General features: G+C 41.1%; 1 protein-coding gene across 1 annotated transcript; it reads left to right on the top strand.

Moving 5' to 3' along the window:
* The first annotated feature begins 8,966 nt into the window (after positions 1 to 8,966).
* Positions 8,967 to 27,301, top strand: ASB7 (ankyrin repeat and SOCS box containing 7). The gene is made up of 3 exons (XM_009995307.1): positions 8,967 to 9,177; positions 16,080 to 16,685; positions 26,860 to 27,301. Exons 1-3 carry the CDS (start codon positions 8,967 to 8,969, stop codon positions 26,997 to 26,999), a joined length of 957 nt encoding a protein of 318 aa, XP_009993609.1. The 3' UTR covers positions 27,000 to 27,301.
* The last annotated feature ends 41,820 nt before the right edge of the window (positions 27,302 to 69,121 follow it).

Raw genomic sequence — 69,121 nt, 5'->3', positions numbered from 1 at the left:
CCCCCCTTCCCCGCCGGGCCTCGGAGCTCCGCGCTGGGGCGGCTGGTGTTCCGTGTGTGTGTGCGCCCGGCGGTTCCTGAAGCGTGAACTCCTGTAATGCAGTGATTCTGATTTCCCAGCAGCTCTGCTTTCTGGGTTACTTCCTGTCCCCTTCTTTGGGACTTTACTTCAATTCCCCCGCAGGAGCTGCCTTGACAGGGTGGCAGTCCTGCTGCTGCTGTCCCTCCAACTCCAGTGTCCCACGGGAGTGCCCTTCTATTCCAGCTGAGATCCCAATTTCAGTAAATGACCCATTCCTTCCCAATTTTGAAGGCTTTTCCTATTAAGACCTGCTATTGCTTCAGTATTAACCGTTGTTCTTCTCCATTTCTCTCATTTATGTCATTCTGTGGCTCAGCTCTACTTTTATTTTTTAGGTTCAAGCTGCATTAAAGGAGGATTAAAAATTGTGACTCCAAAGAACAAAATAAGGCAGAAGAGAGAAAACAGCACCCAAAAAAATCCTCTGAAAGGTGATAATTTGCGTAGACTCTCAGAATAATCTTAGACATGTGGTTTGGCTGGGATTGGGGCCTCTGGTTCTAAGTATTTTTGATGGAATTCAATAGGTAACATTAGATTTCTTTGTTCTCTTCAACCTTACATGCTATTGAGCTGTAGGAGTTTGGAAGCTCTGAAGCCCATTTGAAGCAGGATTGCTCTTTCTTCTTGTGGTGCTTTGTCACTTGCTAAATTTGATCTGCAAACATTTTGATTATGAACTGCTGCTTAATGGGGTTTTTTGTCTCCTCATCTCTGGAGCTTTCCTGAAAATCGGTTCACTCTGGAGAGTTAAAAGAGTGTTTTCTTAAAGTCTTTTCACAAACGTGTGGGTGCAACACTGGGTTTGTTTCTGCTTGGGTTCTAAAATCTTTATTGGAGTAGGTCATGGAAATTGTGTTATGTTGATTTAGTCACACGAGGATTTTGCATGGGTCAGGTTTTTTTTGTATTGTCATGGAGCTGCAGAAATTAAAATTCATTTAATTGGGCAGTGTTTGTTTACAAGTACTTACATTTTGGGCTGAGATCACAGAAGGAGATAATGCTGTTAGGTGCATAAGGGAAAAAATGAAAAAATTAAAGGAGTCATCAAAAACTGGGTCCTGTTGGTAGGGGGAAGGTTCAGTTTCAGAAGGAGGGTACCTAGTAGGGAGAATTGCTTGTTTTACGTGGTGAGAAGGAGAGATGGGTTCTAGAAGGAGAGAGAGTGAGGGGTGGGTGGTGTCATTCAGCCTTTTCCTGCATCCTACTGTTGGTGTGCTCCAAATAATGGAGTCCCTGTGTGTTCTTTTAATGCAGAGTCTGACTTGGATCCATTCTGATCTGTTTCAAGTGTGCATGAGCTTGTGTTAGCTTGGCAAATATATCCTCTCTCTAGGTCCCTCTGGTCTTTGTCATGTTTTCAGAGGTTTCATTGGCTGCACCAGACAGTTTTTCATTGTCAGCAATGCATTATTTTTCAGGATTAGTTGCATGGGAAAGGATCATACCTGTTGCCAACAGTCTTTGGTCAGTGGTGGATCATCTTTCTAATATAGTAGCTGCTATATGTCAAAGATGAAATGGAAAATTCCCCCCATAAAACAAGTGCAACAAATTCTGAGATATATTTTGAATGTACAAGGAAGAAATATTCCAGGTTATTTTGCTAGCACACTGCAAAAGCAGGAGTAATAGAGGAACATGTGTGAGTGCTCAGTGTGATTGCAGGGGGCATTTTTATGCTAATAGGTGAGGCAGGTGTGAATTAGCACAAACTTATCAGTGCAATTATGGCACACCTGTTTCATCCAAAGTTGGTTTGTTATTAACACCCTCTTTACAACCCATCCTGTGCCTCTAACGTCAGGGTTTGCATTAATACAGCTGCTGCAACAGGGCTGCTCTTGGTGCTGAAAAAGTCTTGAGATCTTTGGGATTTATTCAGGGAAGGAAATGTAAGTTTTCATATGATTTGTGAATCTCCTTCCTAACGTGAAATGCCAGTGCAGCCAAGTTTTATTCATATGCAGAGACTGGATTTGAATTCACAGGAATCAGGGAATTATCTTCTGGCAGAAATTTGCTCATGGTGAAAACAAGGAATATTGATAAACGATGTGCTCTTGATCTCTGGAAGAAATGAAGCTTATTGCAAGTACAGCTAGCCCCTTAGTTAAAGTTGCACATCCATTTTATATTAATCTTCAGGCTATATGCTCATTTCATTTTGCCTTATTGTGAATTCTAAACTCTTAAAGGAAATGTGCTGACAGAGAGGCTGTTTTCTGTTGTTCCAGCATTTGCTTACAGAGTGATACTGTCAGAGGGGAAAACTTGCTTTAGCCACTGAAGCATTCTGGTGAATTTTGTATCCTTGGATTCTTTTGGGGTCTATTAAAAGGAAATGTAACACAAATACAAGTCTCCTAGAGATTGTTGACTGAACTAAACTCTGGAAGCAGCACCCATTTTGTTCATCAGCTGTGTTACCAGTATTAGGGCTGAAGTGACCACTTTCATGTGGTTTGAACTAGCCATTATTTTCTGCTTCTGTCATTCTTTGGAATATTGGTGTTTGGATTCCTTAATGATAGCAAGTCATGTTAAAATGCATTAACGCTTGCTACAAATTATTACTTTTAGGGCTAAGCTTTCATGTGACTCTTACTGTTTAAAATTTATGTTTGGTACAAGAGGATCTCCAAGCGTGCTGCAGAGCACAGACTCCGGGCAGTTTGTCACCACACATCTGGAGGGAGGAGAGTTGTGGTTGTGCAAACCTGATGCAACTTTTTCTACTGAAAAAGGTCCATCAGGCCTCGCTTGAGGTCCTTGATTTGGAAGAATTTGTAGTATTTTCTTCAGTGGGTTTATCTTGTGGAGTTTTGGGGATGGTTAACAGCTGATGTGTTACCAGTGCTTTCTGAAGGTGAGGTCTCTTCCTTTGGTCTCCAGCCTGCAGACCTGAAGTTACTTGAGCTGGATGATTTCACTGATTCTCCATCAGGGCCAAAAGTAAGAGCTCACAGCTTCTCTGTCAAATGGGTAATAGTGGGTAAAATGATACATCTGTACTTCAGTTTCAGCCACCTGCAGGATGTAACAACACAGCAGCTGCTTATTAGTATGTAACGCCACCAGTCAGCACCACGCAGTCCTATAAACACCTGGGGTTCAGTGAGGACTTTTAGATCAACTCTTCTAGTTATTTTAAGTTTAGTGTGTCCCAGCTACAAGATGGGATTACAGAAGCTCTGATGAGAAATGTGTAACTTTTAATAACTGCTTATGAAGAGTGAAGGCTTCTTTCCTTTGAAGTAGCAGTTCCTCTCTGATGTGCTGGATTCATGCACTGTTAACTCATTGCTTCCAGGCCCAGCGCTTCGTGTGTGTTGCTTGGTGATTTCCATCTCAGCCACTTGGATCCCTCGCTTGATGTCTGTCTGGGATGTAGCAGAGAACATCTAGCAGAAAATGTATTCAGGATTATAAGGCTGTGTGAAATTTTAATATTTCACATGTTATTTGCAAACTTCATGGTTGTGCTACGAGAAGACAAATAACAATGGGACTGTTTGCCCTACTCTCTTGTCTGAAAGGCTCCTGAAAATAGAAAATTGAGTGACATATGAAGATGACAGTCACATTTCATTTCTTTGTCAAACACATATTGACCATTTTTAAAATGCCATTTGAGTGAGAACACATTTAGCTCGTTTGAGTTTTGAAATGGGTGGGAGAAGTGGGCTGTGAGAACAGTGAATGCTAATGTGATGATCCGTATTTCACAGGGCTTTCTTTTTAGTTGTCCTTGTTTCTTCGACTTAAGTGTCTTGAAATACTTCAGCCACAGACAGCTAGGATCTACTCTAATGAGGTCTATGCTAGATATGAAATACCTTGTGTAATGGTGCACTTTCCTTGTTGCATAGAGTTAGGCTAACAGCAGTAAATTATGGTCCTTATTCAGCTCTTGCATGTGTAATCTTGGGGCTCAGGGATCAGGTCTATCTGTTAGCTCATCTGAATGAGCAGAGTACTGTTTTATAATGTATTGCTTCTCATACCAACTTTGAACTTTCTTTAAAGTAAGTATCTACATATGTCAGAATTAATTTTCCCCATGATGTTTGCAATGACTTTAATGAAATGACACATTAATGTAGAAAAGCCTAAGATCACTTTGACAATATGAGACTTTATCAATTGATAATGAAGATGTTTTGTCTTTTTATTTAGTGTGCTACTTCTACTACAATTATTAGTATTTTCAGCAAACTTGGTTAAGTCATTGAGTAAGTGAGCTTTACTTTCACTAAATATGATTTCTTTTTATTAAAGTTGCAGATCTTACTCTTGCCATATGCAGCTAATTTTCCTTTGGGGGGAGAAAAAGCTTGTTACTTTTTTAGTGGAGCAATCTGTTACCTTGTCGGTAGTCTGTGAAGTCAGTGCAATTCTAATTTGCATCAGCTAATAAAAAATGTGTGGGTTTTAAAGTGAAAATCATGCAAAATTTTTTTTTTTTAAAAAAGGTGAACAAACGACTTGATCATCTATGCAAAGAAAACAAGGCTAGAAATGTGATCAAATTAGGTCATGGCACTGCAGTTTTGTGCAGGGCTCTGAGCATATCTGCAAACCCTGTATGTTTTATCTTGGGAAGCAAAGCTCTTGGAAAATGTGCAGAAGAGGGATGAAGAGAGGGGGTTTTTTTCATCCTCCTCTTCTCAGCTATCCTTGGGAAAGAAAGATTTTATGTTGTGTTAAATGACAGAAATTTTAACTTAAGCTAAAAGCTGCACAGCTCATGTAATTGTTCTGGTGCAACTCATTTGCACAAGAAACAAGTCACAGTTGGTTTTGTGTGATCTGCTGTATGGTGAAGTAATTAATGCTTTTGTTATTTATTATATTATTGCAGTGCTCACACATGATAAGGGGTCCTGGCACGAGAAGCTTGCAGCCAGAGTGAAGGAAAGGTCAGGCAGGTGTACAAAGAATGAATGAAGTGATGTTGATGAGCATGAGCTCTCAACAGTACTGGGAGAAATGGTCAAACATTGGGACTGGTCCTGTTAACTGCAGGTGACAAGGAAGGAGGTTGAGGAGAGCTAGTATGAAGGAGGAAACTGGATGGGGATTGTAATTGACATTCAGTAAACCTGGATAATGAAGGGATAGTTATGAAGGGTGAAGATTTTTGAGGTGGTGGTATTGCTTGTAGTGTGAGGGTATCTTTAGCTCTTTGCGAAAGGCTACATATGGTAGCCTGTTCTGTCATGGGAGGGAGACAACTACCTGGTGGTGCTACAAGTCCAGTTGAAGGGCAAAGAAGTCAGTGCTCTGTGTTGTCAGGTTTTATTCTTTAGATAGGGAAGCATAGATGGGATGGAGATAAAAAAAACAAAACAAAAAAAACCCCCAACAACCCTCCCTCCCCAAACAAAGCTATAGAAATAGGTTGGGAAGAACTAAATGAATCCTGAAGGTTTTTCCTGGCATCTGACTGCCACAGGGAGATGTTGAGCAGTAAGGCAGAAATATCTCCTGTAACCTTTGCATCTATTCTTGTTCCATGGCAGGAGCAGGTACACGTAATCCTTAGGGAAAAGTTTGGACCGTTTCTTCAAGGTTTACTCCAAAGAGGAAGCACATCTCTCATTTCTCTTGTCTTTCATAAAATATTCTTTGTAGCCTTTTCCTCATCTGGCAGAAGCAAACTCCCCACCCAAACTCTGAAGGACTGTCTGATAATGAAAGAAAACACACTTCAGGGCCTTTTCTGGCATAACTGCATTAAAATGTAGCATTCTAGCACAGGTACAAAGTAAAAGTAAGTCAAACTCTCACTTTTGCTCTTTGCCACTAATACAATTAATTTTTTTTAGGGCGTGGCAGGTTCTGACTCACACGGGCACATGAGATTATGAATAGTGAAGACAATGAAGAGTGGGACATCCATCAAAGAGTGACAGCCTCTTAGAAGGTAATTCATAAACACATTGGAATTATCCCATTGTACTTGCCAAATCAATTCATTAGTTGTTGCTGTCCTCTGTTTTCATGGCATTACACCCAAAAATCTATCAGCACATTTTTCCCCCCTCTACTTCATGTCTTTTTTTTTTTTTTTTTTTTTGCTTGCATGGAAAAAGCCAATATATAGCAATACTGGGTCCTAAATGAGATTGAGTACAGCTGCAAAACATTAAATATTAAGTGCCAAATGGCTAGTGACTTCCAGTAGTCTTGCCTTCCTTCTCCAAAGACTGGTGGTTTACATGAGGATTTGCAAACAGGATTTTTAAATTACCTATAGAGCAGAAGTGAAAAATGTTTTCAAAGCTGGTGGGTACCTAGAACTGTCCTGAAACTTTTAATGTTACAGTGAAATATTTTGGTAATTTGAATTTCATTGCTTGCCATAGGGGTGAGAGAGAAGAGTACATTTTTACAGAAACTGCACAAGTGATAAAAGGAGCTGCTTATGCCTGACTTTGTTTTCTGCTTTGTATGTTTTAGTACTTAGGTACTTTAGTACTAGCTAATTTGAATAAGTTCTGCTGGTCACATGCAACATATGGGGCCAGTGCCAATGTTTGATAATGCTGCATTACAAATATACCCACCAGCTCAGAAGTGTAATAGAAAGAGCTTTGCTTTTTCTTAACCAGCTATGTTCATAGATGTTTACAGGGGGGATACTGTTGTCCCCTTAAGTAAGAAATCCCATTGCTTTTCATCTCTTTTGTCATCCTTTCTGTAGCATTTGGAACAACTAGTCAGATCTTAATTTTCAGGATCATATGAGATCTTACAAGTATTAGTCCTTTAGGAGGGACTGCACAAGTCAGTAGAAAGTTTGCATCAGCATAGGGGAGTCCACAAGAAGGGACTGCAAACACATCAGTAGGAAGTTTGCATCAATTTTAGGTCAGGTATTCTTAGGTTGAGAAAATTTTTCATATATTGTTTTTGTACACATTCAGAAAGTAAGACCAAAGAGCTATGCTCTGGTTTATTTTTTGATTTTGAAGGATCTCACCTGGCTCATACTTATCAGTCAAGTTCTACTATCAGTTTTGACCTGTGAATGCAAAGAAAGATATTGTAGTTGGAATTTCATTAACAGTGCTGTTAGTGCTGTGATCCAGCATGAAGTCAAGCTCACTGTCTTAAAGGTGAGGATGTTCTGAAGTGCCAACAGGAGTTCAAAAAAGAGCTTAGCAAAAGCTTATTAGAGTCAATAGAAGTACTGCCATTGTCATCAGGTTAACCAAGTTTGATTTTGGAACACGCTGCAAAGGCTGAACTATTGAGTTGGCAGTTGCTGGTTTGTAAATCCCCTTCTCTTCCAGTGTCAGATAATGGAGTTCATATGATAGAACAAAACAAAGCCAGTACCTAAGCCATGTGTAATTTGCTGAGCTAAAAAGTCTTGTTTCGTAACATGGTGCTGAAGTAGTGGTTGTTGCCACACAACCTAAGTTGAAGCATTTATAAATATCCAAGACAGGCATTTGCTGTATGTAATTTCCATATTTGCAATGTAAGTAGGGTTGTTGTAGCTACCTGGTTTATCTCCCTCCAAGAAGCAGATAAATAAATTACTTGCAATGGGCATAACCAGGTTATAGAAGAGTGAGTAGGTCATTTGCTTTTATCTGGAAAGATGGCAATGATTGATGTTTTCACTCTTCTTCTGTATGTGTATATCTGGATCACAGGTAAACAAGTGCCCAGTGGGATGTGGGGAGTTGATTGCAGTGTCTTTTGAATGACCTATGAATCATGAGGATCTGGAAATCCTTATGGTATTTACTCAAGAGAAAGTTTAGGTGATGATGGGGGTTGACATCCTAATAAAACAAGGTTGCTATAAATTTTAAGTTTTGCTTAAAATGTATTTTCATCTTTAGAACTTTTCCCTGTACTTTAATCTTTATTAACTCGATAGGAATATAAATGCACTCCTGTTTCTCTCTTTTTATCTTCTGGTTTTGTGTTAATACCCATTGCAACAGTTCTTGACTATTTTCTGATAGTCCTATTGCTCTAATAACCAGCTTGTAGTCTCTTTATACTGAGATTCCTTTCTGTCTTACAAATAACTGTTCATGGGATATGGATCACAATATATGTAAAAATGTAAACACCTAAGACTTCATGTCCAGCGGAAGAAGAATCCCTAGTTACCTGTATTTTTTTTCTTGTTCCCAGCTGGATAGCAAGTAGAAATGCAAATTACTACTTTTCAAACAGAGCACAAAGTATACTGCTTCCTTTCCCCCCCAAAAAAGGGAAGGGAGAATAAGAGAAAAGAGTTTTCAATTTCAACCTCAGTGTTACTAACATTCACATGCAGTAGGTCACAGGAAAAAATTATATTAGTAAGATGAAAACATTTTCACTGAAGCTTTAAGGTGATACATTTCTAGAAAAAAAAGAAAAACATGGTTCAGTTGCTCCAGTAAGGCAGTGCTGCTTCATGCAACAGTGTAGATGGTGATATAACCAGTGTCTCTGGAGTTGGTGATATTAACCATGTTGCAATTTTTAAATGAAGATTGTGTTCTGGAGATTTTTTCATTTTGCTTATTGCTCAGGTGCTTTAATTGTGGACTTGGTTGAAGCTCTCATTTCTGAAGGAAAATTTCCCTATTTATAATGTGTAAGTGTCCCTTTCCTTTGCAGCTCAGTGATGTGAACCATGTACTATGATTTTGCTAGCAACTGTGAGACTGGTGTTTTCATCCTGTGTGTAAGATGACTTCACTCTGCACATAGACAGTAAATCTTCACATTGCTTTTAATTAGTACTGACTTTTTCCCTGGCTATCTCTTTCCTGGTCCCAATCCTAATTTATTCATGCATAATATTGATTCAAGGTGACCAGTGTAACCTCATGACGCTCCTGTAAGAGCCAGACTCAGCTAGGATGTTACACCATCACTGTCGGAGGAACCCTGAGCTACAGGAAGAGTTGCAGATCCAGGCTGCAGTTGCTGCTGGCGATGTTCACACCGTGCGCAAGATGCTGGAGCAGGGATACTCTCCAAATGGTCGAGATGCCAATGGCTGGACCTTGCTTCATTTCTCTGCAGCAAGAGGGAAAGAGAGATGTGTCCGTGTTTTTCTTGAACATGGAGGTGAGTTTCCCAGAGAGAAGGATCTTGATACGCATCTCACAGCTTTCTATCCCAATTGCCAACGCTGGTGAGTTGCCTAGAGAGAGGGATCTTGATACCCATCTCACTATCCCAGTTTCCAGCACTGCTTAGTCATCAGACTACTTCTGATTGATTTATTTTTTCTTTGGGGTGATGCTTCATCTCTGTTTCCTTCTGATGTATATTCTGTGAATGCAGTAATAGATTAGCTTTATATCTTAATACCTTACTCTTTTTTTTTTTCCTAGAATTGCCTGGGAATTGTTAAAAGAGTGAATAAGCCTTATAAAATAGGGCAGAAGGGCTGATTATAAAATTAAATGCACTCACAGCACTCTATAGGCTTTTTTCCTTTGTTAGAGGAGGGCAGGTCCTTGAATTGAAACCCTAGGGAAGTTTGTTTCAATACTCTCAAGCAAGTTAACAAGTTGCATTAAAGGTTAAATTTCTGTATGGGCTTTAACACAGTCTGCTAAACTTTATGAAAACAATACTATTATGTGCAGGGACTTTGTCACCTTGTCCAGTTGAGTTTACACCTCTGCTGCAGCCAGCCATAGTGAAGCTTTATTTCAAGAGCCAATTGAGTTTTGTTGGTTTAGGTTATATACCTGCTTGGGTAGTGATTATTGCCCCTCAGGTGGTAAAGTCAGAATTTCTTTTTGCTGTATCTTTTCTCAAGGTCATCTGAATTTTTAGAAATGGATAGTTTTAATCTTTTGATGTTATGCTAGAGAGGAAAAATAAAAATCAGTAGGTGTTCTCCACATTCTGATTAATGCTCTTAAAGAACAGCATCTTCTTTCTAGCACTGCTCTTATCAAATGAATTATGAACTAAGATGTTTTCAGTCCTAAGGAAGCTGAAAGTAGCTTTATGATGCTTTACCTATGAGGCCATGTGGGCCCCTTATTGCATCGTGGTATTTGTCAGCTGTATGGGTCACCCTTAAACTGGAATGGCATTAATAGGCTGTGTTATTCGCACAGTTAGGGGCCTGTTTCTTAAGAGCAGTAGTGAAATAAAGCCTGAACAACTGGGCCCCATTGATACACCTACTACAGATTCTAACTATATAATTCTGGCAAATGTCCTTATTGGAAGAGGGGGGAAAGCTATTAAATTACACTAATAAATAACTGTAAATGTTAGTTTTCAAATATAATATAGGAAGATAATCTTCAAGACTTCAGTTTGATAATTCAAATTTTTAGGTTCTAAGTCTTGAAATATCTTGTTTGTAACTCTGTGAGCTTGAAGATGATCTGAAAAAAACCCCACACCCTTATGTATTCCTATGTGTTTTCATTGTATAGGTTTTTATGTTAAATAGCTGCTGATAGGGTGTTTTGTTTTTACTTTTATTGTTACTTTTCCCTATACAAAGTACCAGCTGAATCTGATGCCTTGTGAAAACTGTCTGTAATGAAACATCCTTGTTCTGGAAGCAGGATAACATTTAATCACCAGGACTAGAAAGTTGAGTAACAAACAGTGTGAGGGTTAGTCATCCACAGCAGCTTTCCTGTAGCTGAGCCTCGCTTCAGAAAATTGGCACTGCTCTGTGCCTTGCCTTGTTTTCCCTCAAAACAGAGGCATAAAAGATAATGAGTATTTTAAACATAATAATGTCACAAATGAGCTATTAAGCAGTGAATGAGCTGACTCTTAAAAGCTGAGTTAATCACGCTGCCTCATTAGTGAGAGGTTTGTTTCTACCTTTCTTCACAGTCTCCACCTTTCTCCCTCTCAAGCAGTGGATTATTGTGCTTAATCCTTGTGGAGCAAAATTATATTAGGGTGAAGAAAAATGTCATTTTCTGGTGTGAATCTTAGGGTAGACGGAATATCAAACTGACTATATATTAGCAATAAAGAAGATGGTGAGAGGGCATGGATTGAGTTCTGTAGGAAAGAGGGAGCAGAGGTGTTAGTGGGAAGAAAGGGGCAACTAGTGATGATTGTGGCTGCCTAGAGATGATGAATCTAACAGAATTGGAAGCATTTTTATGGTACAGGAATGAGAAAACTGTACTGGGCTGTTGCTGAGAGTAGAGTGCTGTGCATCACATCTGAGGTGCTGAAATACTACTGGTGTAGTCTTGGATGGTAGCAGGATGGAGATGGAGTTTAGCTAATAAAGGCTGAGAAGGAATCTGGTCACTGACCTGGAAATAAAAGATAGCTTCTTATGGGAGTCATGACCTAGCTGCCTCTTGCTTTTGCTTTTTTAATTCTCTTTCATCATCGCTCACCAGTGAAGAAAAGAGCCAGGCAACGATGCTTTGCCTGCAGATTGGATGAGTTCAGTGGAGGTGGTGGAACAGGAGGAAGCTTTTTACTATCTACTGAGCAAGGAGACAAAGATAAATGGGAAAAATGCATTAGAAACCAGTCCAGACTAAAGGATGACACCAGCAGAAATAGGAGCTTATATACAGAGGTAATAGGTCAGATAATAAATATTCTTTAGCAAACGATGAAAAGCAGAATGTTGATCAGAACTGTGGCAGAACTTAGTTTTCATGAAAAATAGTGATTGTGACTTTCTTGGTGTATTTGTCTCATTTTATAAAGTGAAGATTCTATGAAGCCAATACTTTTCATCCTTAGAAACAATCTAGCTTCACAAAGCTCAACAGGAAAGCAATACAAAAATAGGGAGTGTAGTTTTCAGTAATCCTGTATTTTTGCATGACGAGCCTTTTTTCCCCTTGAGTGTATTCTTTTTTTTTTTAATTTTCAAAGTGACATACTGAGACATGCATTCCAATGCTGGACAGGAACTGTATTTTATTAATCCCCAACCACCACTGTTAACATTAAAATGAGCTAGTCTTGAGTATGCTTTCCTGGAGGTCTTTGGTATTAAAACAGAAGCTATTGTGTAGCCACGGTTCTAAACCTTGTGGTCAGAAATAAGCCCTTGTTAGGGGAAATAAGCTTGAAATAAAAAGTTCTTTATGAAGCCAGAATCATTGCTTTCTGGGCTTCTCAAATCAGACTGTGATAGAATGACCTAATGAAGGTGAAAGTAGATGAGAAGCTCTACACGAGCCATCAGTGCTGGGGCCCAGAGGGACAATCGTGTCCTGGGCTGAGGAAGTGAGGCCAGTGGGGCTGGGGAGGATCCTGCCCCTCTGCTCTGCTCCTGTGAGACCCCACCTGGAGTGATGTGTCCAGCTCTGGGGCCCTCAGCACAGGAGAGACATGGAGCTGTTGGAGAGGGTCCAGAAAAGGGCCACGAAGGTGATCAGAGGGCTGGAGCAGCTCTGCTGTGGAGACAGGCTGAGAGTTGGGGCTGTTCAGCCTGGAGAAGGCTCTGGGGAGACCTTAGAGCAGCCTTCCCCTGCCTGGAGGGGAGGGACTTCTCACCAGAGAGTGCAGTGACAGGACAAGGGATGATGGTTTTAAAGTGAGGAAAGGTGGATTTATTTTAGACATCAGGAAGAAATTCTTCACCATGAGGGCAGGAAGGCACTGGAACAGGTTGCCCAGGGAGGTTGTGGAGGTGTTCAAGGCCAGGCTGGGTGAGGCTTGTGCAGCAGCCTAGCAGGAGGTGTCTCTGCTCATGGCAGGGAGGTTGGAACCTGATGATCAATAAGGTCATTTCCAACCTTAACCATTCAACTCTTGTTGAGAAATATCCTCTAGATTACAGCATTAGAAAAGAGTTTCATTAGTAGAGTTTAAATGGCTAGCTTAGGTGCTGAGCTTTAGCATGAAGTGCAACAATCTGAATGTCATTTGGTGCTGCAAGATTTCTGTCTCAAGTGAGTTTGGCAGCAGTAATTTGGTATCCTTGAGAAGCAGCTCAACTTTTCATCCCTTCCTAATTAAATGAGCTTGTACCAGGTACTTTTTTTTTTACCCCTCTGCAGATTCTGAAAGGTAAGCTGAGAATCATGCCTGACTATTTTCTAGCTTGCTTGTATTTTATGGGGACAAAGTTGCTTTCCAGCATTTTACCAATATGAAGTCTTTTAAGAAACAAATAGGAAACTCCACAACAACCCGAGTTCTTAAGGCAACATCAGTTTTATAGCATTACTTTCACTAACGTAGGGACTGAACGGCTGGAAATTGTACGCACCGTAACGCGGGCCCAGCGTCTGCTAAAAGCCCTTGTGAAGTTTCAAAAGTTTTCCAGGAGATGGCAGCAAAACATTGACCGAGTACCGGGGAGACAGTGTTTTGGTCTTGTTAAAATTGTTTCCCTCATCAAGGGGAAGACTGGTACTATTAGGTCACTAGAAGCCCGTAATCTTAACGGGAATTATTATTTTTGTAATGAAGTTTTGCTACCGGGTTTACTTTTGGAAGGTTAGTTGTTTTTGTTGCTTTGTTGCCCAGCTGTGAGGCTTTTTTTTCCTATTCCTGTTGAGACACTTCTCTTACATGACTTAGTACTTCTTTGGTTCACTTTAGTGGTCAGGAGCAATTAAATTTTGGGAGGAGGGAAGGCATGGAAAGATATTTAAAGCCACATGTCAAGGGCATCCTTATGTTGTAAGTAAATTGTTGGGTTTGGGTTACAACAGCTTTTGTGAAAGTGCATATACATGCACACAAACGTTGGAGCATATCTGATTGAATTTGGAAATAGCACAGACTAAACAGGGTAGCAGCAGTATCCTGAGCCTCGGCTGGGGGTGGAAAGGATGGACTTACATGCCCTATGCAGCATGAAAGAAGGAAGATACAATATGATTTTACTCCTTTTTCGGGGGGGGGAGGGGAGTTGTTTGTTTGGGGCTTTTTTGTGGAAAATGGCCCTGGCTGCTGCTGCTTCCTTTCCATTATGTCCCTCTTTCTCACTGTTCCTACATCTCAAAGTGTCTCATCCCTCTGCATCTTAATTCTCGTGCCTATGCTACTTGCTTTGTTTGTCACCAGTCAGGAGATAATGTAGAATAGGTTGAGCAGTGCAGAAAAGGAGACCCTGGGAGCAGGAAACATCACTTTGAAAGACTTTGTGGGTTGTGCTGATTCTTTGCTGTGTTTTGGACACCATGATAGTTCAGGTTAGGAACCACCAATTCTGTCACTGGCTTCAGTTTCCTGCCAAACTGTGGATGCTTCGTAAATTACTTGAACTCAGGTCAGTGTGACTTTACAAAGCACTGAAACTTCTGCTTTTCATAGAAGACTAGGAGGGCTGTCACTATGAAGGGACTAAACTGTCTTTAATCTTTCTCTCATTTTTTCTAGGTGCCAATTCTATGTGCTAGAGACAGTTCTCACGTTTTAGGTCTCTGTGTAATGAGGCTGAATTGTTTTTTTGAACTTTTTTGTCCATTGGTTTTCCTTCCCCCAGTCTTCACTGTACATTTAAAAACCTCAAAGTTGCTGGATCCCCTTTGCAGCAGTGTTCTGTACTCCCTTTTTCCAGTCCTTTTATTTTACTGGGATGTCTGTCTTGATGTGTTATCTAGATATGGTTACAGCAGGTTGATCTTTGGGAAGCTTATTCCTGTTGTTTTGTGTTAGCATATTTGTGTTCAAATGTTTATTTAGCTTTATGTGGGGCTTTCCCAAAAGACTAAACTAGCTTGCAGTTTGTATTGTATTGTATTGTGAACTTACAGCAGGTCTGAATTTTGAGATGCAAATTGATAACTCTTCCCCTTTCCTGTTTGAGTGTGATGGCAACTGAGCAGAAAATGTGGTGCACGAGAGCAAGTGCTCCTCTCAAGCAGTGTGTGTGAGCTTTGGCTGTTCCTAACGTTCAGCCAAGTTTGTTTTAAACCTGCGTGGTTACGTTTTTTAACCCCCTCTCTAGGCCACTGCTACTTCTAAAAGCAGTCTGTATAGATAAGGAGATGACAAAGTGTGGATAGCCTTGTGCAGAGTATCTCTTTACCAGCTGAGAGACCTAGGAAAGTGCCTCAAACTTTCAAACTGTAGTTTGTACCTTTTAGCATCCAACAGGCAACATCTATGGATGGTGGAAGGAGAAACCTCATAGCCAGGCTCCTTCTCTAGCTGAGACATGGTACCAAAGCAGGCACCTTTCCTGTGGTAACTCCTTGGTACATGAGAAAAGATAATTGCTTTGCAAGTTTGGGTGTTCTGAGGAAATTAAGTAAAATGAATGTATTATTTTAATTTTTAAATCCATAAATCAGACTGAGTTTTTGTTATATGTTGAGGGGGGGGGGGAATTTAAAAAATATCTGTGTAATCATTTGTGTTCTGCACTGAGATTTCTCCTGACTCCTTCCATAAGTGGATGCTTACATTCTTGTAAAACCTTAAATTTTTGTAAAACTATAAACTCAGAACAGATTCATCATCTATAAAAACAGACTTTTTATAAAGATAATCTGAAACAACATATATCCTACATGCTTTGGAAATCCTGCAGACCACAGAGAAACATTTTACCTAGTACAGTATTACACCCTAAAAACAATACAATGCTGCCAGACCACAAAACATCCGCAGTTTGGGACAGCAGATGTTTCTACACATGCTTCTTTTTAAGACTAAGAAGCACAACACAAGGGAAAATAATAAAAAAAAAAAAGAACACTGAGAAAGAAATGTAATATTGTAGAGCTGGAGGAAAACTGGATGGACAGAGAGATTTGAGTAATTGGCCTAAGAGTGCTAGGAAGATGTGGAAAACTATTTGTCAAATGGAAACATATGTATATGAAAGAAAAAGTCTCTTTTTGTGTAACTCTTTCTTAAATGTAACTTAACTTTTTCTTAAAAATAGCATGTTCATGAAAGCAAGGATTAGTTTGAAGTACAAAAAAATCCTGTCTGCTATGCCTGAAAAGACTTAACATTCAGCCTTTCCATTATTATTTTTTTTTCAGCACTGGATTACTGTAATGCCTTCTAATTATTTTTTAATTTTATTTTAACTTCAGCTGATCCCACAGTTAAGGACTTAATTGGAGGCTTCACTGCTCTGCATTATGCAGCCATGCATGGCCGAGCGAGGATTGCACGCTTGATGTTGGAATCTGAATATAGGAGTGACATTATTAATGCCAAGAGCAACGATGGTTGGACTCCCCTCCATGTAGCAGCCCACTATGGCAGAGACTCATTTGTCAGGCTCCTGTTGGAGTTCAAGGCTGAGGTTGATCCGCTCAGTGATAAAGGTACTACACCCCTTCAGCTGGCCATTATCCGGGAGAGGTCAAGCTGTGTGAAAATCCTGCTGGATCACAATGCCAACATCGACATTCAGAACGGTTTCCTGTTACGCTACGCTGTGATCAAAAGCAATCACTCTTACTGCCGAATGTTCCTCCAGAGAGGGGCGGATACAAACTTGGGTCGCTTAGAAGATGGACAGACACCCTTACACTTGTCTGCTCTTAGAGATGATGTGCTTTGTGCACAAATGTTGTATAATTACGGAGCAGACACTAACACAAGGAACTATGAAGGACAGACCCCACTGGCTGTTTCAATAAGTATTTCTGGAAGTAGCCGACCCTGTCTGGATTTCTTACAAGAAGTGACAAGTATGTATGTAAGAGAAGTTAATCACAGGACACAGTGTCCTCTAAAAGCCTTCTTTGAATTTAGCCCCTGCTGGCTGTTTCAATAAGTATTTCTGGAAGTAGCCGACCCTGTCTGGATTTCTTACAAGAAGTGACAAGTATGTATGTAAGAGAAGTTAATCACAGGACACAGTGTCCTCTAAAAGCCTTCTTTGAATTTAGCCCCTGAAAAAAAAAATGTGCTTCCTCTCTGCCCCTTGATGCTCTTTAAATGCACTAGAGAATTTCTGGGAAGGTGAAGGGATTGTGATGCTGGGAATCTCTTACTTGGCAAAGGTGCTAATGTTAAGTATATCTTATTTAAATTAGTTTTAACTATCTACAGGAAGCATTAATTTTGAATGAGTGAACTGTAAAAATCTCGTTTTATTAACGGCCTTAGCACTTAAGTTGTTGGGCTTTTCAGTTTTGTTTGGGTTTTTTTAGTGTCTTTTGCCTTTTTTATTATCATGCAAATGCTCTGGAGTTACTGGCTTTTTCATCTGGCACTACGACTAGGGCAGAAAAGAGCTTTTGCTGGTTTGTGTTTTCCCACATTTTCTCTTCTCTCTCCCATACACCAGACAACAAAATGGCATAGTCTGTGCATACAGTTTGAAGAGGTTTTATGTGCTCTGTAGCTTTCATTTGATTTTGTTGGTGTCTTTGAAATACGAAGAATATTTTAACTTGTCGTGACTTCTGATATTAAAAAGAGCATTAGGCTCCTAGTATTCTGGACACTTATAATTATCAGCTTTTGGTGAACTAAATCTACTGAAAGTTTTCTCCTCTCACTCCACATGGAATGCTCTAATAGTGTTTCATAATTACAGTATTGCCTAGAGCATTTAGGAATTGCTGGTTTTCAATCAGTAGGAGATTGCTAATTCAAAGATTAAGATGTTAAAATGGCCTGAAAAATTATCATTCTACTTCGATGTTCTTTGTGGATGGGGTGTTTCATATAACCTTTTTTCCCCCTACAGTTCCTTTCATTTCTTTTTTTATATGGTAGTTTTTAATGAGAATTAAGAACCCTTTCTATTCTGCAGAGACTGAAATCTAGTGTGGGCTGGGGGTGAATCAGCTGAGACCTGTTGTCAGTAGCTGGCTCAAAAAAGCATCTGGAATTTCATTTTTGTCTTCAGGATTTGTGGTGTTATTTTTGCTTTTATCTGAAATCTAAAGAGAATTTCTGGAAAGCTGGAAATCAATAATAAGAAATACATGCAGCTAACAGGTTTTGTTTTGATTTGCCTGCCCCTTCTTATTCAAATGCGTTTATTTCTGGTTTGCTTTTGGGAGCCTCTCACTTTATAGTAGCACTGTCAGAGTTATTATTAGATGATATATTAGCCAGACTTGAGATTTTTCTCAATCTTAGGGCATACCAGTAGGCATGAAGGCATAGATGGCTTCAGTGTTTCCTCAGTGTCCACAGGCTAATTCAGAAAATAGGAAACTGGCCCTGTAACATACCTGTAGTTTGCAGATTCCGTACCTCAAGGGCTTAATGTGAAGTGAAAAGTAAATTCTGCTGCAAAAAAGTAGCTCGAATTTGTGGCCAGTGTAAGTGTTGGAAGTGTCCCAGTCTTGTGCTGACGGAGGGAGACTAGTGCTGACAAAAACACTTCAGCTTTGTGCTTCTGAGCAAAATTATTATGAATATATGTTTACAGACAGCTGTAAACAGACTCTGCTGCCCTCATTATAAATATCCAAACACTGTCTTCCATGGTTTTAATGAATAATCATTTCAGTAAGATGATGTAGGAGAGATGAAATAGATAAAGAGCTGGGATTTTGTTAGTGAAGTTCTCAATTAGATGAGACTGTGCTCAGGGAATGGTTGAGATCTCATGCTGTTGCACTTCAGGGGAGAATCCTGTTTCTGAGTTTTTGCAATATGTACTTACCAGAAGAAAAATTTACAAAATTTCTAGAGAATTCTTCTAGTGGAAGTCTTCCTGAAATTCTCTTGCAGGTCATGAGGCTTAATGGGAATTTGTAGTTTGTTTATTTGAGCCTTGTATTAAGTGCTTAGTATAGAAATCCATAGTTGTAAGTTTCATATGTGCATCCTAAGTTTTGAAGAGTGTATTCGATAGGAAAACAGGAAGTGGTTTTTACTTTTGCAGTAGATTGAAATTTTTAAGCTTAAGGATTAATATATATGAATTGTGAAAGTTATCAAACCGGTCTGTGTCTTTAAGTGAACACAGCGTCATGCTTCGTGTTAATGGGATACTATTTAGCAGTCTACATGTAAGTAGCTTTTAAAAATATACTTGGAAAACATATTTTTACAGTTTCAGTTCCTCAGAAAACATCATACATTAATTTATTTTTGTTTTGGTAGGTATTGTAATTGGTAATGATCATTTGTGAATAACAGGCAAGAAACCAGGCTCTCAGAAATGCTCGGTATTGACCCTGAGAGTCTGCAAGATAATACTGGATTTGGGGTTTTGACCCTGAAGGTCTGATATTCTTCCAGGTAGAAATTCCTTTGCTCCTAGAATATTTCTGAGAGGAAGGCAATTATTCTGTAGTTGTGTCTTGGTATTTAAGCATGAATCTGGAAGTTGGAAATAACAAAGTTTTTTTCTTCCTGAGTCTGCCATTGACATAGTGGTGAGATGGTCACTCATGTCTTTTTTTTCTTCCTCTTCTTTCCTTTTTACAATACAGAAATGTGTAAAGTCTCCCTGTGAAAAAAACAATATTGAAGATGAAAGTAACTCGATAATTTTATTGCTCAGCTTCCTTTTCATTATCAGTATTATGCTTTTCTTCTCCAGAAAACATTTATTGGCAATTAACGTAGCACCTGAGATCATCTGGTAAAGAGCTGGTTCTCAGCACTTCAATATAATGCTTCAGTTTTATGAGATGTGAACCTGCCTCTTCAGGTGTGTCACTGGTTAAGCTTGGGACACATTAATGCAAAATTAAAATAGAGATGCATGAGTATAATATATTTTAGGGTAAGATACAGACTGTTTTTTGGTAGTGTATGTGTTTACAGAATTAACATGTGCAGTTAGTCCTGGATGACATGATTTCTGTTGGAAGCTGAAGTTGAATGGGGTTCATGAATACTAAAACTTAAAGACAATCCTGGAGGTAGGAAAAAAATGCAAGTATTAGCAAAATACTTAAAGTTTTAAATTAACTCTTAAAATACTAGAAATTCAGTTACAATCTCAAAAAGGGGAATAAAAGGAACTTGAGCCCTTCCCCCTCTGCATAGCTCTGATTTAATTTAATCACTGTTCAGGTAACGTAGCGGACAAGAGCACCTGAGAGCAGCCAGGCGAGTTGCTTGTCTGTAAATGGATATAGCCACAGCAGTGTAATATGGCATGTATGTTAACAGGTATCAAAGAACTACTTTCAGATCTGGAACAAGATCTAAAAGGTCACCCATTGAATTAAACTACAAATATTTCATCTGCATTTTCTTTTCTTTTAATATTTCAAAGGGCAAATCTTTGGCTTTGACTAGAGAGGGTATTTTTTGTGTTTAGATTTGTATAGCACAGTAAATGTGCAGAAAAACCCAGACAAAAGTCCTGTTAAGGAGATCCTTTGTCTCTATCCCTTTCCTAAATAAAAATAACTTTTCACTAAGATTTTTCTTTTACAGGAAGAATATTAATAGTTTAAATGCTTAGGAATACAGAAGTGTTTTAGTGAATTAAGTAGATGTCTACATGTTTTTATTATGCGGATAATTGCAGAGGAAATGGTATCTTCATGTTTGTTATAACATAGGAGAACTTTACTGGAATTGCAAGCTTTGACTACTTCCTTGGTGCTGCTGGAACTCTTGCAGTAATGGTTGTGGTCTGCTTTGTCATCCAGAGTTATGCAGGAAACTAGGGAACGAGGGTTATTTTGTAGTTTTCATTTTAGCTGGATCAGTGATAAACAAATACTGTCTGAACCATGATTACCTCGTGTGGTTTGCAGGTACCTAATTGTTTAAGACCAGTGTAGTCTTTGATACCTGTATAAAGACACAGCCTAATTTATTTATTTTTTTCTTTCTAGTAAGAGGGAAGATACCTTTAAAATAAATGTTTAACTCTCAACTCAGAATTGCCTAGTTCTGTATTGGAAAATGGAGCTACTAGCTTGGAGTAAAGAGTAAAAAAATTATGTTAATTAGTTGAATAATTGTTACATATCTGTGTACAAATGTATACTTTGGAAGAGTTTTTTGATGAGGCCTATGTAAAAAATAGATATCTATTTTTACATGTGGCATGTAAGGCACAGCCACACCCCGCTGTCATTTGCACATCTATGCTGTACTCTGGCATAATGTAAGAATAGTGTAACAATCCGTCTTAAGCCTGTCTTTATGTTCAGTCTCCTAAAAACAGATAAACATTGAAATTCTTAGCTGAATTTCCATCGCAGTTGCAGTAAGACTGAATTCACAGAGATGTTACCAAATCTTTTTTTTTTTTTAAATCTTATGAAAGCCTATTAAAATCTTAATTTAATTGCTAAATACACCTGTTATTCTTAGCATTGAGCTTCGGTGGCATTCTGCTTTTCTGCATATAAATTTTCAGTCCAAAATACACTCCTCCTTGCTACATTTTGTGCCAGAAATACCAAATTTTACAGACATCCAAAACTCATTGTGGAGAATTATTTTTTCAAAGAGCAATGAAAACATACTTCAAGCTGAAGTATGAAGAACCAGAGGCATACTGCACACAAAATTAAACTAGACCTTCTAAAATATCTTGTGTGATATCCAATTGGAAAGAATGAAAAGCTCTTTTGGTCCTCTTGAGCTCAGTACTGGTTCAAGGGGTTTGTTCATTTTCTGCCTGAGCACTATGGAATTCTTTCTCTCTAAATTCAGCCCTGCATGTCTTACACCAGTATTTAAGACTTACAGTGACTTTGTCTGGCATTTTGAATGCTGGAAAACCAAATATCCTCTCTAGTTATTCTGCTGTTACATTTTACAGAGTACAAGGTACTGCATTTTCCTAAGCTGTTAAGAGATGCTCCCACTGCAATAAGCAGCTGATTCCCCTTCAGCTCAGCAGCCAGCATTTGCTAGGTGATCCCATCCTTTTCAGTCTGATCCTGGCTGTGCATCCTCATCGATGTGTTTATTGGCTGGTGGGTGCGAGTTGAAAAGTTCAGTTATCTTTTTTTTAATTTCAATTCCCTCCTAAAAAAACCCAACAAACTCAGCACTGAATTTAATTGCTGGCAGTAGCCAAGTTCCTTCAGAGTTGTGAAATAAGGGATGGATTTAGTAGTTAGCTGCAGATATAAATATTTGTCCTGATACTCTAGAGGAGCTGAGCTGCTGCCAGCCATACGTCAGTCTGGGATCAGCTTTTTTTTTAAAAAAAGCATTTCACAAAACTTTTCTTTTTAATTTTCCTCTGTAGCTAAAAAGAAACTACCAAATGGTTTCCTGCTACTGTTTTCAGCCTTTCACAATTCCCAAGTGAGGCAGAGGCTCAGTTTGAGAAATACCACTGTAAGCTTTTTTTTCTAGAGAAATGTTAATATTGCAGAGAAAACTGGGGGTGGCTTCTGAAATATGTTGGGGTTTTTTTTTTAACTTCCTCAGAAACTGCCTGTCCACTTTGAACCAATGACACTGTTTGTTTGCTTTTAAAATTAGGGTGTTTTTTATTTTAGTAGGTAGAACAATACATCAGAGAGGATCTTGCAGCCTACAAGAGTATTAATTTCAGTTACTCCTAAATTTTCTCTTCTAACAGAACAGGTCAGTTCATGATTTTTGCTTTGCTCAGGTGCTCTTGTCTCTTCAGTGGAAGAAACTGGTAAGGATTCCCCCTTCCTACTTTTACAACACTTCTGCTTAAAACTAGGTGAGAGTCCCAAAAATCAGTGTTCTCAGAGGTACTAGATTTAGTGATACATATCTTAATGATCCTTAAGTATAGACTTCTTAGGTGAGTTAGTGTTTTATTTCTTGAGGAGCATGGTCTGAATAAGAAAACAGGCAGGCACAGGCCTAAATGCAGAAGCATCAAAACAGTTGTAACGATGACACTTCTTTGTACAGGCAGTAAATCCTATGTGTGAGTTTTGTCTGTCTCTGGGCTAGAGCAGCAAACTCCCAGATAGAATAGGAGAAAAATCTTGAAACCGCAAAAAGGAGAGGAGTGGAGTGTTGAGTAGAAATTCAGGATGAATTGTAATAATTTCTTCCTGTTAAAACATGTATATTTTTTCCCTTGCTTTACCAGGGAAAGAAAATCTATTAATAATAATTTTAAAAGCTTGTTTAATTATTTAAGTAAAATAATTATTAATTACGTAAGGGGGGAGAAGCTCAGGAACTTATTTTTTAACAGTTTAAGAACATGAGTTAGGAAAATGTTCACATTTTATACATACTGATGTCTGCTGCCTGTAGAGAGGGGGAAAAAAATGAAAAGCAGTTCTGCTTTATTTTATAACCCTATGTTTTATATTTCTTCTGTTTGGAAGAAACTTCTCTCATGTTTGGGAAACTATAAACAAGAAAGGTGTTGAGGAGGATTTCAGCTTTCTTTTGCAGTACAGAGCACAAGAATAGCAAAGATAATTTTATTATCTTGATAAAGCTTGCAAAATAAATTGACTGAAGTGTCTGACTTGTTCTGGTGAACGTTAGGAAACCTTCATCTCCTCAGCAGCAGCAGGTGTTTGCTGCCCTGATGGTAACTCGGGGTTGTGTGACAATAACCTGACTGCTCTGGACTAACAGCCCTGCTGTCACCAACAAATTCCTTTAAGACCAACTCAGGGATGTTTAGATATTTTTTTTTTAAGGTGCTCGGTAGTTTTATGTCACTGTTTTGCATGATAGTGGTAATTAGGTTAATCTTATCTTTTATGTTTGTGGCTTTTTTCTTTCTTTCATTTTTTAATTCTCTTCCTTTGTAGCTTATTAGCCTAAATAATTCTCCAAACTGGTGGTGCAGGATATAACCAAATTTGCTACTTCCTAATAGTTTTTAAACAGAACTTTATTCCTCATTTAACTTGTCCTACTTTGCCAAATTACTAATAACATTTTCCATTTGCCAAACCAAGGTTCACTGACATTGGTCTGTAATCCTTTATTTTTTTTTCTTTTTCATTCAGATGCAATCAAGAATGAGTAAGTGTTCTAGACACCGTTTCTAATAAATCACAAATGCATTAATAACCCTGGAATTTGTGAGGCGTGACCTAAGACACTAACAACCACTAGATGTAGCAACTGGTGCTTAACACTGGAAATGTCCATTGTTAACACATTCCCAGGAAATATTTTTAGGCTTATCAGGGGAAAATGTCATACATTTGATAATCGGGTCTTTTTTAATTAACTGATGACCAATTTCTCTTGGGTGTTTTAAGTTGTCTGTTCATTTTATTCTCAAAAAAAACCCATAGGATGTTAATTAAAAGGCATTAATTTCTGAAAACGGAAATCAGTGTCTCATAGGTGTATTATTGTCTGCTCTATTACAGAAAATACACATCCAGACCTGTAGTCCTCTACACCCTCCAACCCTGCTGTTTGCAGTTAACTTTTGAAAAGGTGCATTCTTTCTGAACCCTGTTTGCATTCACATTTAAAGCATTTTAGTATTATTTCTTTATCACCATAAAGATTCCTCTGTTTCTTACCAAAAGTAACTTTTCTTTCCCTGAAGCCTGATCATTCAGCTGTTGTCAGAGTTGTATAAATTCATTCGTACAGGTTAAAAAAGAAGAAACCATCAGTGGGCAAAGTAACAAATAATCTGTACTCTTTAAGTCATTGCTGAAGGCTATAATTAAAAATAAGTTGACGTTTAGACACTGTGGTGATAAGTATAATAAAAGTGTTTTAAACTTATATGAAGGAAACTCAAATTTTCATGTTCTTTAATTTCAAATCTCATTTTTTTTAAAAACAGGCTATTTTCATGCATTACTTCTGCTGGCTTACCTCGGATAATTTTAGTGTTTAAGATAAATCCCAGTGTATACCTGTCTGTCAGCCCATTTCTATAGAAAAACTCACATGGGGGGGAAAGGAGGAACTGGCTTTAAAAGGTAACTTCAACCATTTCCAAAATGCCCAAAGTAGAAAACAGGTAATAATTATATAATCTCTTTACCCTCTGCTGACCAGGAAAGTCTAATAAACTCATAATGTTAATGTCTGCTTAGCTGTTAGGAGGTTTATTGCTGAACTAGGAGGAGGATGGAAGAAGGGATGGGCTCTGAAGCCAGCTCTGGGGCTGGCTCAGGTGAGACAAACCCTCCTGTGAGTTTGGTGCATGTGAGCTGACAGTGTCCAACTGTCCACCCTAAAGCCTCCCTGCATCAAGCCCCACACAGAAGGCATATCCTTCTCCAAAAATGTCCTGCTTAATCGGTGGCAGCTCAGGAAAGCTAATTGGAAATGTCCGTCTAAGTTATTTAAAGTCTCATTTGTGTTTTGTACTGCATTTAGAAGAAAAGATTGATTCAAGCAGTCAGCTCAATAAAAGCACCACACCTTCCTTTGCAAAATCAAGCACTGGCTTTTACCATCAATTATTATACAGATGATAAAAGACTGCAGTAAATTGCTCCCTTGGCAACAGATTATCTTGATACAGGCATAAGCACCTACATTGTTCATGGGTGTGTGTATTTTGACTCAGCCAACCACTGGGGGCCATCGCTGTGTAGGCATCTTCACTTTTTATTTTTCCTTTTTTATTATTTATTTATTTAGGCAATTATATTGTTAAATCCATGCTGGAAATATTGAATAGCACAGTTTCAATGTGTTACTGGGATGATTTTTTAAAAGATAGAGCAGAATGAGGAAGAAGCACAAAGGCAGGCAGCTGGTTTCATCAGAGGTTTGGAGTAGTTCCTGTGGTGGGAAGTTATTAAGTGGAGTCTTCAGCTTGGGAAAGAGGTATCAGAATGAGTGGAGGATGGAGATTAATACAAAGGTATGTAAAATCATGACTGGCGTGAGAACAATTATTTGTTGGGGTTTTTTTTATAACTCAAAAGAATGGTAGGCACTCAATGAAGTGATCAGGAAGCAGATCTAAAATAAACAAAAGCACTTTGTAGTTTTCCAGCCAACGCCTTAATATATTGTGAAATTTGTTGCCACAGGATGTTTTGGATACTGAAAGCATGAATGGGTTCAAAAAACATTAGACAGATTTACAAAGAACAGGCCATTCACAGCTCTTAAAGACAGAGCTCTCTGGGCAATCTCTGGTTTAGGAAGGCCCAAAGGCACCAGTGGTGAAAGCTAGAAGGGTATATTGGGACAGGATTTCTCAATGTCTGTTGTTCTGCTCTTTTTTCCTTTCTTTCTTCTTGGGATCCCTTGCTGAGTACTTTGGATACAAGGCTAGATGAACTTTTCTTACCTTATGTTGCACGGGGAGCTGTTTTTCAAGGTGTTTGAGTTTGAATAGTTTGCTTTTAAGAATGAGTTTGAAAAGGAATTGATTCTTTTGGAAAATCCGTGCTGGAAATATTGAAGTTCGTGTGATGTCCATAAAGCTTTTCCTCTCTGGGCAGTGGTTAACTCATCTTTTCATCTCATTGTTTGACAAGATTGTGACTGCATCCAAAGCCTAAAGGCTTCATCTTTTCATTAGAAGGAAAAAAAAATATTTAACTCTACCATGTGATTCTGGAATCACTTCTATAAAACCTTCCTCTAAGGAGCCTGCCTTGTTCTGTTACAGTTGAGTATAGAAGTTTTTGTCTTGGTGTTTGAAAAGAAGCAAGATTTTTCTCCCAGGTGTTACAAACAAAGAAAAAAATGCACAAAATATTAAATGTAGGAGCTATGCTGTTCTACAGGGCTTAAGTGTATGTTGCCACCTCGTGGGAATCCTTCCATGGCCAATGTCACATTACACTGACTTCAGTAAAGTTACATGTGTGTAAAAATATTTGTAGGATTCATCCCTTGATTTCAGTGAATTATTGTGCATTAGAAAGGTATTAACTTCCGCCTTTTTTCTCTTGCAATTTTTCCCTTCCCTCTGCCTCATAAAAGACCAGCAAACATCTGTGATTTTAATGACTAAATAATCTCTTAAGATGTGTTAAAATATTATAATTTTACTTTTATGTGTTCCTTTTGTCTTTTCAGGACAGCCCAGAAACTTGCAAGATCTATGCCGAATTAAAATCCGTCAGTGTATAGGCCTTCAAAACCTAAAACTACTTGATGAACTACCCATTGCCAAGGTCATGAAAGACTACTTAAAACACAAATTTGATGATATCTGATATCCATGAAGAGAAGAACTCTGAGCAAGATTAGTTCTATTCCAGATACTGAAGAGGCTTGTTGCCTTGCACAAAGTATATCCTATGCAAATTCTGATTTTTCTGTGAAGTCAGAAGGCAGGTATACACTTCCTTGGGTTTTTTATACCACATGCTAGAAGGTCTTAATTTTTGGTTTCTTGGTCCAAGTTTACAAGGTCCAAGCTTTCTATACAATATTACATTTTTTAAAATGCTGTTGGTTTTTCATTTGTTTGTTTTCACATTAAGTGTGCAGACTTGCAGTGGAGATGGAAAGTAGCCTCCCAAGGGAAGTGCTTGGTTTGAATTGGCATGCTGAGCTCAAAGAAATGAAGTTTGGAAATCAAGGCACCAGTCCTGCAAGAGGATACCAATAGAAAGACCTTCAGAGCCCTGTGGTCTGTTGGGGCCCTTGTCTCTGCCAGGGTGTATGTTTTTTGAGGATGGAGGGCAGAGTTGGTAATCGACATGTCCTAGGGTACTGTATGGATAGAATTTGGGAATTCAAGAAAAAAAAAAAATGCAGTTACCCTGTTGAATTTGAGGGTTGATACATTGGCTGCTTTTATATTATTTTCCTAATTCCTGCAGTTGGGATGCCCATAAAATTCAGGCCCTCTTCTTTTCTGACATTCCCTGTTCAATGGGTGGCTATTTGTAAGTCTATTTTTAACAGTGGCAGTACACTACAAAGGGGCACAGGCTCTGTATTTTTTACATTGAGTGCAACCAAAATTTAGATATTTTTTTTTAAGCCAATGTATTCTGTTTCTCATACAGTGCCTCCTATGCAATAATCTTTCTGATATATTTTCCCTTTATGTGTGATTCCCCCCCCACACACACTATTCCTCATTTAGCCTCAGTGCATTATTTGTGAGAACAGGAGCTGCTGCCTCACTGAAGGAGTGATGTGGCATCACTAAAGCGGTGCAGCAGTTCCTGTTCATTTTTCCTCCCCAACTTCATGAATGTATAACCTGCTTTATTTCACTTTCAGTTTAAATCTTATCTACAGGTTCTCAGCCGAACTGTGTCCATTTATGAAGAAAAAAATAATTGGCCAAACCCTTTCATTTTAAAGGCAGTGATGGATTTGGTTTGTTTTAGTTGTTCTGAAAATCCAATTGTTCCTACTTAGTGAGAAGTGCACAGAAGTTAAGATGCATTTTATATGTGCACCAAAAAGAAAAGCCCCATTCATATTTCAAGTTTAAATCTTGCAAACATCAAGTGGTTTCCAATTAATGTGAAAGCATCAACTGAAAGGAGTACTGAAATTGGACTGCTGATTGTGTTATTCAAAAAGGCCTGTTAAAAGAGTTTTGTTTCTGATTATAAAAGGAAAAAAAAAAAAGGAAGTTGTCGCTATCAAAAAAAGATTGGGCCAAAATGTGCAATTGTTTCATTCTCTTTATTTTCAAGGGATTACTGAGTCATCGTAAGGTTCTTGCCAATGTCTCTACTTTTGTTTTTCCATCCTACTGGCTCTGGAAGAGCCCCTCTAATATCAGGAGTGGTTTTGTACCAGTTATACCAATGGAAATGGGAAGATGAAAGGAATGGTAGTGGCTTTTAAGTTTAACACTGTCACTTTGAAAATATTTAAGATTAAAAATAGGAAAAGCAAGGTGAAGCAGGTGTACTCATGTTACTGTGCTTGTCCCTTTTAGTATCTTATAACCCTGGACTGCAGTTCCTTGAGCACAAACCTTGTCACTGCTAATGGATGCACCGGAACTAGCGCAAGTGAGGAGGATTATCTCTCCCTATTGTGCCTGGCACTGCATCAGGTTTCCAAACAATAAGTGGTTTTGGAGATTCATGGCTCAGAGGGTTGGCAATGGAATGTTGAACCTTTTTATCTCCAACTTGTATCGGTTCAAATCCAGCCTGCTTGAGCAGTGACCAAAAGTTCATGTCTCAGCAGCGTGAGCAAGCGAGTACGTCCAGCCTTAACACCTTGCAGTCTTTGGGGTAGTCACCTCCTGGCAGTAGAGCTTCATAGTGCATCCTCCAGCTTGGAGGTGGTGGTGGTGGCATTGTAGCAGGGACAACCCGAGAGCGTGGGTGGGGTGTGCCTGTGAACTCCTGTCTGTGGTGGTGTCTGTTGGCTCCTATTGAAGCAAGAAAGATCAGCCCTTTGGATCTTCAGGCAGTACTGAGACAGGACAGATGTTCAGAAGTGACTGGCAGGTTTAAGCATGAATCTTCAGTTTTGTGATGTGATATCAGAACCTTAAAATTGCTTCCTCCTAAACAAAATAAGTACTTAGTATTGTTCACTACATTTGTAAGTTGGTCTAAACCAATGTCCTTCCCCACTGAATTTTTACAGTAATATTTTCTGAGGTAATCTAGAGTATATTTTAGTTGCAATCTCTATTAAGGCAATTTATTTGTTTTGTCTGTTGCTGTGACTGAAGAAAACTATGGAAGACTGTTGGTAACAAGAATGCTATTTAATGAAGAAATGTGTAATTCCATTATTTATTGTTTGAGGTTTGTTTTTTGGTTGTTTCTGTTACGTAACTGACATCTAAAGGGAACACAGATACATTTCAGGCCAGTGAAAAGGCTTTCTTTTAAATTAATTTTCATTCTGTCTTCTCTGCCTTCCTCAAGGTGGAGGGAAGTCCTCACCTTTTCTTACCATGCTGAGCCATCTCTTGTAGCTGGTTTCTCTGAGGTGGGTTCAGCAAAGCGCCTCAGCGCACATGTCTGTCTGAACCTACTGATGGTCCCATCACTACCTTAAGTGATACGTGTGCCCGAGTGCAAGTGAAGTATCATTATTCATTAATTTTTCATCCTACCCAAATTTCAACAATGGGGAATCTGGTCTTTTTTTTTTTAGTTCTTATTTTTTAAATTGTGCACAAATACTTTGAAGAGCAAACTGAACTTTGGTTTTTGTTTGGACTAGAATGTGGAAGGAGAAGTGCATAATACAGACTTGTTATGTAGCCTAGTTCCATTACCTTAAAATTCACAGTTGAACACTTTTAATAAACCTTAAAAAATTGGCAAATACACCAAAGAATCAATATGAGTAAAAGACTCTGATCACTAACAAACTGCAAACCTCATCCTTTAAAACAAAGCGGAAAGTTTTTGTAAATATTTATGTTTATAAATGTACAGCAGAGTAAGAGTGTTTTTTAGATTATTTAATTACCATATTTCTAAAATATTTACATTATAGACAATACTTGTTAGTTTGAAAAGCTCTTGAGTGTTTTTTTGTTTTGTTTTGGGTTTGTTTTTATTTTAAAATTCATTATCACTCATGCTTGGAATAACTCTGGCTTCCTTGAGATAGCGTGGAAAATCCAGTTTTCTGGCTCTAGTTGGCAATCATAGGAGAACACATCTGGACAAATTCATCAGATAAATACCCAGAGGCAAAAGGGAATATGCAGCATGTTTACCAGGGTGGACCTGAGCTGGATGAAATAATTTGGATCTTAACTTTCTCAGTGAAATATGTCAAGAGCAACTTGCAGCCTGCCCACAGGCCTTGCTTCCTTGCAACACTGTGTTACCAAGATCATTGTGTATTTTGTTCTTCCTTTTGCATTGTAAGTTTTTGCTTTGGGTCAATTCAAATTTAAAAATAGAGAAAAGTTAAATCTGGTTAAAACCTTTTTTTTTTTTTTTGGTTTATGTTGTTTATTTCGAATGTAATGTTTTAATAACATGATACCACTTTACACATTTTCTCTCAATGTTTGTCTGTCTCTTTTGCTCCTTCTCCCTCCGGTGCACATGATTCTGGTTATGTGTTTGATACTCACATTGGGCCCCTCAGACAGGAGTTCTGATGCCTCATGAATTGTAATGTGATTTTCACATGAGCCTAGAACTCACTCTGGAGCTGGTTTCAGAAGGAGGAACAACCTGGTTGTTGGGTTTTCCCTGCTCAGATTCCAGTGAAGCCACTTCAGGGTTTTCTGAAACATTTACCTTTCCTCCTCAAGTTCATGTACTGACTAAGACTCAAGAATGGATGAAATAGAGGTCACATTTTGCAGCTGAATTTGCTTGGTGTGCATTGACTACTAATAGAAGTTGAATAAGGGAGATATCTTTGAATATTCGTGGCACAAATGAGAACTGGAAGCATTTGGTTTCAGTCATGAGAGTAACATGCAACCAAAAATTGCAGTAAGTTTTTGGACCCTAAAAATTTGGAGAGCAAGGAGGCTAAATTTAAAGTCATTGCTGCTAATGGGTAGTGGGGGGAAAAATAAATTGTCTTCCATTGCTCAGTAGCAAACTGTACAAACATCACTGGGAGTAGGTACACTGCACAACTAACAGTTGTGTTTAGGACTTGATGGTGGTTACTAACAGTCTGGGCAGACCTTGGTGTATTTACTGAATGCTGTGTTAAGACTTTGTTCCTGTTTATGTATCATATTTCCTGTTTGAGTGTTCACTTGTTAAGTTTAAAACAATTAATGACTAATGTTACTACTTTAAAAAACAAACCTGATATACAAGCTGTTGACAAACGATATGTTTAGAATATACAACCTTTCCATGGATTGGTGTAAGTGTGTGATAAGGAAGAGTACTCATTTTATTGGGCAAACCACTTCATTTTTTTTTTTACCCTAGTGTATAACAAAGCATTTGTACCTTTTAAACCAAAAGTGACAGAGCTGATGAAAAGGAGCAAAGCACAGGCTCTGCTGTCTTTCCCCAAAGAGCCTGGACTGAAGCATTTAAATCTTTGCTTTAGTCTCTCCCTCTGCTTTGGCTGGGGCTACCACCACCCCAAAGGTTTTATACTGTTCTTCGAAATTGGAATAGTATTGAAAGTTTGGTTTTCCTGTATCACTGGCATATTGAATCTCTCGTGTGATTCTACTTCTCCACTTATGTTGTTAGCCACAGTAAAGCTCAGCATGTGATTTAATCTCATGACAATAAGAAACAAACCAGATATATACTTTGCTTTATGAAGCCATGCTACCAGGAATTCCTCAGCCAGTGCATTCCCCAGGGATCCACAACATGCAGCTGGAACAGCAAAAAGTTGGGATTGAAAGCAGCGTTGACTTTTATGGGGAAATCTCCAGCTGTCTAGTGAAGAAATTGGAATTCCAGCTGTTTCCTCCACATCTGGGAACCCTAGTGCTGCTGACTGCTGTTTGTGAGGTCCCAGGTAAGGTTTGAATGCTGTTAAGGCTTGTCTTGCAGGAAGGATGTTTGACACATCTACAGAGGGTGCTTGTAAAGGGTCTGAAAGGATTTCTGTGCCTTCTCTAAACTACCCAGGTTTTTCTGTAGAGCGGAGTTTGTGTGGTCTTAGTGCAAGTGTGTTTGAGAGTGATGGATGCTAGAGTGAGTATTTCCCAGACTTTGACTGGATCTGTTGCAGTGTTTTGCAGACCCCTCAGCATCCATGAAATATTCCTGAGAGGTCTGGGAAAGGTGAATGAAAAGCAAGCTTAAAGGAAGCAGATTATACAAGGGTAAATGGTTGTAAGATAAAATTTAGGCCTATAAACAAATGATGTACAGCAAAGAGGATCTATTCTTTGCTAAAGACCACAAAATTGGTCATAACTCTTCCATTCTGACTTGCAAAAATACAGTTTATCTGCAATCTCTTTAAATATATCAGAAGATATCTACCCCCATTCTGTCACAATGAACTAAGGGTTAATTGAAGTATTATACTAAATTCTGTCCTCGTTTCTGTCTTAGACCATTGTAATTTCACTGAAGGTGGTGGTTGCTCAATATTTAATCTAGTGTGAAAGAGCAAATAATTGATTTGGATGGCCAGCTTGCAGTCCTGCTCCTTGCTTTATGGCCTAATGAGGAGAGTATTTTTGGAAAGTGTTTACAAAACACTTTGTGAAGGAGCAATAAGAGAGATTCTGTAGTTGGGGCCAAATTTCCAAGCAACAAATAGACTTCCTGCCCAAACCATAGCCTGTTGGTTAGAGTTGCTTAAATGCTTTGATATCTTGTCCTGAGTTGGTGAGAGACATTTCAGTTTGATTCTTCATTTTGTATTTAGAGGAACTTGATGTATCTGCTTACTCTCTAGTACAGCAGATGAGTTGAAGCAAATCTGCAATTAAATGTAAAATCATTTTAAATAATTCATTTTAAAGCCATTTTGGGTTAAATTATATGTACATCAGAGTAACAGCAGGTTCTTCTGTTCTTTGTTCTATGCATGCTTGCCAGCAGTCTGCCTTCATGTGTTTAAAATTCTAGGTTGGGAATTTGAGTAGCATCTTTGTTGGCTGACACAGTTGGAGCTGCCCTTGGCACTGGGATGTCTGAGTGGGGCTGGGAAATTTCTATGTCCTGTTCAGCTGCAAGCCAATTCTGTCTGATTTTTATGTTCTCATCTGTTACTACCTGAGTATACCATTTGCATGGGATACTAGAAATTTAGATTCAGTTTCAGCTAGTGCTTGATTTTTAAATCTCAGTGGCCAGCTGGGTTATTGAATCATGGCTTTTAAGCTATGCCTGTCTCACACAGCTCAGCTTTAGATTCATCCCCTAGGTACCTGGATATTGCTTATCTGATAATGGGTTTTAATGTAGCTCTTAGGAAGCAAAACCAAATAATTTTTAGAGAACAGTCAGTCTGGAAATAAAGTGACTGAGATGTTTGGTAGGAGGAAGAAGTTGAGATGTGGGATTGTGTGTGAGAGAGAGCAGAAAATGTGGTTTTTGATCTTGCAGAAATGTTTGGTATGTGGGTTGTTGGGCTCAGAAGTTTGAATGGCCTTAATATAAAATAATCTGCTTGAGTATTTGAGTCTGTTCCTTTTCTACTTTGTGTCAGCTATTTAATGGGTAGTCAGCCAGAAAAAATTACTGTTTTCTGATGGTTCAGGCACCCTCCTGATAAGTGGAAGACTTGAATTAAAGTTCCCACTCTGAACCAGGCAAAGCAATTAAGGATGGGGATTTGCACTCGGGTTCCCACCTCTTAGTACTGTGATTACAGGGTTGTAAAATTGTGCCACAGCGCGACAGCAACAAAACTGTTACACAATCCCCAAGGCTGACCCCGAGAAGTCATTCAAAGCTGGTACCCAGCTGGATGGAGCTCACCCTTGTGTCTCCTCCATGTGTGAACAAGTGACTGATACTTGTGGAAGTTTTATTGTCCCTATTTATCTCTAATCCACCTGGAAAAAATAAGCCAGACCTCTTCTGGTTCTCTGAGCACCTTACCTTGAGCTCTGGTATTTGTATGTGTGGGCACTCAGCTGCTTCCAGCTCTAGTCTTTGATATAAGTGCTTGCCTTCTCTTCCTCTTCACAAACCTATCCTCCACAGCAGCTCACTGAGGAGGGTAGGGAATGAGACCTTCCTCACCCCACAGGAGACAATCCTAGGAAGTGGATTGAAAGGTGGAATTTCAGGCATTATGCAGTGGTGACATTGGCCAGTCCCTGCTTCAGTGCTTGGCAGTTCTCAGAACCACCAAGAAGTGGATGGAGTGATCTCTGCTGGCATCTGAAAAAGGAAAAGAGACTGGGTGAAGCATATGGAAGGATATATAGACAAAGTCCAAAAAGAGCAAATATTTGTGTAAGTTGAGTGTGTAAGTAGGGTGGGCAGCTGAGCAGGTACAAAGCAAATCTTAATTGAGATGTATAGAGCAGGACTGAGAAAGAGAGGGTAGGATACCCTCCAAAATATACTGACTGTTGTCATCTTGAAATGTTTGGCAGCTTACACCTGTTCTCCCATCAGAGGTACATGCCATCATCACAACTTAGGGTCATTGTGGAGATAGTGTGTCAGTATTAATGCCATCCCCTCTGTCCTTTGCCTGTCTCAGAGGCATTAGTTTCCCACTGTCATCAGCATACAAAGGCAGAAAGCAAAATGTGGTGAGGAAGAGCAGGCTGGAGGTGATAATTAAGGTGGTAGTGATAATTGTGTCTTAAATGGTGGTTGGGGAAAAAAAATCACACCTTTGTTGCAGTGCAGCTGAGTTTGCTAGTGATCTGTTGTTTATTTAAGTAAAAAATCTTAAAAGATCCTACTTTTTGTGATGCTGCTCAGGACTCCTAAATGCTTTGTTGCTGTTTTAGGTTAGTCTGCTTGCTTGGCAAAGAATCAGTATTTTTTTATAAAACCAAAATCTCTTACCCTGCATTTTCATGTCCTTCAGTTTCAGTGCTTCAACCCAGATCACTGATTTATCTTTGTGTTGTTGTTTTAAGTCTCATAAGCCCTTAGCAAACTTCTTTCTCATCACAACCAGCAATCCATCACAATGGAACAAGCTGACTATGGGCACAGTGAAATCTTATGGGGATATACCTGCTTTACTAGTAGTACTATATTCTGTAACATTATTTTTAATTGGTTCATGTCCAAGTAAATTAAATTAAGTGGCTTTCTTTAAGAATCTCATCAGTTGTTACCAACCAATATTAGAAAACACTTCATTCCAAGTAAGACTTATTTGAAAGATGATCCAGATATAGGCAGTTTCAGTCTTCTCTGGTAAATAGCTTCAAATGACCTCTGTCTCTAATTGAATCTTGTGTTTTATATTTTCTTCTTCCCAAGCTGGGGTACAACACTGATTGTTTCCCCTGGAGACATTTTGTCAAAATTTTTGAAATCTACCATTTTGAGGAAAAAAAAGCTTTGCTGAACTTGAATTGCTTTTGCAAGAGCCCTTGATTCAAAGAGTCTTTTCAATGACCCCTACATTTTACCTAGATGTTCAGTGTCTTATCTAGTGCTTTGTTATATTTGTAGTTATCTTGTCAATAAAGTGGCTTTTTATCAGATACATGTAGTATAACAGTTATTAGTTATATTCATATATACAGCTGAACTTGCTGGCTTTGAGTATTTCCTGTGCTCCATAAATACTTGTATAATCTGTTGTGCAGGCTCAGCTGTTCTTAATTCTAATATGATTCATATTTTACTTAGACATTCTTGGCTTGTCAGAAATATTAATATATTAGTGCCATATCTATTGAAAATTGACATGTTTTTTGCAGTGCTTTAATTTTCACTTCTTTATATTGCAGCATTCCACATTGAGCAACACAGCATTGTTTGCTTTTAAATTTCCCTCTCCCCTTCAGTCCTGAGAAACCAGAAATAATTAGATTATATTTTTCCCTCAGCTTGCATAGTTTTCACTTGTAGTGAATTATGCCATGTAAAACTGTACCCCTCCTGTGAGAATTTGGTTGTCATTGTTATGAACTACATCTGGACCATATCATACTTTGTACTTTGCACTACAAAGACTCTTTGCCCGTGGCTCAGAATCCGAAATGGTACCTTGCCAGCATGTAGGAATAGCTCTTTCTTCCATGCTCAACCTCCCCAGGCCTTTCTGCTGTTGTACAGACAATAACTCTGCTCTAAAGCTCCAAAGGTGGCATGACCTTGCCTCCTAATAGACAACCAAAAGTATTTTGGGAATGTTGAGTTCCATGTGGACTAGTTCCCTTTCTTCGATGGGTCCTGGGACACCACAAGGGGAAATTCTGACTTCCATCTGCATGAGCCGAATAATAATCTATCCTGGTAACTGGATGAAGGTTGATCTTTGGGAAGAAATTTGAATGCACCTTAAAGGTCCATGTGGTGGCAAATCAAAAGCATTTACTGCTCAGCCACCTCTGTGTTTAATTAACCTACTGCAGAGGAGCTGAAGCTGTTGTTTCCAGGTTGAGTCTGTTTTCAGCTGGGGAGACATGAATGTTGCTGTGTCTCTGTAAAGCCTTTCATCTTGCTGATGTTATAATTGTCTTATATAATCAGGGGAACAGTAAATAATTACTATTCAGACATCCTCTTTAAAATCAGACTTAAGCAGTTTGTGTCTCTCACTCCCCACATTGGTTTTGTTGCTGTCATCCTTTATACCATGCCCTTTCTTAAGTGTTTCCATGGCATAAACCCACCAGTTATTTATTAATGGTGTTTGATAAGGCTTTATAAAACCAAACCCTTTTTGGAGGAGTCCCTTATGAAGTAATGAAGAAGCAATGCCACTTGATTTCCCACAGAAACTAAAATGTACGGACTTGGATTTGGGGTGTTTGGGGTTTTTCTCCCCCTCTGGCCTATTTGCTAGGTCAAGAGACTATCAAGTGCTCCAAGCAAAAGTACCTCTGTAGGTAGAAACCTTGGAGGTTGCTCTAAGTGCTCTCCACTAAACGTTTTTCCTTGCACAAGAACCATACTTAGAGCTGGTGCTAGAAGAAGCATTTCTTAAAGCATGAAGCTGTACTGATCTTTCATTGAAATAGTATTTAAGTGCCATCTTGTTCTGTCCATGCAGAAGAAAATGCACAGCTCATTATTGAAGCCTCATCTCTTGCTTTTCCTCTTCTCATCCATGTTGTCTCCCATCTCTTTTGTTCCCAAAGACACTGTAGCATCTGCAAAGTCAACTCTTCTGCAACAACAAAAGTCTACTTGGAATTTAAATCCTAAATACTTGGTTTGTATACTATTAAGAAACTTAGGATTTTGTTATAGAGTGCATGGAGTCCAGATACAGCTCCAGAGGTTACTGCTGATGTCTGTGTCTCTTGTAAAGACAGGAGATGAGCTGATGCTCAGTGAAGTTTCTTTGACTCATCTGTCTCACCAGAACACACTACAGGGTTTTAAGTAGCATTTATTCCCCAAGCAGTTAGTCATGGCTGCCCTTTATTCCTGCAGTGCACAGATAGGAGGCTACAGCAGAGTTCTTCCCCAGGAATGATGTATTGCTATTGTGACCTTGACTTCTGCTCTTATGGAGCTTCATGGCCATAAAAATCACTTTGTTCAAGAGCAGTGGCTGTAACAAATAAGCTTAGTTCAACCATCACTTTTTCACTTTTACTGATTTCACTCTTCTGCTTTATGACAGAGGTTAATACAGAGTGTTAGATTTCAGTGACATTGTTGAAACCTCTTTATCCTTGTCTAATTAAACTGAATACTTTAAAGATGATTCATGTTGCTTGACACCCTTGCATCTAAACACTCCTTCTTTTAGATAGAAAGTAAAAGAAATGTGCAGACTAGGAATTCAAATTGGCCTTCCTTTCAGTGACTAAGAAAAGGGGATTTTTTGCATTTTAGGTATTTATTTTTTTTTAAGCTTTCACTAGAAAGCACTATACTTTTCCAGTATGTAGTGTGATGACAGCCAACTCCCAGAGAGGTAGACCTCCCACACAGTGTTTCTTAAAGGGAAGAACCCAAAAACCATTAAGATAAACCCCTATTTCAGCACAGAGCAGCATTGTCCCCTCTTGCAGAGTGGCCCTAATGAGTTTTGGAGGTTGCAGCTTCACCCAAGCTGCATGGTGATGGCATGTTGGTAGAACCCAGGACTAGGTACAACCTTTTCTCAACCCCACCAAGTATTTCCCCATGTCTCCAACTTTCTAGTCTTGGGAGCTATAGTGTACCCTGGTGAGGAAGCTTATTGAAGGGGGGAGCAGGACTGCTTGATGCCCCATGTGATGTTTCACCCACCACAGGACAGCTGTGGTCTAGTGGCACATTTTTTTTAAGTTTTGTCAGCTCAGTCAACAAGAAGACACTGAAATGAAAGTTTTCTGCCTTACAATGAGTACTTCTTCCTAAGCTACCCAGAATTACTTGGGTTTGCATGTTTTGTGTACTGCTCATTCCAGAAGGCTCGGTGGAGTAACAAAGGCAGGGTTGAAAGATGCTGTGTTTCCCTTCCTCCTCATTGCAAGGCTTAATGATATAAAGAGCACAGTGTGTCATTGATGCTTGTGGCTGTTTCAGCTTGTGTGCTTTTCACAATACTGTGGTCAGGAAGATGACAAGGATGACTAGTGTAGATCTGCTCTCTCTTCTAGAATAGGAATAACCTCTTTTTCTGATTGTTTCCTCTCCCCTCCCTTGGAAAAGCTGACTCAGAAATCCATCACAAAGGAAGTAAGTTCATTTGAATTTCTATTGAACCTTGAAAAGCTGCTTTTATAAGGTCCTTCTCAGAGGCATTCAGCAGTGGGCCTCTGTCAAGAGCAGAAGACAAAACTGAAACCCCCAGTCCAAATGTTCCAGTTTCAGTGGCTTGCCCTTGGCTCTTGCGCCTTATCATGGATGGAAAATAAGAGCATTACTCATTCCTGAGGGTATTCCCTGTGATCTGAGTCCTCCATAGCTGTAATCGTAAGAATTTCTACCATACAAGGAAAAATTGCTGCTAGCTAATTAAAAAAAAATGCCAGCAGAAATCTGCTTTACTCTATTTGGAGGTGAGAGAAGAAGGAACCAGCTGAATGTGATGACTTATTTCCCTTTGGCTTTACACAGTTTCTGATGTTGGTCTAAGTAAGAATTTGTACATTCGGCCTTCTTTTTTGATAGTGTGTTGAAAGGTGATCATATGTACTCAGAAAAAAGGCTGATTTTTTTTTCCTTTGAGACAGTATAACACAAGAACAAAAGTCTCCAAGAAATACAGAGCTGAGAACGTGTCTGTTCTTAGTCCCATATTCCATGTGTTCCAGGAGCAAAATGGTTGTTCTCTGTTCTCAGCACGACACAAAGTGTGTGAAAACAAGAGCAGCAGTTTTATAGCTATGTTAGGAATACAGAATAGTTGCACAAATACAACTGTCATTGATTACATCACTGGACTTTTTATGCTGAAAGAATCTACGGTTTAAAAAGTTAAATTTAAGGTACTGTCAGATTTGCAGGCATTGTTCTGAACTCACTGTAAATAATAGATATGTGGTCTTCCTCCAAAGAGGCTGCATGGTCTACATTCAATTATCAGAACATTTTCTTACTGGGCAAGCAAAGAGAAGTTGTAGAGCAAAGATACTGGTTCCTTTAGTCAAAAACCTTCTCCCTTTCCCCCCTAATATAAGGCTTTAAATCCAACAAGTTTTCTTCACAGTGTGGGGTTTGCATGTGCACAGCCTCACCAGCATTTGAGCTTTGCCACCTCCCCATCCAAAAACCAACACTTCCTCTTGAAGGCTAGAAATTAAAAGCTGTTTCTGCTTTTTTCATCTTTATAGGGTAATTGGAGGCCTCCAAATGATAAAAAAATATCAGTGTATCAAACTGAGTCCTACTTGTTAAGCAAGAATGGAGACTTGAGCTGAGCTGAGGGGTAGGCTTCGGCTGTGCTTATTCTTGAAAGAGTGATTTGGTGCAGAAGGAAACAACTGGTATTTTGGCATTTTAGTTGAGCAAGTTTTCAAGTAACCTTTCCCTGATCAACTGTAATACAGAGCTACTCATTTCAGTACTGGTGTTTGTGCTGCTGTCACGAAGGACAGGCTGCCTGTCTCTATGGATTGCACAGATTATTCAAACTTTGTTCTCCATAACTCATTCTGCAGAGCTATATCTGATACCAAGTTTTCCTTCAGGTAATACAACCCAAGACAATGTGGCAAGTCTTTATTTTTCCCTTTTTGATTTATTGTCTTGAAAGAAGTTTTAAAGAGCAACCTAATGTGTCTATAAAAGGTGTCTGCCTGGTTTTGGATGTGAGTTGTTTGGAAAATCTCTCTTGAGTTCAGGATGTCAGGTTATTTTGGTCAGTTGAGTTTCTGTACACTGGACTAACTGTATGTTTTTAAAAGACATTTTTAGTAGTAGAGAAATAATGTCGTATACGATTGGTCTGCTTTATATAATGCTTGGTTACGTTGTTCTTGTATTTAAAGTTCTCAAAATAACAGGTGGCAATAGGAAGGCAAATAATGGGAGGAATATTTTTTTTCTTACGTCAACAATTTGAGTTTACTTCTGAAGAGTTAAAATGTGACCAGTCACCTCTATACTTGTCCCTAATTATATAGCAGCCTGCACCCATGAAACTCAGCACTCAATCTCTGCCGCTTGTTCGTCCGGCCAAAAACCTGACATTTCTACTCTTGAAAATACTTCTTTATCATTAAAAAAATACAGGGGGTGGGGGAGATTTTGCAGATAATCCTTAGACAAGGTCACTTGTGGCATTTTTTGAGCGAGTTTTTGCAACTCTGATTGGACTGAGGAGCCTGTCAGAGGCCTGGGAACCGGTGCTGGGCTGTTGCTGGCAGCCACTTGTGTCGGGGATGGGCCGTGGTGTCACTTGGCCCTGCCACGGCTGCTCCTTTCTCATGGCTCCCCCTCAAAGGCTGACCCTAAGTTCTTTAGACTAAACAGAAGATGGGTAATGGCCGTCAGGGTCAGGAAGGACAAGCAACGAGTGGGTTCAGCCTGCATTTTACTAGAGCTTGTTCATGTGCATGGGGATGGAAATGTGCATGCCTAGTAACAGTCTTTAAAAGATGTATAATCTCTCTAATGAAGCCTGGTCTTAATTAGAAGTTATTTTTAATTTGAATGTTTGCATTCGGAATTCTGGCTTCTGTAACTCAGGGCTGTGTATTTACAACAGTTGCTTGAATCCTCAAGTCTTGCCCCTCCAACCATCATTTCTTATTGAGGGGTTCTGGGACTTTTATTGAATATAGGCACAGTGGTTAATGGATTGGTCCCTGCTTGATTTAATTTATTTGCATCCACCCTTTTTTTAATAACAGGATTGAAGAGAGTGTTAAAAACACTCAAGAGCCACAAATGAAGCAATAAGCAAGTACATGTATGCAAATGCTTTAAGTGCTTCTCATGTTCTGGGATCTATCAGCTACCTCCACGCTTCCAAAATTTCATGCCCATCTGAGCTGAAGCTTTATGCCAAAGCCTGTAAGTCAGTGGCTCTTCCCTTTGCCACTGGTGGGCTTCTGACTTGGGTCTGAGACAGGAGAGGAGCAAGATCACAGAATTGTTCTGATTAGAAAAGACCTTATTGAGTCCAACCATTAACCTAACTCTGCTGAGTCCAGTGCTAAACCGTGTCCCTTCAAAGGTGTTATCAGCCACTCTGATTTCACTAGGAGCTTCCCTATATTAGTAAGGCTTTTTTGCTGTTGTTGTTGTGACTGAAATCCACTCACAAGTGCCAAAGAATAACCCACCTTTGGAAACTCTTGCATTGTCACCTGCATCAGCCACTGTCTAGATCTGGTGACCTCAAGAGCTGAACACATGGAGCCTCTACTGCCTGTGTGAAAGAGCCAGCCACTCTAGCTGGAAGAGATTAACAGATTTTGTAGCTCCTGGCAAAAAAAGAGGACAGGAAGTGTGTTGACCAGTGTGTCGAAGGACAGTTTCCTTGTCTAGAGTATATGAATCCACTGGGTTCACAGTGAAGCTATTCCTTGAGTTTGCAGAACAGGTGATTCCATCTCTCTCCCCCATCCTGCAGTGTCTGGTGTAAGATACAAGAGCCCTAGGTAATCCCTCTGCTCCTCAGCTGGAAGAGGCTGGAGAGCTTCCAAACTGTGTCCCATCAGTGCTGTTACCTTTTATGACTAGGAATTGCAAGGTGCTGCAGTGTTGGCAGGAATGAATGAAGACTGTTGGTTTTATATGGCTTTTGAGTTGTTCAAATTACTCTAATAAGCTGCTTTGCATTATAGGATAGGCAGATCAGTATCTCAAGAGATTTCCCAAGTTTGGCTGTTTTTCCTTGAGTTTGATAAGCAGGAAGGATTGTCCCTAATGGGAGGAGAGGGAGAAAAGGAGAAAGGAGACATGTGACATGTGCAACCTGGAAAACTTGTCTATGAGCTTGACTTGACTCCATCTAGGGAAGGAAGCTGATGCTAATGGCTCTGCATGAGATAAAAAATTATACTCCAGCATGTGTTTTCTGTATTCATTACAACATGTCATGGGGAGTGGAGAAACAGGATGTATAGTATGCTCTTATTTCTGGAGCCTCAGGAGAGCTACCCAGATGTTGAAAAGAAGTAAGGAAGAGCTGGAGATAAAGGAGAAAGACCTCCAGGGTGGGACTGTAAAAGCTGATCCAGAATAGGAGTCATTGTGTTTTGCTCACAGTCACACCAGCTGGCTTCAAGTGGCAGGGGAGCTTTCCAGATAAGCTCTGGACAGTAGGAGCATAAATAAGGAATTTGTTCCAAAAGGGTGAAATAAAACACTGAAGGATGCAATACACCCATAAATATTTATTTAAACAGCTGCTGGGTAGATTGTCCTAACGTGAGCCTTATGTGTGGAATATGGTGATAGCCTGCTGTTTGTTGGTAGCTGGTGTGCATTGTCTTCAATGGGACATCAAGGAAATGGCCATTGTGCTGCCATGTGTAGCTGTGTGCTGGAGATCCTCCTGGTCCCTGTGGTTCACTGTCAGGGGCTGCCCCAGTGACTGAGGAAAACTCCATAAGCTTTATCACTCTGTGCTCACAGCACATGGTTTTGAATGGATTCGAGCCATTCCGGTCCTTCTCCCAGGCTTTCCCAAGACTTCCCTCCTGTGACTTGTAGTTTCTCCGGAAGGATGGCAGTGGGATGGGGGCAGCAGCCCTCCTGACCCAATTTGGTTGCCTGGTGACATGTCTGTTTTTCTCATCTCTCCAGTTATGTTTTGCTGTATTTTAATTTTATCTCTGATCCTGCTAAAACCAGAGTTCAGAATCTCTCTTGCCTGAGCAGGCAGGGCTTTCTTTCCCCAGTCAAAGGGCATGTTTTTCTCTACACACATGCTCTGCAGGGAAGAAAAACCCTGCAAATTAAAATAAATGTACAGGCTTCCCACTCTTCCCTGTAATTTTGTGTATTTGCAAGAATCCAGATGCTGCTGCTGTTACTTAGGTAGGGAAAACCCAGAACTTTTTGGCTTCCTTGTGAGTAATACGGCATTTTATTTGTCCTGACTTTAGGACTAAACTCTATTTAGTTATTTATTCCCAAAAACTCTTAACCCTGTGAGATAAGAAGTTAGAAACCCACTTCCTGCTCTCGGTTATCTGTTCCTAAGTCCTTGCCTTTCTCACCACGGGGATTTTGGGAAGTGAGTTGTGCCTTTGCAAAGCCCTTCTTGGCAGGAGCTTCTTGGATGCCTCAGCCCTACGGAGAGTTTGCCTAGTGGAAAACGCCCGTGATTTGTATCAGCTCCTCACTGGCCAGGCCATGGTGGGGTGAAAAAATGGGCTTTGCAGAATGCAGTCACTAAGAGATGGCTGCAAAGTGTGTTGCAGGATTTTCATTCCATGTCCTGGGTCTTTTTCTTTGAAGCACTGAACCTGGTTTGATGCAGTCACAGTCATGATGATCTGAGCATTTAGGCATGGCAAGATTTGTCAGGGAAGACAAATCCTATCACTTTGGCTTATATAGCTTTGAGGGAATAAAACAGCCCCAAATTACTGTGTTCCTCCCCAAACCTTGCCTGAAGTTAGCTCAGCAGAGCTGTGACTGTCAGACAGCTGCTAATTCAATAAGCTCATGTTGCAATTAATCTGTTGGAGTTCTAATGGGGATGGATTTGCTCAATCAAAAACATTGAGGACCACAGCCTCCAGTGTCCTGAAGAAGGTCAGTGCTTGCCCTTCTCCTGCTCTGAAGAAAGCAAAGAAGAATCTGTAGTGGTACCTTTTGATGACTTCAAACTAAATACTTGAAAATGGCAGAATTTTATCCGAACTGTCGTAACTTCTTGCGTCTGATAACGTTGGAGTCAAGTGGGTGGATGAGAACGTAAATCAGCAGAGAGCTCTGAAGCTCAGGGTGATGGGCAGTGCAGCTGACAGATAATGGGATGATATCATCCATTTCCTAGAAAAATGAGATCTTTCTGACCAAAGCATTCCAGACCCCAAGTGCTTACGTGAGCTGGAGAGTTTCTGGAATATTTTAAACAGATATTTTAGTAGTCCAGGTGTAACGTAATTAAGGATGAGTAACAGCAAGATATGACTCAAGGTCAGTTTTCTGGTAACTTTTCTGAGGCAGCAGTAAGAATTACAGGCAAGGAAAGTGAGACTGAGAGCTATGGTCAAGATTAACTTAATGTGGGAAAAACAACTAATGGGGTCATTAAGTGGTTTAACCTTTGTCACTTTAGGAGTAGAGGACATTGTCTGAGCTGTGTTACCACCAAAACATGAGTATGTTTAGATTTTATTTTCCCTCTGTAGGAGGACTTATGAGTTGGAAGTACTGAAACACCTAAAATGTCATAAGGGAGGGGAAGATGAAGAAAGAGAAGACAACTTGACCATCCAAGAGGTGGTTTGGAAGCAGAGTGCATTGCTGAGCTTTTGGGAAGGGTGACTCCTGCTTTGTGCATAGCGAGGAAGATGGTTTCTAATTATTGTTTCAGTCACCTTCTGCTGAGCTTAATGTCCCCCTTCAGTTGTAACACAGGGACAATCTTTATGACAGAGGCCCAGCATCAGTGCTGAGAGGTGGTAAGAGACTTTTTAGATGCTTACAGACAACTTGAAAGACAAAGAGGAATTTTACTTGGCAGTTGCTTGATTTCAAACTTAAAATGAAGCAGAAGCTGCACAGGGAATTTTTACTTCTACTTCACTGGTGATTAATGTAAGGAAAATGCACATCCAGGTTTGGTATGTTGGAGTGGGAGAAAGGAGGAGCTGCTCCAGCACTGAGATAAGGATTCTCCTGAGCAGACACAACTGGATCACTCATGCTGGAGCAGACACATAAGGGCAAGCTGAAAGTGACCAAGAAAAAAATGTTATAGAGGTTAAAAGAATATACAATGTCACCATAAATGAAGAGTGCTATGGGTCAACCTTAGTGATACATCCAGCATCTTCCATCAAGATCCTCAGAACAACAAAAATAACTGGCTGTACGTGCTTCATCCAGCTGCTGAAATGAAGGTGCAGGTATGTGAAGACAGGACCTGCCTGTCTGGGCTGCTCTTAAGTAACTGCTCAGAAGGATCTTTAAAAGATAAACACACGGCCCTGCCTCCCCCAGTGAAATGTCTCATCCTAATAGTATTTTGGGCTTAGCATATCTGGCAAATACAGGCCAGTCTTTTCTCATCCTTATAAGATCAGTTGGCCAGCAGTGAGTACCTAATTAACTTGATAATGACTGTTTTGACTTAGTGTTTACAGATTGTCTCCTATGAGGAGACGCTGATCGTGGGTGGATGGGGGTCAGGGAGGATAGAGGGATGGTTGGGACTAAGTACAAGTCATATTCTGTTTACTGGGAAATGAGTACTTTGTGAAAGTGAAGCCCTGTGATCAACATTGAGCGCTGGGGTCTTCTAAATGTCAAAGGAAAGCAATCCCAAGGGATGGGGAGCTACACACAGGAGAATCCCAGTGGTGTATTTGAAAGGGGCAACCCAGCTTGTCTGGGGATGGCAGGTACTTGCCATGAGCTCTGCTTTTGGTTTTGTTTGTGATTATCCAGGTACTGCAGGTTTAAAGAAAACAGATCCAGAGTTAATTTTGAACCAGCAGATGTTTGTCAGTCAGAGTACCTCAGTCCTTCATCACATGTCACCTTCATTATCAATAAGTTAACTGTATTATCCTGTAGGATTTTGGCTTATATGGTTTTCCTTTTGCAGAATCCAGAAATATTCGGTGTTCTGAGATGTTGTCAGTACAGCAGGTGGAGGCAGGAATAGAGATGAGAGCAAAGAGACATTCTGGGAAGGAGTAAGTTAATGTGGCAGAAGCCTTGAAGAAAGCTAAGGTAAATAATACCTACGTTGCCCTAAAATGAGTACCAGGTAGGAAACAAGATCTGGGATCATACACTCAGTGTGTAAGTCTGTTTCTGGAATCTGTAGACAAACGAGCCTGCAGTGAGGTGGCTCCATCAGAGAGGACAGTGCTGAATATCACTGGCCATTGACAAGGCTGGTGGTTTCTAGCATTATCCAAACTGTAGCAAGGATGGACCTTAATTTTAATAAGTTTAAAATCAATCTTTTTGTAATTCTTCATGTCAGGCTTCATAGTTTAATAACCTTGTAATGGGGGAAAAAAATGTCTAAATTAACTCCTTTGAGAAGCAGCTGAGGGCTGGATGTGGCACTTAAAATTGAAATGATCCACGTTGCCTTCTGAAGTACTAATAAGTAGAAAGGCAAGAATTTTATCCGAACTGTCGTAACTTCTTGCGTCTGATAACGTTGGAGTCAAGTGGGTGGATGAGAACGTAAATCAGCAGAGAGCTCTGAAGCTCAGGGTGATGGGCAGTGCAGCTGACAGATAATGGGATGATATCATCCATTTCCTAGAAAAATGAGATCTTTCTGACCAAAGCATTCCAGACCCCAAGTGCTTACGTGAGCTGGAGAGTTTCTGGAATATTTTAAACAGATATTTTAGTAGTCCAGGTGTAACGTAATTAAGGATGAGTAACAGCAAGATATGACTCAAGGTCAGTTTTCTGGTAACTTTTCTGAGGCAGCAGTAAGAATTACAGGCAAGGAAAGTGAGACTGAGAGCTATGGTCAAGATTAACTTAATGTGGGAAAAACAACTAATGGGGTCATTAAGTGGTTTAACCTTTGTCACTTTAGGAGTAGAGGACATTGTCTGAGCTGTGTTACCACCAAAACATGAGTATGTTTAGATTTTATTTTCCCTCTGTAGGAGGACTTATGAGTTGGAAGTACTGAAACACCTAAAATGTCATAAGGGAGGGGAAGATGAAGAAAGAGAAGACAACTTGACCATCCAAGAGGTGGTTTGGAAGCAGAGTGCATTGCTGAGCTTTTGGGAAGGGTGACTCCTGCTTTGTGCATAGCGAGGAAGATGGTTTCTAATTATTGTTTCAGTCACCTTCTGCTGAGCTTAATGTCCCCCTTCAGTTGTAACACAGGGACAATCTTTATGACAGAGGCCCAGCATCAGTGCTGAGAGGTGGTAAGAGACTTTTTAGATGCTTACAGACAACTTGAAAGACAAAGAGGAATTTTACTTGGCAGTTGCTTGATTTCAAACTTAAAATGAAGCAGAAGCTGCACAGGGAATTTTTACTTCTACTTCACTGGTGATTAATGTAAGGAAAATGCACATCCAGGTTTGGTATGTTGGAGTGGGAGAAAGGAGGAGCTGCTCCAGCACTGAGATAAGGATTCTCCTGAGCAGACACAACTGGATCACTCATGCTGGAGCAGACACATAAGGGCAAGCTGAAAGTGACCAAGAAAAAAATGTTATAGAGGTTAAAAGAATATACAATGTCACCATAAATGAAGAGTGCTATGGGTCAACCTTAGTGATACATCCAGCATCTTCCATCAAGATCCTCAGAACAACAAAAATAACTGGCTGTACGTGCTTCATCCAGCTGCTGAAATGAAGGTGCAGGTATGTGAAGACAGGACCTGCCTGTCTGGGCTGCTCTTAAGTAACTGCTCAGAAGGATCTTTAAAAGATAAACACACGGCCCTGCCTCCCCCAGTGAAATGTCTCATCCTAATAGTATTTTGGGCTTAGCATATCTGGCAAATACAGGCCAGTCTTTTCTCATCCTTATAAGATCAGTTGGCCAGCAGTGAGTACCTAATTAACTTGATAATGACTGTTTTGACTTAGTGTTTACAGATTGTCTCCTATGAGGAGACGCTGATCGTGGGTGGATGGGGGTCAGGGAGGATAGAGGGATGGTTGGGACTAAGTACAAGTCATATTCTGTTTACTGGGAAATGAGTACTTTGTGAAAGTGAAGCCCTGTGATCAACATTGAGCGCTGGGGTCTTCTAAATGTCAAAGGAAAGCAATCCCAAGGGATGGGGAGCTACACACAGGAGAATCCCAGTGGTGTATTTGAAAGGGGCAACCCAGCTTGTCTGGGGATGGCAGGTACTTGCCATGAGCTCTGCTTTTGGTTTTGTTTGTGATTATCCAGGTACTGCAGGTTTAAAGAAAACAGATCCAGAGTTAATTTTGAACCAGCAGATGTTTGTCAGTCAGAGTACCTCAGTCCTTCATCACATGTCACCTTCATTATCAATAAGTTAACTGTATTATCCTGTAGGATTTTGGCTTATATGGTTTTCCTTTTGCAGAATCCAGAAATATTCGGTGTTCTGAGATGTTGTCAGTACAGCAGGTGGAGGCAGGAATAGAGATGAGAGCAAAGAGACATTCTGGGAAGGAGTAAGTTAATGTGGCAGAAGCCTTGAAGAAAGCTAAGGTAAATAATACCTACGTTGCCCTAAAATGAGTACCAGGTAGGAAACAAGATCTGGGATCATACACTCAGTGTGTAAGTCTGTTTCTGGAATCTGTAGACAAACGAGCCTGCAGTGAGGTGGCTCCATCAGAGAGGACAGTGCTGAATATCACTGGCCATTGACAAGGCTGGTGGTTTCTAGCATTATCCAAACTGTAGCAAGGATGGACCTTAATTTTAATAAGTTTAAAATCAGTCTTTTGCCAAAGTCTAAAACTGTAATTCTTCATGTCAGGCTTCATAGTTTAATAACCTTGTAATGGGGGAAAAAAATGTCTAAATTAACTCCTTTGAGAAGCAGCTGAGGGCTGGATGTGGCACTTAAAATTGAAATGATCCACGTTGCCTTCTGAAGTACTAATAAGTAGAAAGGCAAGAACCAGACTGCCTGATTGTGAGGCTAAGGGTTTTCATATAGAGTTGTTTTGAGCTCTTACATGTTATTGAAAAAAAATGAAACAAAATGTGCCAGAGGGTGCACTGAGTTGGTCTGTGTAGATTTCAGAGTGTGCAAGTATGTGTAATAGCAAAATACTGGTAGAAAAGCCCTGTCTTGGGAAGATGCTCCTTGATGTTTTAAGTTGTTTAGTAATCAAAAGTGGGTCTAGAAGAGGCAGAACCCCCTTTGGGGCTGATCAGGACAACTCTGAGACTGTTCGTAAGATTAATTGCCCTTGTGTTCACTTTTACCAGCCAGTTGTGAATGTGGACACACACATTCATTGACTGAGGATGGGAAAGGCCAAGACTTGATTTTTCTCACAGCTTGGTAAGAGCACAAAGGGGACAGGCTGCCCAATTAATAGCAACTAGAGCAGAGCAGGAACTTCCAGCCCCCAAACAAGCAGTGGGATAGAGGAGATGCAGCCAGAAACAGGTCACACAGCTCTTGAGAAAAGGGGCAGAAGCAGAGCTCACCGGAGGTGGCTTCAATAGCTCTTTTGGGAGTTGGCTGCCATCCAGATGAGTGATGAACAACATGCTTGGATGAAAAGCACAGAAGAAATACAGGTGTTTTCCCTGCATCCTGCTGCTGCTGGAGACAGGCTCTTCTGGTGAAGAATGTTTGTTTTTTCCTCCATCAGATAGTCAGCCACTGAAGTTGCTTGGTTAAGATATTTTCTGGAATCCAGGGGCTCCATCTGCTCCTCCAAGCACTACAGCCTCTGTTCCAGTGGGGTGTTTTGTTTCAATTCAGTTCATATTTGGTCAGAAGCGTTGGGGTGATTTCATCTCTGACCCCTTGCAGTTCATCAGGCTATCAGAGGACCTTCTCTGAACTTCCACGAGGAGATTCATGCAGACTGGAGCAGTTTCTCATAAACAAACTAAATGTACATTGGAGTGGAAATTCATCTTTTGAGATATAAACAAGAAAAGTACATGGACATGTAGCAAGGAGTGAAGTTTGGAACGTAAGTGCCTGGATGTCCAGTTTCTGGCCTCTTGATCTGATAGTGCAGCTGTAGTCAAGTGTGTCTGTAGCTTAAAGAAACCATAAAAACAACATGAAGAAGCAAGTTAATCAATCTTAATCTCAGATAAACATTTTAATGTGAAAATTTGTGTGACTTAAGTTTCAAAGTCCCAACTTAAGGGATGAAGAAGTCTTAAAAAGAAAATAAGAAGGTAGCCACCATATCCCTCTTCCAGCTCCTAGTAGTAAGAATAACACCAAGAGGTGGTAGTTTCAGTGTAGAATTTTAGAATATTGGAAAGGAAACAGACTGACTATTGGGCATCTTGAATTTTCCAGTGTGTAATGGAGTGTGTTCCATTTGCACATCAGCCTTGCCAAGTCTTACCTTCTGCCCGTGGGAGGGATGTTCTTACCCAGGCAGAGTGGAATGAGCTGCTGAAACTTTCTGAATTGCTTACCTGAGTTGCTGAGTTTTGATCTTGTTAGTTGGTACTTTTACTCTTTGATTAACTCCAAGATCCATTTGCTATCTCTATATAATCCCACAGGATGCACAATCTAGCCCACCCTTATATTAACTCAGGGACATGGGTTTGAAAAGGCACAGGTACCAGCCCGATTTCTTGGTTCTGTTGGTTGGGAATGCCAGTATTGCTACTGTGGTGCAAAGGAAATGAAATTCATCCAGAAAACTGCAACCTCTTTAAATGTTTGGTTTGAAAATACAACACAGGATGCAGTTTTTACCCAGGGCAGCTGTGTTTGGCTTTGCCTTCAAGTGCGTGCAGCTCTCTAGGCAGCTGCCGTAGCGTGTGCTCATAGGAAGAATGGCTTTGGTATTCAGATTCCTTTTACTGTCAGAGGCTTTTTTTCTTCCACTTTTTACAAGGCATAACTTCTGCCTCATTAAGAGAGATTTAAAAAGCATTATTCCAGGAAGTTAACTTACCAAATGCCTTCATTTCCCATTCCCACCCACCCCTTTCCTCGAGGGACATTCCGCACTGCTCCAGTTACAAGGCACCTCTTCAGATACTGTTTGTAAACACTGCAGACTTCCCACTTCCCTGTGCCAAAGCATGTTTCCTCCCCAAAAAGGCCTGTCTGGAATAAGCTTTTACACAGCACTCGCTCTGGTCTTCTTTTTCCTTAGGATGGATCTTTGTGTCACCTGGATCTTGGTGCCATCAGAAGCTTCATTCTGTGGTTATATGTCTCCCTTGTTACTATCTGTTGAACATCAGCATCTTGAGGCAGTTTCATGTACTATGTCACCTTTGAATACCAGAATAAATCTGGTTCATATATTCTATATGTTCATGGACAAGTGTCATAACCAGCACTATGAGGGGTGAGTGAGCAGTGGCTCCCTGTGCTGTAATCCAGTTTATGGGTGTGCTGCTGTGACTGGAGGGGTTTCTGCTCCAGCTGCCCCATTCCACTCCCTTTGGCCATTCATGCAGGGATGTGGTGGTCAGTGGCTGGAAATCCAGCTTCTTGTTAAATAAGTTTTTTTGTGTGGTTGGATTGGCTTTCAGCAGGCATTCCCTATCATTTTCTTCTCCTACTGCCGGATTTTTTTTCCTCTGCAAAACAAGCATGTTCCTGACTGGATTTATAAGCTCTAAAGCCATGGTTTAACTTGACTTTTGAATCCCAAGCACGAGAATTCCAGGCTCAGCTCAGCGATGCCCCTTGCCAGACTTGCTGAGAGAAAAGTGCTCTTTGCTCTCAGTGCAGGTGTGGGAATGGCAAAGTCTCACTCCATGATGAAGTCTCTTTTGCTGGTTCATTCAGTAATGCCATGATTTCCCCTGTACCTTATCTTTCTTATTTCTTTCACTTAGCAGCATTACAGCTCATTCATGAGTTCCAACATGGGATGAGGGTTGTTTGCTTTGTGGGGTTTTGTGTTTTATTGCCAGTGCATCTGTGAAGTTAGCTGGGACTTTCCATGCAGGAAGGTCTTCTGGCATGTTTGGTCTAGACTTTTATTTGCATTCTCCATAGGAAGGAGCTGAAGCTATCATGGAAGCAGGGTTAAAGAATACAGCAGGTTACTTAAATAATGTCTTATTGTGTACTCCCCTGTGTAACAGAGGAAAAAAATCTTGTCATTATCCCCTCTGGATATTAAAATCTAGTTCAGTTCAAAGATGGTCTATTTGGAAAGCCTGCAGCTCCCTTTCTAATATCATCAGTAGGTGCCTTTTCAATATCCTGTATAATTTAGGACTGAAAGCACCTGTCTTCTCAACCAGATGCACAGGGCACTGAGGCGTGACCGGCTGCAACGTGGGCACTGGAATGTCCTCCTGCTACCTTGTTGCTCCAGCCATGGTCAACAATCACCATTTATCTGCAGCCATCCTGCATTTTCCGTGTGCCTGCTGAGGGTGAAAAGCATGAGGAAAATTTGCTTTTGAACCAGTGGGTGCAAACTGCCAGTCTGGCATCTCTGCAACTGCCCATGTCCAGCACCTGTAAGAGAAGAGAAAGGGCTCAAGTCAAAACAGTGAGGGCTCTATTTCATGTGCAAGTTGGGAGAAGAATATGAAACATGAGCTGATTAGCTGAGTCTCAAATACTTGAAGTATCAAGCAATTGTCTGCACCGTAGTTCGTTGTGATATTAGCCTGACAAGGCCAACCTTGGTGACAGCCAAGGGGCCATACATTTCTTGAAATAATTAAGCAAAAATATCTCACACATGGCTTCTCCCTGAGAATGTGGCCTTATCGGGTTTCAATTTTATTTTGGTTTTGTTCTGCAGTAGGGCTTGTTCTTCCCTGGTTGTGGGGGTTGTGGCAGGGGAAGCTGAAAGAGAGAGAGGTAGAGAGCAGAGTACGCTTCATTGTTTTGGAAAAGTACAGATGACTTGCAGATGAACAACTCTGCCTTTTCATTGCCACTTGTGACTGTAGCGCTGAATTACTGTTATATTAATAATAATTCTGATGTTCATAGAATCATAGAATCCTAGGGGTTGGAAGGGACCTCGAAAGATTATCTAGTCCAACCCCCCCTGCCAGAGCAGGGTCACCTAGAGTACATCACACAGGAACGTGTCCAGGTGGGTTTGAATGTCTCCAGTGAAGGAGACTCCACACCCTCCCTGGGCAGCCTGTCCCAGGGCTCTGTCACTCTCACAGTAAAAAAATTTTTTCAGATATTCACCTTGAACCTCCTATGCTCCAATTTGCACCCATTACCCCTTGTCCTATCACTGGTCATCACTGAGAAAAGCCTAACTCCATCCCCCTGACACTCACCCCTTACATATTTGTAAACATTGATGAGGTCACCCCTCAGTCTCCTTTTCTCCAAGCTAAAGAGACCCAGCTCCCTCAGCCTTTCCTCATAAGGGAGATATTCCACTCCCTTAATCATCTTTGTAGCTCTGTGCTGGACTCTTTCAAGCAGTTGTATGCTCAAGTGATGAGATATTTCAGTGATCAGTATTATAGAAGGTCCTTTGTTTCTAAGGGTGAACTTGTATGATGTTGATGCAGAAACTGAGAAGGCTTATTATTCACTGAAGCAAGAAGAATTGGCTTTCTTGTTGATAAATAAGCTGGTAGCTTTTGGTCAGTTATAGTCAGTAGTAAGGGGGAATAGTTTTGTGTCTTCTTTCCTGTTTAAAGCCACTAGGAATTTTGACAAGAGCCATGAGCCAGCTCACCATTGGAATACCCCGGTAGTTCTGATTTAGGTTTTTTTAAAAAACAAACAAATCCAACAAAAACAACACCCAGTATTGTTAAAATGGCTGCATGTGTTGATGGAGGGGAGCCTGTTCAGTAGGACCTATCTCCTCATATTAGCAACACGGGTGGATTAACTGGATGAAAGAGGATCCTTTTTGAATCTTGGTTTGAAGCATGAACAATAAAAAACAGATTTTTTGTTTATTTTGAGGCTTGGAAAAATGGGCTTGCTGCTTACATCTCCATTCACACTCCTTTCTTGTTTGCCTAACTTTGCAGAAGGTTGAGTTTGCAAAAAAAAAAAAAAAAAAGCAGCCAGTGACTTTGGTCCCTCAGGTGGCATTTTGTGAGCAGTTTGACCTGATAAAAAGGCACGATGCTGCCAAGAGGCAGGGTTTCACTTTCTCTCTTTATCCCAGTCGTGAATTTCCAACCAGAGTCCCATGCCAGCACTAAAACCCAAATACCCACGTGGTCATCAAAGGTGTGATAGGCACTGGGCTTGATTTGGACTAACTGTGCAAAACGTAGCACTGTGTGAAGCAACAGGGAGGACATGAGACCAGGAGGAGATAGATGGGTCTGAGTGGTCAGCAGGCAGCACTTAGATGAGCTTCAAGTCAACATGGGCCTTTAGTAGTACCAGCCAAAGTCAGTTTCAACAAGAGCCAATCTACTGGACTCTGCCCTAGAAAAAAAACATGAAAAGGGAACTCTTCTCTGAGTAAATACATCAGAGATGTGTTTAACCACCAGTGCTGGGCTCTGGTGATGGCATCTTTTGAAAGGAAGCTGCAGCGCCTTGGAATGGCACCTTTTCAGCCACAGCTGGATGTCTGGGTTGCCTTTGCAAAGCTAGAGATATCCCTGACAATGGTCAGGGACAAGGTCTCTCTCCCACTGTGGTCTCTCTGCTGTGGGAGCTTCCAAAGGTGTGAGGGTATGTTCTAAGTCACAGGAGTCTACAGAAGACGCTGTAGAAACGCTTTACCTTGCTATTCCAGCTTCAGAAAAGAAGTAATGAGGCTGAAAAATTAATCCTTACTTACTCTTCTTATGTCACTTGAAAGATACCTTCAAAGTATAGCACATGGAAGTAATTGGTTGCATCATTGCATAGAAGCTGTTAAAACCTCTCAGTAGCTTCTAAGTTAGTAGCTGGAGAGGGTCATGGGACAGTCATCACTTGGCAAGCAGCTCATGGGCTTCATTGTTCTGGGGAAATAAGAGGAACTATTGCAGAGAAATCTCATAGAACAGATGTAATGATAGATCCAGAAGCAGTCACTGGATACAAATGTTAATTAAGCTTTGCTGTCTTCTTCAAAGTAAACAGAAACATCTTTTCACTTTCCCTCTTGTAACTTAGTTGTTATGGGTTTTTTTTTAAGTTCTGAATTCTAAATCAGTCTGTTCAGAGGTATGGGATGATTCCTTGGGCATGATCTGGAGCTTTTGGGTGTTTATGCTTGTGATCTACCAACCAATTTTGCATGGAACATAGTAATACACAACCAGTGTGTGCACAGGGTTTGTGGACTTGAGCCTGTCATCTCATTGCTGTTTGGATGACCTTGCATCCTTCCCAAATGCCCAGAAATCCAAGGAAGTTTGATGCTCATTTAACAACATGTCTTGGCTCCAAAAGCTGGAGTTGATGTCTTTCACTGTTAGAACCATTTCTTCTGCTTGGCTAAGTTAATGTACCTTTTGATGATTCCTTTGTACACCTTTCAGCCCAGCTTTGCTGGAGGTATATCCAGTATCTCCCTGGTCCACTGGAGAAGCCCCTGGGATACAGAGACCTGGTTAGTCTTTCATTGTTGCCCTTTTGCCACAGTCATTTGCTCAGACACTTGCAGAATGACCTTGTTGTTGATCTGATTTCCTTGGAACCACAGGGTGGTAACAAGAAGTTGGGCTGAAAGAGAAAGCAGCAGGTTGCTGTTGCCATGTAGAGCTGAGAAGACAACCTCAGCTTTCCTTTAAAACCAATTTCAAATGGGCTTGTTTCTATCCATCAGCTCTTCTTAGCATCTTTGGACCTACTAATCTAGTTGAATAGCATAAGAAGGGGATGGAGGCCCCAAAGGTACTATGATCTTAACAGATTTTGGTAAGTGGGAGAATTTGGCAAGTGAGTGAATAATAGGGACCTAGTTGTAGTGTTTCCATTACAGACAAGGTTGGAGGAGCTCAAGTTGTCACAGATGGTCACCTCAACCATCAAATGCTGGTCAGCTCAGGGTACTGGAGATGGTGGGTTCATACATAGCTCTCAGCAAGCATCAGTGGTCTGGCCATGTGGTCCAAGAACACCAGAGGCAATGGAAGCAGGATGTGGAGTGTAGGGAGCGAAAACTGGAGGTGCAGGACACAAACCTGCAGTGATTCCTGCTATATGGGGAATGTGGATTGTTAGATGTCAGTTAGGATGAAATTGGTCCCACCTAGAGCTGTATAAAACTGGTAAGTATTCTACTCAATATTCTCCTCTTGTCATTTTTAAGGGGGATGGGGAGTGGGATTAAGTTCAAGTATTTTAAAGGCTCGAGTACCAGGAGACCCTGCAGAAAATGAGGTGTTCAGAAGGGCCATTTGCAGTTAAGTGGACTTAATCAAGCATAGATAATGGGGAGTTAGCCCATCTTTGGAACCATGAGGGGTGGGACATAAAAGGACTGGAGACTTACTGTTATAAGTTTATTTATGTGAAGAGAGGTTTGGCTTCTTATGGATTTGAATCCTTCTAGGGACAATTGGCATGGAAAATTAAGAGGGATTTTGCAGGGGAGGTGCCTGGAGGCATTGCCTCTGTCTTGGTCGTGTTTATACACACAAAAAGAACCAGAAACAGGCTCGTTAGCCTCTCAGACTTCTCCAAGGCATTGAATAGAGAGGCTTGTGTTTCACTGAGAGAAAGCAGGATGTCACCTGCTAAAAAAGCAATTTCATATTCTTTATCATGGGTTGTGATGCCCTGAATCTAATTTAAGGCTTTGAACTGTTCTCAACCTACTTGCATTATCACCAAATCCCCTCCAGTTAACATGTCCAGGGAGAGGCAGAGATCTCAAAAGAAACAGCCACGCAAGGAGCTCAGCCATGATAGCTGAGCCTTCCGTGCAGACATTGCAAAGTGTAATCTAAAACTTCCTTGGCTGCAATTAAGTAAATCTTGTGTCCTACAGCAGTGAGATAATATCTCCGCAGAAATGCTTTTTCAAAGTTTCCTGTTTCCATTGTGTTCTCAATCCCCATGGGATAATATTCTCATTCACTAAGTCCTGGGCCCTTAAAAAAATCATAATTAAACCAGGTGTGAGTCAATGGGATTCCCCAACTTTTGTTTGGTTTTTGCTTAAGGAGCATTACAACAAGCCAGGTTTATTTGGGCAGCCTGGGGTGTTTTGCACCCAGTTGGGTGAGCCCAGAGGCACGAGAGGCTGGTAAAGAAAAATAGGGATTCTCAGGATGCACATCGGACTCTTTCATTCCATAATTTGTCTACTTTGGCAGAGGTTTTCTCTCGCTCTTACTCATCTTGCTGTGTTTTGGCTTTTCCAGCTGAAAAAGTGCTGTCTCACCATGAGCACACCAGCATCTTCTACCTGTGGATCCAGCTCTGCTCTGATTCACTGTGTCATGCAGCACTGACTTCATGTGCTTCAGTTCCCCCAACTGTACTGAATGCCAACCAAAGCAAGGGCATAGAAATACTGCTGCAGTTCCCAAAGGTTTTTAACCCGCTTTTGTGGCTCACTTCCCAGCTTGGGAGCCACCAGCTCATCCTCCTTGGAGGTATGTTGAACTTCTCCAGGGAAAGCTGCTGGGCAGGTGAAGCCTTTCTGCAGCTGGCTGGTTGCAGGGGATGTCTGAACCTAACCCACAACTGAGTAGTTTGACTCTTGTCTCCCTGATCTGCTGGAGATGCTGCTCCAAAGTGCATTTTAGGAGGAGACCACTGTGTTTCTAAGGGCATTTTGGGTCTGCTGCTCCTTCCTCAGGAACAGGAGAAGGAGGACAAAATGGTCCATAAAATTTCCATTACTCTGAAAAGCAGAAACATCTGTTGGAGACTGCAAGTGAGGTTGGAAGTGGTATTTACCAGCAAGATGCTGGCACGTTGTCTGTTCAGACCCTCTGCAAAATAACTCTTGCCTCCTCCCATGGAAAATATTGTGGAGGAATCTCTGAGTCAGGATCTGCCCTGGACACTTAAAGGCAGTGAATTCAGGGCATGGTAGCCAGGCTGCTGTGCATGGAGGTAGGGATGTGGTGCATGTGTCTGTGTTCTGAACAAGGGGCAGCTCATGAAATCACAGCCCAGCAAGTAGCTGTTTCTAATAACAAGGCTTACATAAAGTCAACTGTTCTGCATCACGCGTTCTGGGTTTAGAAGCTCAGCTCTGGAAAGCAGACTTGCAGAAAAAAAGCTGGGGTTTTGATTGTTTTTTTTTGTTTTTAAGGAGAGAATCTCTAAGACAGTGTTTGTGTCTACATGATGCTTGCATACTCCATGTGTAGCCCATGACTGCCTCTTTCATGGTAATTTTAGTGCTAGAAGGACAAGCACCTTCTTGGTGATTGCAGAGCTGCCCCATGAGAAGCTGTTGGCAGGAGCTGGAGGTCTTTGGTGCAGTCAGGTCCCTTTTCCTCCTGTTATTCCAGAGGCTGGAAGCATCCTGCTGCCCCAACTGTATCAGCTTCCCAGGGTTATTCCAGGACTGTTTAAATCAGCACTGAAATATGGATAAATTAACTGCTCCTTAATCCTGGATTAGTCAAATGTCCACACACATTTTAAAGGAACAAGAGGTACATGTCTGTCTGAGGGAGGTATCTGTTTCTCCTTGGTTTGGTCCTTCACCAGACCCTGGGTAAGACCAGCTGTGATCTGGGGGACAACACGAGCAGGTTCTCCTAAGGAAGGGGCACAACATCCAGAGGCTGGAAGCTAGTGTGGAAAACCTCCTCCTGGTAGAATCCTTTCCTGCCATGTGGGGTCTTACATCCCTAACTGATGGCAAATTTATCATATAAAGTGTGGCAGGAAGGCAATTAACAACTTTGGCTTTCGTTGCAGGAGGCTTTGCCAGCTTCTGCTTCCAGTCTGTTTTATTGTGCAGCATCTCATTAAAAAGCAAAGGGATTTAAGTGGTGGTTTGAAAACCAAGAGGGAAGAAAAGCTCTTGTGTGTCACCGTGGTGCAGTGTTTCATAGTCACAAGGCACTTGATTTGTTCAAATCCTTGCTCCAGGAGATCTGATGGGCAGATGAGTCAGTGTGTACTGAGCAGGGGCTGGTCCTGGGCTGGGAGATGGGCTGGTTTCTGGAATTAAGTGGATGGTGAGCTCTACACTCATAGTGAGCTGGCTACCTGTAATAATGGGTGACTTAGCAGATTTTTTATTTCCTTGGCTTTGTGGAAGTTGCTTTGAGACCTGATTGTGTGGGTGCTGCAGGTCCCCTTGTGACATTAGCTGACGACTTGTCCTGAGCTGCCCACCCTCACACAGGAGGGCACAGGGATGCTGAAGGTGCCAGGGAATGAGCCTCACACCCCTGCCCGGGGCTGGGGTGATGCTTTGAATCAGGTTTTCTCCCTTCCAGCCGTGCTGCACAGCTGTAGTTCACGGGTGCAGTTGTTCAGGGGGGTTCAGTGCATCCCTCCCAAGCCTCCAGACAGCACTGTCAGGTACAACATCCCAGGCTGAACTATTAGTTTGGCTGTACATGGCATTTCTTTCTGTCCTTTTGCCAGGTTTTCTTCTGAGAATAATATCTGGACATGACAGTGTTAGCTAATGATGCCAAGGACTGCTGGAGGAACTCTGGCAAATGACCTGTTTGGGGGTTTTTTTGTGAGATAATCTGTGGGTTATTAAGAAGACATATATTTAAAAATCCTAAAGTCAACAGATTTGCATGAAAAATTGTCTGCCTTGTCTGGCTAACTTGACACTTTGGCTGTTTCAGAACAGATGGGACAGTATCCAGCTGTGGGAAAGGAAATACATTTAATGTTCATATTGTGGTCATTGAAATGTAAGGGGCACCAACAGGCTCATAAGGAACCATTGAGAAAATCCCCAAAGCCTATCAAAGCAGAAGTTGCATAATTTTGACATAGCAGCACTGCTCAGAGTAGCTGTGCTAAATCTAATAGCTGTCGAGGCTGTTCTGTCCTGTCATGAAAGATTAGGTCTGATTAAGACCAGTATGTTTCAAGGAATCATTTGTCCCTGCAGATCCACGTGGGATGGTTTTGTGGGCTTAAAGCTAGTGTTTCTGGAGGGAGGGAGAGGATCAGACTGGATTGAAAAGGAAAGAAAATCCTGTCCCTAATTTTCGTTGAAGTTCCTGGTAAAAGGTATTTCCTCCTCTGGCAGGATCAGTCACTTACTGTCCTCGTGGGTAGGAGTTGCTTTGGGTGACTTTGGCCATGAGGTGCTTTCATGAGAGTAGAACTGACCCCCAAAATAATGAAAAGCACATCTCTCACTAGACCAGGTTGCTCCAAGCCCCATCCAACCTGCCCTTCAGCAGCACTTCCAGGGATGAGGCAGTCACAGCTTCTCTGGGCAACCTGTTCCAGTGCCTCACCACCCTCATCATGAATCATTTCTTCCAAATATCCAATCTAAATCTCCCTTCTTTCAGTTTGAAATTGTTCCCTCTCATCACTCCATGCCTTTGCAGAAATTGCCTCAGTTTTCCTATAGCCCTTTCAGGCCCTGGTAAGTGCTCTGAGGTCTCCCTGGAGCCCTCTCTTCTTCAGGCTGAACAGCCCCAACTCTCTCAGCCTCTCTTCATAGCAGAGGTGCTCTGATCATCTTCCTGGCCTCCTCTGGACTTGCTCAAAGAGCTCCATGTCCTTGTGTTGGGGACTCTAGAACCAGACACAGCACTGCAGGTGGGGTCTCATTCCTTCTTTCAATTCCTTCTGTGCAAGAAAACCTAGAGGTGAAATAAGGTGACAACACCTTCACCCATACCATGCTGCCTTTTGGCAAGGAGTTTTGACAGTGACAGGCACATCCAGGACCTCCTGAGCCCCTCATTGCTGCATGCTGGAGCTCCACGAGCTCAATGCCAAGGGCTGAGGTGGCCCTGCAGTGTTGAGGGCAGCTCCCTTGCTGCAGCTGCCTCCCAGCTAAGCAAAATCCCCTGCAGCATTTCATAGCTTCCCTTTTCTTCTTTTTGCTTAGAGATGAGCCTGGATTTACCCCTTCCTGACTCTTGATAAAGTTGATCTATGGACCCTCTTAGCTGTGCACAGTAGGTAGAACAAAACCTTTGACCCAAAAGTCTTGTGCTGTTCAGATCCACCCCCAAACTCCACAGCTTGAGTCCATCTCCATGTTTGATTATACCAGACCAATCCCCTGCATCTGTGTAAAAGACTCATCCCCTCGTATCTCTGTCTGCTTTAAAATTACATCCATTGCCCTTTTTCTAAATCCCTCTATCAAAGAAATCCTCTCCCCTCCCTACTAAATCTCTTGCACTTGGGCCTTCAGGGAAGGCAGCAGATGAAGTTTGATGCCCTCATCCAAACTAATGATTTGTTTCTGGCCGAGAACTCGTTACCATCAAGGGGTTTTAATATTCTGCAGAGTTTAGTGGAGGCCAATCGAGTAGGAGGGGGTTAGAGGCTCTGCCTTTGCCAAGATGTTTATTTTGCAGGAATGTTATTTAAATAAATCTGGAAGCACTCTTGAAGTGATAGCCCAGCTCTTGCATCTCAGACTTTTTTCATTAAGTTGTTGATCTTCCTTCAAAAATAAAAAAACCTTTTTTTTTTTTTTTAAATAAAAAAATCCCACTGAAAACCTAAAACTTCAAGCATGAAAAGTGCTTGGGGAAAAATATTTACTGCACAACTGCTCCAAACTACCCACATCATACAGACCACGGCAATTTCTTGAAGAATGCTGGGGTACAACTGCCCCATTCAGGGTTTCACACATCCTCTCCCCATCTTCTCCAGCTGCCTCCTTGCTCCCTGTAGATGAAATCACTGCATGCTCCAGCATCTGACTGTCCTCTTTGGGCTTAGCCTGTTTCACCTAAAGAGACCATGCACAGGCACTAAATTAAAGAATAAAGCTCAGAGAAAGTCCAGATTGCCAAAGTATGTGCTCTAGGGATGGGTACCACCCCTCATCTTCAAGTTGGTCCTTTCTCACTGGCATGAAGCCCTGCAAAGACTGTGGTTCTTGTGTGACACAACCAAATTCTGGCAAAACTTGGTTTGTGCTTCTAAGTTTTTTGGAAAGACTTAATCTCCTTGAGAATTTTTTAGCATGTTTTATAAACTTCCTCCCTGTAAATACCATGATAAATAAGTGCCACTCACAGCTTTATTGATTAAAACTCAGCATGTAATGAGAAAGGTTGGCAGGATGGGCTGAAGGGCACAAGGTGGACATCTGTGAAAGTTTTTTGCTATAGAGATAATCAGGTGAAAGCCCAGGTTGTTGCCCATGGTATGTCCTGCTGGGTGCTCATTGTGCATATCTGTGAGACATGTAGCTTTTGGGATGAGGAGATAAGGATGCAAACTCCATGAATGAGGTGGTGGCAGGTAGAGAGGGCCTGGATTAATGTCTTGTTCAGAGATCAGGGTGTGTGTGGAGCTTCACAGGCTCAGTCTTACCCACCTTCCCTAGGGGGACACGGATAACGAACGTGCAGAAGCACTTCTCCAAAGCCAGGTTAGCTGTCCTGAAGAGCATTAAAAATACCTCCAAAAGGTGGATCCCTGTGTGGATACACTGTGAAAGACCACCAAAGCTGGTGATGTTGTGACCTGCTCACTTCACCTCCAGGTCCCTGATGAAGCTCCCACTGCATGGAAGAGGCTCCCTGAGCTGAATTGCTCTGCACACCATGGGAATGAAGAGCTGTAGTGAAGTGGATGCCATGTTCCAGGTATTTGAATGTAATGATTCCCCTGTAGGAGCACATGTCCATGGTGGTACCTTGTGTCCTGCAGCAGGGATCATTCTGGAGCAGTGAGTGATGCCACATGTTAACGTAGTACATGCAGCAAAGCAGCAAGTTTGATAAGCAACACGTTCCTGCAAAGCCATAATGGGAACCACTTGTGACTGGAAGTGAGCAAAGACTGCAACACCCCGGGAAGTCACAGTGATCAATGGTGTTGCCAGTTGCTGGAGTTACTGGGGAGTTTAGCCCCTACAACTCCCATCCCCAATTTAATGCAAAAATTCTTACTTGGCGTGTAATTCCTGTGACTTACTGCAGATAATTTACCTCACTTATCTTTTGGAGGGATTTGCATTATCTGCACTAACAGCAGGATTGGACCATACCTGATCCTCTCAGAACCCCAGCCAATCCAATGGCAAAATATAAACATCTGCCTGGAAACTATTTTTGAAGGGCATATATGGTAAGAAGGATGATTCCAAGATGGAATATATGCCCCTGCAGATAGCATGGCTAACATCCCAGACCAGTATGGCATCCTGTGGATTCTCCTGACTACAGCACGTTTATGTAACTCACAGTAGTAGCAAAGGTGGTGAAAGGAATGGTGACACAAGCCAAATATTAATGCTTTTATGACAGAGCAGCCCAAGCACTTTTTGAATGCTGGAGAGAACAGAAGGAGGAAGCTGTTCTGCAGACAGCACCTGATGACAGTGAGGCCATCCATCCAGTTTGTCCGAAGGTGAAAGAGCACAGGGAAACATTTTGGATCCTTCATTAATTAACCCTTTGTGTTTTCACATCCCATGCCATGGGAGGTGGCTACTTTCAGCAGGGGAGGTAAGAAGTGCCACAGGCTGGAGCCATGGAAGTTGGCAGGTTACACCAGATGTGCATGTGCCTTTAAGCTCCAGCTGTAAAGCTAAAATTAGCTTTAAGAAAAGAATGTCAAAAGCAACCAAGATGCTTTATTATTATTATTGTTGCACACTTTCTTTTGTCATGTATTTTGTTGGGGTTTTTGCTTCTAATAGTAGGCACGAGACCAATTATCTGCATTTTCTCTAAGCAGTTGTTACTAAGGTTTATTAGCATCTGGAGTTTGACCTAGACCATCAGTGTGTGTCACTGGTAGCAAACAGGACTATGATGTGGCAAGGGGACGTTCTTATGTGCATAAAGAATTCTTGGACTCCTTCCTGCTGGGGATGCTTGGATCCCTCAGAGATGGGTGTGGGGTTTCCTTCTTTAAATCTAAAATTAGCATTAAGAAAAGAATGTCAATTGCAACCAAGATGCTTTATTATTATTATTGTTGCACACTTTCTTTTGTCATGTATTTTGTTGGGGTTTTTGCTTCTAATAGTAGGCACGAGACCAATTATCTGCATTTTCTCTAAGCAGTTGTTACTAAGGTTTATTAGCATCTGGAGTTTGACCTAGACCATCAGTGTGTGGCACTGGTAGCAAACAGGACTATGATGTGGCAAGGGGACGTTCTTATGTGCATAAAGAATTCTTGGACTCCTTCCTGCTGGGGATGCTTGGATCCCTCAGAGATGGGTGTGGGGTTTATGAGGAGGGGTTACTTGCTGGGTTTTGAGTCTCGATGGGTAACACCCTACCCGTGGGGCAAATAGCAGGCAAATCAGAACCAGGAAGTGATGTGGCACATGCACATGAAAAATGATGGGTGGGGAATGTTAACCAAACTCAAAAGGAACTTGGGAGAGGTGCCAGGTCATGTTTTGGTCCAAGCCCTTTGCTTGGCTCCTAGTTCCTCTCCCCTCAGTGGCCCACTCGGTGAGGAGAGCGATGCAGCGCGAGGGGCAGAAGGAAGTATCTCCTTGTTTGTGTTTTTATGAGTAATTTGGGCCAGGATAAGATGGGGATTGTCCCTTGGACAATTGCTTACTCATGGCTCTTGCATTGCTCAGCACCCTTCCTACTCTCTAGCACACAGTTCATCTCGAAAGCAGCTGATGCTGTCAGCTTGAGTTGCTGATGTGCTAGGCAAGGTTCCTAATGTTTCCTTGGTTTCCTCAATGCAGTCCAACAGCAAGGAATGACTTCAGGAATCAGTGCTCAGCCAGCAAACACTTCTAGTATTAAGGGAAATCTGGAAGTGAGTAGGCTTGGAAAATCGTGGAGGTCACTTGCTGCCCTCTCTGGTCATTAAACTTCATGAAGGGCAGTGGGTTCCTCTTAGAGCTTGATGTGCAATTTCACTCCAGTGTGGCTCTCTTGTCTTCATAGCAGAGTATCCTTTTCATAGCAGAGTATCCTTTAGATACCCAATAGTGTCCATCTTTTGTGCTTGTCTAGCCATAATCTGATGAAGATCCAAGTTTAGGGGAAAGGTAGATCTCTGATGTATTTGTATGCCTCTGGTTCTGAGCCCTGAAATCAATCAGTGCTGGATCTGAGCTTTTCCAGCTTCTGCATATAGGAAGTCCAGTGACATCACCCTAGGATGACCAGTGGTCAGGCCCTGCATCCTTCCCTGAGATGCTGGGCTTCAGTAGGCAGGAGGGCCTGTAAGAGGTGTAGGGCAAGGATTCCTGTGTTTCACGTGAGATCCTGTCCCACCACGGTAGCTTTATTGACCTATCACATCATGTGAGAGGTGCAAAGTGACCATAGCATGAGACAGGATTTAGCTTTTGAAGGTAATTATTCAGTAGAACCAAAGACTGTGGATTAAAGAATGTCCTTCAAGAAATGCTGAGTGTCTGAGCCCAGAGCACTGTTAGATACAGATGTTTTGATGAAGTAATTAAGAAAATATGCCTGGTTTCCTTCAATGAAACATGCAAGCCATCTCTAAATGCTCATTTGTTATGTAGAGATTTTATTCCATGGATCCTAATTTTTCACAGCTGTAAACAGAAGACAAAGGATGGTAGAAAAAATGGTCTTAAGTAGGAAGGAAGAGGTGTGTGATCAGAAAACCTTTGGCAAGTTAAGAGGATTAAGAAAGGCCCCAATGTTCTGATTTTAAGTTCTCTGAGTTGGACTAACATCATGGATTAGATTTGGGTGGTTAAGAGGAAGAAAATACCTCATTAAAAAAAAGCAATTGGGTTTAAAGTTGTTGTAAGACAATGGCTGAAACAGCTCAACTGGAATGGTCTCGCTTGCTTAATTCTGGGGTTTTGTGTGTGTTTTAACGCCCTCCCCCACCTCTTCACTCCCAATCTAAAAGCAGGATTTGCTTTAAAATATATTACTTTATTTCCTTCTCCCCTCTTGGTGTTGCTGCGTTTGGGCTGTGTCACACTTGACAGAAAAGCTGGGCTGATGCTGGGAGCTAGTACAGCTTTGCTCTGGGGGCTGTGAGTGTGGAAAAAGTATGAGACCAGTCTTATTTTTATCCAATTATTTCAAGTCCACCCCTTCCTTCACAAAAGTAATGTTGGATTTTTGTGCTCTTATTCTTTGCAGGGTAATAAATTAGTGATAATTAGGCAGATGGCCATTGTGGTGGGGTTAAACTTGGTGGCTAAGAAGGGGACTCAGGCCTGAACTCTGCTGTCCCTTTCCCAGCTGAAGTTTTCTGAAAACAAACACCAGCAAAACTGCAGGAGGGTCGGAGAGGCTCCATATTTTGGAGAAATAGTGGGATAAATACTGATCTGAGAGGGCAGGAGCAAGCAAGGGCAGCACGGCAAGAGGGCAGCCAGGAGGCTGTAGCAAAGCAAAAAAAACCTGAGCTATATCTGTGACTCCCTTCCCTGAGAAGTCACCTGAGAATGGTTTAGTGCTGGTTGAAGGCAGAATCATGCAGCAAGGCTCACCATGACTTAAAGCTCTCAGGTGACTTGTCAAGTTGTTTGCCCTTGGAAGCCGACAGGAGAAGAGTTGAGAGTGCTGTGGCTTGGGAAGGTGCAAGGTATGTTGTCATCCTCTCCCACAGAGTTCTGTCCAAGGAGATGTCCAGGAGGATATCAGACGATGCTATAACCATCCTTGGTTAAGCTGGTTTGGGTTTGGAAGGCACTTATGCTGGTCCCCATGGCAGCACATGCTGACAGTGCTGGTGGCCAACCTTAATTGATGTGCATGGGACCCTGTTCCCTTGGAGCATCTTGCCCTTACCTTGGCTGCCTTCTGTGTGCCTGCTCTTCAACCAGGCAGGTCTTTTTCATTTTCATACTGAAAGCAGACCAATTCTTCTGGGAGCAGCTCGCTCAGCCATAATATCTTGCCAATGGAAAAAGTGACACTAAAAATAAGCTTGTTTGGGAAAGAAGCAAAGACAGCTTCCAAAAATCCCAAACTAAAAAGAAAAAGGGGGGAAAAAAAAGAAAAAAACCCACCCCAGAAACCACCACTCCAGTCTAGACAGCTGCACTAGGTGGAGGCAATAACAACCAAAAGGAATAAATTAAATTGTGGTTAAGGGGAGAATTTGTCTCCCCTGATTGCAAGACAAAGGAAACCCAATTCCTTGTTTGTAGAAAGAGATGTTTGGGAATTTCTCAGGCCAGCTGAGGGCCTATTAGAGTGATGTGAACTGGAAATGGAGTTTGAGGGCTTTGGCTGGTTGCATGACACAGCTCTGGACCACACACAAGATGTGAGGCTTTGCTGAGCAGTGGTGAGGTGTGGGAGCTGGGCTGGCCATACAGACCTCGGGGACCAGCGCAGCCCTAACAAGGGTGCAGGCAGATAATGGGTGAGATGTTTCTGCAGGAGCAGTTGATAAAAGGCATCGTGCTATTTCTCCCACCTGACCTGCTTCCTCCTCCCCAGCTCCTTTTGATGTTTGTGTTCACGGGGATTCCTCACAATGTGAAACTCATGTGAGGATGATGTGGTTATTCAGATGAAGAGAACAAGGGTGCAGAGCTCTGAAAGATGCCTCTGCTCTTTATCAGTGATTTCTTTCAAGTCCCAAATGCCTTTTCTTTCCCTTTTTGTTCTGCAAAGGTGGTTTCTTCCCCTGTGCTGTTTACTAATTAAAAGTTAGTTGGTAAAGAATAACCATATTGTCCCTGCCGTGGTTTGATCTATTGTTATGAGGGCTCTGTGTTGTTACAGATGAGATCAAAGAATTTAATTTATGATGGGTGGATAGGTCAAGTTCAGTCGTCTGAAGCGAGCGCTGGGTAGAAAGCACAGTCAGACAATAATGTCTTAAGCAGTAGCCCAGGCAATGAGCTCTTCCTTATAAATAATACAGCCCCACTTTCTTCACTTTTGACTCAAAAAAGCCCAGCAGCCATTTGGATATAAATATTTGAGGAGAGCTTGATGCTGTCTATTAAACCCCCTCTGCCTTTGCTGGGTACAATATCCACAGGAGAGAATGTAACACCAGAGGAATCCAAGGCTTAAGATAAGGGAAAAAATCCCAGGAACATGACTGTGTATTTCAGCCCAACTCACAGGTTTGTGTCATGTCTCTGTGCATGTTGCAGCTTCCTATGATTTTTTTTTTTTTTTAACATGATTTTAAAACATCCTTCCAGCTCACAGCAAGGATCTCTAATTGAGACCTAAAGCTGATGCTGCAAAGTCTTAGTCACACCCTTATAACAAAAGGGGAATGGGGTGGGGGAATAAATTTATTGGGTCTGCTTGCAGTCTCTAGCTGCAATATTTTCCTTGAGTTCTGCTCAAAGAGGAATGGGTTGGATTATTTCCATTTCATCTTTATTTATTGCCCACCAGCGTGCAGCACTGTTCTGAAACCAAGACACCCACCTCTGCCTGTGGAAACCATGAGGACTGGCTTGACATGCAAGATGAGTAACCTGGGAGCAGTTTCTGGGCTCTGTTGTTGGTGTGTGTCTGTCAGTGCAGGGTTAATACAGCTGCATACATGGTTTCTTGCTTTTCTTGTGTTCTGCCCAGCTGGAGGCTGGAAGCTGTTTTGGGTGGGAACAGCATCTCCTTGGGTCTGTTTGGAGAATGCTCAACACACCATGGGCTGGTGAAAGAGG

Source organism: Chaetura pelagica, unplaced genomic scaffold, assembly GCF_000747805.2.
Source record: "Chaetura pelagica isolate M959 unplaced genomic scaffold, ChaPel_1.0 scaffold453, whole genome shotgun sequence".
In the NCBI taxonomy this organism is placed as follows: Eukaryota; Metazoa; Chordata; class Aves; order Apodiformes; family Apodidae; genus Chaetura; species Chaetura pelagica.
Note: the sequence above shows the minus strand (reverse complement) of the source record. Positions and strands in the feature narration are given on the sequence as shown.

Coding starts and splice junctions, on each gene's coding strand:
- ASB7 (XM_009995307.1), top strand. CDS start 8,967: ATGTTACACCATCACTGTCGGAGGAACCCTGAGCTACAGGAAGAGTTG. Junction 9,178..16,079: donor TGTTTTTCTTGAACATGGAG/GTGAGTTTCCCA, acceptor TTTTAACTTCAG/CTGATCCCACAGTTAAGGAC. Junction 16,686..26,859: donor TTTCTTACAAGAAGTGACAA/GTATGTATGTAA, acceptor TTGTCTTTTCAG/GACAGCCCAGAAACTTGCAA.